The sequence below is a fragment of the Stomoxys calcitrans genome, chromosome 4 (assembly GCF_963082655.1).
Source record: "Stomoxys calcitrans chromosome 4, idStoCalc2.1, whole genome shotgun sequence".
Lineage (NCBI taxonomy): Eukaryota > Metazoa > Arthropoda > Insecta > Diptera > Muscidae > Stomoxys > Stomoxys calcitrans.
Window position 1 is genome coordinate 53,732,552 of NC_081555.1, and position 64,494 is coordinate 53,797,045.

At 38.4% G+C, this 64,494-nt stretch overlaps 1 long non-coding RNA gene across 1 annotated transcript; it reads left to right on the top strand.

The window, feature by feature from the left end:
* Window positions 1–32,316: 32,316 nt before the first annotated feature.
* On the top strand, window positions 32,317–52,601 carry LOC106091955 (uncharacterized). The gene is made up of 2 exons (XR_001222072.2): window positions 32,317–32,422; window positions 52,252–52,601. It is a non-coding gene; the product is annotated as an uncharacterized LOC106091955 (long non-coding RNA).
* Window positions 52,602–64,494: the final 11,893 nt, after the last annotated feature.

Below are 64,494 nucleotides of genomic sequence, written 5' to 3' on the forward strand. Positions count from 1 at the left end.
AGGGTGTGGTATATTTTGAGCTGCTTCCAAGGAACCAAACGATTAATTCGGATGTTTACTGTCAACAATTGGACAAATTGAATACAGCCATCAAGGAGAAGTGACCAGAATTGGTCAATCGTAAAGGTATCATATTCCACCAGGACAACGCTAGACCGCACACATCTTTGGTCACTCGACAAAAACTGAGTGAGCTTGGCTGGGAACTTTTGATGCATCCACCATATAGCCCTGACCTTGCACCATCAGAATACAATTTATTTCGATCTTTGCAGAACTTCTTAAATGGTAAAACTTTCGGCAATGATGAAGCTATAAAATCGCACTTGGTTCAGTTTTTTGCAGATAAAGGCCAGAAGTTCTATGAGCGTGGAATACTAAATTTGCCAGGAAGATGGCAAAAGGTTATCGAACAAAATGGCAATTATATATTTGATTAAAGTTCATTCTAAGATTTATTAAAAATGCATTTACTTTCTTTTAAAAAATCCGCAGTTACTTTTTGGGCAACCTAGGTCTCATGGGCAGTGCTGCCAGATGTGTTTCATTTATTTTTATAAAATTTTCTCCAAAGCCAAAATTTAACTGAAAATATGAAATCTACAATAAAAACGTTATAAACATTCCCCTAAGAAAATTTCAATAAAATGTTTTTAGAGTGGTAGGTTATAGAAGTGTAAATTGAAATTTCGATTTTTTCACAGACTTTGAATATATTAATACTAGCTGGACAAGCCCCGCTCTGCTGCGCCTTCTTTCACTCTTTTATTTTATCTGAGTCCTTTAGGGTCACGTCAGGAAATAAGTCCTGTTTGGGGGAGCTGGTACGGCCATTCAGATATTTCGCATCAATGCGGATATTATATTGGTGCTCTTCTCCCAAATATCATTCATTGGAGCCTTACATGGCTATGGTCGGTAAATATGACCGGTTTGCGGGTGTTTTTTGGGGTGGGGCGGATCCCCATATATCAGATGTGAGCTATATGAGCTGTATGACGACGATAGTATAGTTACACACATCAAAATACATCGGCTGCGTTGGCTAGGTAATGTTATCAGAATGGATGAAGAAGCTCCAGCAAAGAAATCTTTTGAAAGCAAACATGGTTGTACACGCAAACCGGGAAGACCAAAAGCCCGATGGAAAGATCAAGTTGTGGGAGACACCTCGAAACTTGGTGTCAGAGATTTTAGAATGAGCGCAGAAGATCGAGGCGCCTGGAACTCTTTTCTACGTTCGGCTAGTGGAACAAATATTCTGTCATAGCCAATCAAAGTAAAGTTAAAGTAAAGTAGAAGTATGTATGTGTGGTTTAGGGGATGTTTATGAGGTGAGGCGTCCCTGAAATACTTGTCCATGAAACAGATACAGATTTGAGCCCTTTTTGCAATAATCCACAAATATGTCCAGTTTGAGGGATGTGCAGCCCTGAAAAAAATATCAGTATCATGCTCTACTCTCAAATTTCTATTATTTGAGCCCCAATTGCCATTGGTTTAGGGAAAGTTTATGGCCCAAACATTTGGCCTAAAAAATTGGATATCAAATTCGTTATCTACTGTCAAATACCAATTATTTATCACCATAGGCAATCAGGACCGGTTTAAAGGGAGTTTAGAGGCGCAACCTGAAGTAATATCAGCATCGTTTCACCCATTGTATCAAGCATTATTCAGGACTACGGGTCTCGTTCAGATTCACACTGATTAATTTTTTTATATTTGTTATCTATTTTGGTTATCAAGAGGGGGATTGCCCCCTGACACGTCCTTTCATTTGAGTACAATATAATCTCGGTCTTCCTACATGATAGTTTGGCGTTGCATTTTTTGGGAGAAGTGGGTCGGTCCCCCCCGATGCTAAGAAACAAACGGCAATATATTTGAATTTGATCAGATATTTGAATCTTTATACCAATATTAGATTCGAGACCTTTCTTTTAATTGACTTATTATCCCAATCGAACTTCACGTCCTATTGAAGGGTATTTTGTGGGTGACATTTACACCGGTTTGGGGGGTTTTTGGGTTTGGGGAGGCCCCGTAGACACCTTGGACCAAATTCTTTTAACAAATTTGTACTCAGCTTCGAAATATCTTTCGTTTGATACTGCTCAATCGGTATATATGTCCTGCTAAGGGGTTTTGTAGGGTGGGGAGGGCCCTCAGACACCAAAAAATAAATTTTTTGTGTAAGATTTGTATTCTACTTTTGAATAACATTCATTTGATACCCATATTGTCCAAAGCGGATAAAGTGTCCTGTTGGGTGGTGTTTTGGGGGTGGGGTACCCCCTACACTTAGGGTAACATTTAAATGCTAAGTTCGTACTCTACTCTTAAATACCTTTTATTTGATACCCATATTGCCTAAAGCGGTGAAAGTGTCCTCTTGGGGCTTTTTTGGGGCTAGGGGACCCCCGAAAATTAAGAGTGAAACTTGTATACCAAATTGATACTCTACTCTTAAATACCTTTCATTTGATACCCATATTGACCCATTTGGTACATATGTCCGTTCGGGTGGGTTTTGGGATGGGACGACCCCCCAGGTTATTTAACCCCAAAATTTTATACCAATTTTGTGTTTGTGATGTACCATCATGTTGCAAAATTTTTCTTAAATCGGTTGAGCAATCTCCGAGATCTGGCGTTTTTTTAAAATGGGGTAAGGGGGAGTGTCCGTCCCCTTCGGATATCAAAAAATGTAGTACCCTATTTTCACCGGGGGCTCAAACTCTACCATCTGTGACAACACTGGTTGTATTAGAGTCTTGTATAGCTTAATCTTCGTCTTTCGAGAGGCGGCCTTGTTTCAAAACAGCTATATCTAAATCTGGACCGGTTTATTTGAAATTCACCAGTAATATTAATAGTCAAAAGAAAATCCTGAAAATTGCGACCAGTAATTTGTACACAAATTAACATGGACAGGCAGACAGACGGACGGACAGACAGACAGACGGAAATAGCTAAATTGAATCAGAAAGTGATTCTGAGTCGATCGGTATACTTATCAATGGGTCTATCTATCCTTTCGGGTATTACAAACAAATGCACTAAGTTATAATACCCTGTGCCACAATAGTGGTGTAGGGTATGCAAATTTCAGCGTTGTTATTCATCTACTCTGTTGGCAACATTTGTGAGGTACTGTGCCACAAAGTACCACCATAGGTGTCGTATTTCGGCTCGCCGTTCAGACTCGGCTGTTAAAATGAGACCCCTTATCATTGAGCTTAAAACTTGAATCGAACAGCACTCATTGATTTGTGAAAAGTTTGCCCCTGTTCCATTAAGGAACTGGGGAAAATTGGCATTGCATTTGCATTTGTATCAAACTCAGACATGGCTTGAAATTAGACGTAAAGTGCTTTCGGCTAAAGTGCGGCTTCGTAGTCAACAAAGAAATGGTAACAGTTGACCTGTCCTTCTCGGGTCGTTTCCACGATTTAATGCTGTGTGAATGGCAATGAAGCCGCATTGATAGGACCCAATTATCTCATTGACTCTATATTTTAATCTTCACACAGTACGCTCGAAAGTATCTTGAATGCGATGGGGAGAATACTTATTCCTCTGTTCTTGGCACATTCGTCTTGTCTCCTTTCTTCGGGACATAAGTATGTTGAGGATTAAATCATTTGGTATGCGTTATTTTAGCTAGATCGCATAGACAAGCTGATGCATACGCTCACACTCACTGCTTCCATTCTATCTGTGGATTAGACGTTTCCCCTCTCTCCTTTTCTCCAGATACCAGATACCTTATGTGGCGTGTTGCTACTGACTGCCGGGGTGCTCTGCATGCTGCAATCTTGGTTTCAGTAGCGTTTCCACACTCTCGCTGGTACCATGGGTTTCTTAGGGGAGCCTTCTGGTACCTATGTTAGGTTAGGTTGAAAAGCGGATGCAGATATTAATATGCTCCATGCCGCTATAGACAAACGCCTAAGCCAGTAATCGGCTTGCTGTATGCTCTCAAAACTAAAAAGTAACCTCGAAAAAGAAAAACTAAGTTATTAATTCCCTCCTAATTACAAAATCCTTAATTGTTATGGTATGAACCTTTTGTCCCCTCCTAAGTTTCTGTGTCTGATAGCTGCGAAAGCCGCTAACACTTTTCCCGAATATTGATATCAGATTCGTGCTTTACTCCCAAAGACCTTTCATTTGAGCCCCATATTGCTTTGATCGTAAATTCGTTCTCATTGGGGGATGTTCTCGGGCATGGATGTCCCCTAAACACTTGATCCCACAGCTGGATATTAGATTCGTATTCTACACTACACTTATTTAAACCCCATATTGCCGTGGCCAGTGAAAAAGTCCATTTTGGGGGGTGGTTTGGGGAAGGGGTGGATCCCCAGAAACTTGGTCCCACATTTGGATATCAGATTCGTATTTTACTCGCACATACCTTTCAGTTGAGACCCATATTGCCATGGTGGGTAAATATGTCTGATTTTGGGGGCTGGGGTGGTCCCCCAAACACTTGGTCCGGCAATTGGATATCAGATTCGTTTCCTAATTTTAAATACCTTGCATTTGAGTCCCATATTGTCATGATTGGTGTATATATATATTTGGTAGGTTTCGGGCTGGGGCAGCCCCCCTAGGTACCCCATCCGAAATTCGGATACCAAATTTTTTTTTGTAGGTTACTATAAGAGAGCACACAATTCACATTTCGCTTAAATCGCACCACCCATCTACGGGATCTGGCGTTTCTGAAAATTATGGTTAGGGGGAGGGTCCGCCCCCCCTTCAGAAATCAAAAAATGTAGTACCCTATTTTCACCACGGGATCATTATGACCATCTGTGACAATTTCCAGAAAATCGGTTCTGCTGTTTCTGAGTCTATAAGGAACACACAAACAAACAAACAAATTTACAAACAAACACAAATTGATTTTAATATTTAAGATTTTTAAAATATATCCTCACTCGAAATTTTAAAAAGATTGTCGGAAAACCACATCCTTGTGTACAGAGAATCATAAATAATTATATAAACAGCAAGACATTAATAGTTGAGCCCGAGATAAATAAGAAGAACCTAATATATTATTGTTCAGAAAAGGACACTTCATTTTAGTCACAGTGTCCCAAATTCGTCAGTTAAGTTGACGTTATATGTGTACGAATATAGCAATGAAACATTAAATCCCCATATTGTTTAAAACATTCTGTATAGGGCTGGTTATGTATCACGTCAAAAAAGTGTACTTTCAAGAGCAACACATGGAGTTTTTTGGAATTGTCTACACAAAACTTATGGTTGCCTAGATTTTTTTTAGAAAATGTTGGATTTAGCGATGGGTCAACATATGATATTTTTTAGTTGGATTTTCCAATAAAATTTGGCAAAAACTAATGAGGCTTTTGAAGAAACAAAACCAAATATTATTTAAAGCTAAACCATTTCATTACCCCAATGTGGTTTGGGGGTGCCCTGAGTTTGGTAAAAAAATTTTTATCGGGGAAAAAAATTAGTAAACATACTAATCTTAAACTAATCTGACTTAATCAGCAATCATTTGGAAACAAGTACACCCGTAATGTCTTTTAGCATGAATTGGATAGATGAAATCGGAGAGTTACTCAAAAAGACATACAAAAACAGTAGATTTCATCTAAAACGGGCCTAAAATCTACTTTATGAGAAGAGTGAGCCTATACAGGGAAAATCAACACCCAAATTCTGGTTAAAAGCGTGAATTGACGATTCGGAGCAATTGCTGCACCTAAAGAAGGGCCCAAGAAATACAAAAAACATGTGCATGTTTTTTATACCCACCACCATAAGATGGGGGTGTACTAATCTAGTTTGTAACACCTTGAAATATTGATCTGAAACCCCATAAAGTATATATATTCTGGATCGTCTCGACATCCTGATTCGATCTAGCCATGTCCGTTCGTCCGTCTGTCGAAATAAAGACAGCAGTCGAACGCATAAAGCTAGCCGTTTGAAAATTTCCACGATACCTTTGTTTGATGTAGGTCGTCGAAGATTGCAAATGGGCCATATCGGTTTAGATTTCGATGTAGCTCACATATAAACCGATCTCCCGTTTTGTTTTCTTGAGCCAATGGAAGCCGCACTTTTTGCCCGATTTTGGCTGAAATTTTGCACATAGTTGGAGATGGGCGATGGGTGAATACTCAAAAGGTATTTACCAGGTAAATTGGGTAAATACCTGGGTATTTACCCATTTATACCCAAAAGCTGAGTATTTATAATTTTGCAGATATCTTGGGTATATAACTATTTTCCAAAATTTTTTTGATGATTTCGTATTCTTTAAATATAGACTTGATCTTCATAAAATCGGATTTTAGTTATATATAGGGACTATATAGACCGATTTCCAGACTTAAAGTCTTGAGGCAATAATTTGGTTATTTTTCATCCGAATTCGATGAAATTTGGCACAGTGAGTTCTGGTAGACTCCAACCCATTTCTGTGAAGTGCGGTTCAGATCGGACGATATTTGGATATAGTTGCTTTTAGACCGACCACCCGATCTCCCAATATATGGTAATAAGGCCATAAAAGATCCATTTTTTCATGAATAGCGGCTATATAGCGGCTTTATTTAACTAAAATCCGATTTTATGAGATCAGAAGATCACGTTTATATACAAAGAATACGAAATCATCAAAAATTGATTTCGGTAGAAACCCATCTCTCCCCGGTAGGAAACCATCTCTAAACATAGCTATAACTCTTAATACCTGTGCGAAGTACGGTTCCAATCGGGTTTTAACCTGATATAGCTCCCATATAAACCGATCTTTAGATTTGACTTTTTGAGCCCCTGAAAGCTGCAATTTTTTTCCGATTTACCTACAATTTGGCGCATAGTTTTTTGTTATGACTTCCAACAACTGTGCCATGTACGGTTAAAATCGGTCTATAACCTGATATAGCTTCCATATAGTCCGATCTCTCGATTTGACTTCTTGAGCCTTTTCAACCCGCAATTTTTGGCCAAGTTAGCTTAAATTTTGCATGCGGTGTTCTATTACAACTACCAACAACTGTGCTAAATACGGTCCAAATGAGTCTATAACCTGATATAGCTCCAATCCGGTCACTCGATCATCGTTGTTCGGTTCCTAGAAGCTTTAATTTTTGCTGGTTTGACAGAAGTTTGTTATGTAGAATAAAATTATGCTCTTCAACTAAATTTATTTTGTATAAATTTTTTACAGGATCCATGGCTGTGGGTTCCCAAGATCGAACTTAGCACGCTTTTACTTGTTTAGTGTTCAAAAAATTGTTATGGGTTTTTTTAATTTAGGTACATGTTTGTGATATCAATTTAACACAAATTTTTAAGAGGTTTGCTTTATTTGTACCCTAACATGAATTAAACTTCGTAAAAAACGGCGATATGTAATGATCCATATTCCATTGAAGTTCAATTGTGGGAATACTGCAATTTTATTTGCTAGACACATGTATACCTAAACTTTGTTGATTGATTGTATATATGTATTCTTGATCGATATGACGATTTAAAGTAATTATCGAAGAATACTGCTGAAGAAGGGATGGAATCCCAGAAACTGCAGTCCTGTCAACCTTTCGACCTAATTTTTGATTACATTTTGATTTAAACCCAAATGGAGCTTTTATCTTATAAAGGGTGATTTTTTTGAGGTTAGGATTTTCATGCATTAGTATTTGACAGATCACGTGGGATTTCAGACATGGTGTCAAAGAGAAAGATGCTCAGTATGCTTTGACATTTCATCATGAATAGACTTACTAACGAGCAACGCTTGCAAATCATTGAATTTTATTACCAAAATCAGTGTTCGGTTCGAAATGTGTTCAAATTTTGACAAATTTTGTTCAGCGATGAGGCTCATTTCTGGTTGAATGGCTACGTAAATAAGCAAAATTGCCGCATTTGGAGTGAAGAGCAACCAGAAGCCGTTCAAGAACTGCCCATGCATCCCGAAAAATGCACTGTTTGGTGTGGTTTGTACGCTGGTGGAATCATTGGACCGTATTTTTTCAAAGATGCTGTTGGACGCAATGTTACGGTGAATGAACACATTTCGAACCGAACACTGATTTTGGTAATAAAATTCAATGATTTGCAAGCGTTGCTCGTTAGTAAGTCTATTCATGATGAAATGTCAAAGCATACTGAGCATCTTTCTCTTTGACACCATGTCTGAAATCCCACGTGATCTGTCAAATACTAATGCATGAAAATCCTAACCTCAAAAAAATCACCCTATATATAAAAATCAACTTGTGTTTGTTTGTAGGTTTATTTGTTTGTATGTTTGTATGTTCCTTATAGACTCAGAAACGGCTGAACCGATTTTCTTCAAATTTTCACAGATGGTGCATATTGATCCCGTGGTGAAAATATGCACGTGGTACTACATTTTTTGATATCTGAAGGGGGGCGGACCCTCCCCCTTACCCTAATTTTCAGAAACGCCAGATCTCGGAGATGGGTGGTGCGATTTAAGCGAAATTTTGTGTGCTCTCATATAGTACCCTAAAAATAAAAATTTGGTATCGAAATTTCGGATGGGGTACCTAGGGGGGCTGCCCCACCCTAAAACCTACCAAACATATATTTAGACCAATCAGGACAATATGGGACTCAAATGAAAGGTATTTACGATAAGAAAACGTATATGATATCCTTATGTCGAACCAAGTGCTAGGGGGACCACCCCAAGCCCCAAAACACCACTAAATTGGACATATTTACCGACCATGGCAATATGCGACTCAAATGAAAGGTATGGTTTCCCAAAAAGTAATTGCGGATTTTTCATATAGTCGGCGTTGACAAATTTTTTCACAGCTTGTGACTCTGTAATTGCATTCCTTCTTCTGTCAGTTATCAGCTGTTACTTTTAGCTTGCTTTAGAAAAAAAGTGTAAAAAAAGTATATTTGATTTGAAAGTTCATTCTAAGTTTTATTAAAAAATAAAAATTTACTTTCTTTTAAAAAATCCGCAATTACTTTTTGGGCAACCCAATATTTGCGAGTAGAATATGAATCTGATATCCAAATGTGGGACCACGTTTCTGGGGGTCCACCCCTTCCCAAAACACCCCCCAAACAGGACTTATTTACTGACCATAGGAATATGGGGCTTAAATAAAAGGTATTTGAGTGTAGAATTAGAATCTGATATCCAAATATGAGACCAAGTGTTTGGGGGCCGCCTCTCCCCAAAAACCTCCCCAAAAGGGGACACATTTACGACCATAGCCATATGGGGCTCAAATGAAATGTCTTTGGAAGTAAAGCAAAAATCTTATATCAATATTCGGCAAAAGTGTCTATGGTGCCACCCCATCCCCACAACACCACCCAACCGCCAAAACACCCCTAAATCGGACATATTTACCGACCATGGCAAAATGGGTCTCAAATTAAAGGTATTTGCGAGTAGAATACGAATCTGATATCCAAATGTGGGACCAAGTTTCTGGGGGATGGACAACTTCCCCAAAACAGGACTTATTTATTCACGATGGGAATATGGGTCTTAATAAAAGGTATTTGAGTGTAGAATTAGAATCTGATCTCCAAATATGGGACCAAGTGTTTGGGGGCCGCTTCTCCCCAAAAACATCCCCCAAAGGGGACAAATTTGCGACCATAACCATATGGGGCTCAAATGAAAGGTCTTAAAGGAGTAAAGCACGAATCTGATATCAATATTTGGGAAAAGTGTTTATAGGGCCACCCCACCCCCACAACACCACCCAAATAATACGTATTTCCTGACTTTTGCAATATGAGGCTCAAATAAGAGAGTTTTTAGAGTGGAACACGAATCCTATATATATTTTCAAGGCCAACTCACTGAGTGGCCGCTCATCCTCCAAAACACCCCTCAAGCCGGTCATGTTTGCCGACTATGGAAATATGGGGCTCAAATTAAAGGTATGTGGGAGTAGACCACGTATCTGATATCAACATTAGGGACCGACTGTCTAGAGGACGTCCCACCACCATAACAATCCCTAAATAGGACGTATTTGCTCACCAAGACAATTTGGGTCGTAAAGAGAGTGGAACTAAATATTTATAGTTTTTAGGGCTAATAACCCAAAACGGACATATTTGCTGACTTTTGCAGTAAGGAGTTTAAATGAGATTTGAAAACGAATTTGATATCCAACGAATTTGATATCCAATAGCAATATGAGGTTCAAATAAATGATATATAGATATATGAGAATAGAGCACGTTGCTGATATATTTTCAGGGCTTAGTGTTGGGCGACCCCTAATCCCCAAAACACCCCTAAATCGGCCATATATACCGACTATGTCAATGTGGAGCTTAAATGAACGGTATTCGGGAGTAGAGCAAGAATTGATACCCATTTTCGGGACCAATTTTCCGGGGGTCAACCCCTTTCCCAAAATATGGGGTTCAACTAAATGATATATAGATATATGAGAATAGAGCACGTTGCTGACATATTTTCCGGGCTTAGTGTTTGGGGGACCACCCCAATCCCGAAAATACCCCTAAATCGGCCATATTTACCGACCATGTCAATCCCTTTCCCCAAATACCCCACAAGCATCAATTTTTTAGTGACCATCGCAAAATGGGGCTCAAATAAAGGTATTTGGGAGTTGAATGTATTTACGGCATCACCCCTTCCCCAAAACACTCCGCAAAGAGTAATAAATTTTCGACCATGCCAATATGTGGTATTTAAGATTAAAAAACGAATTTGATAACCTATTTGAGTTTGGGGCACGCCTTATCGTGTAAACTCTCCTAAACCAATGACAATATGGGGTTTAAATAAATGGTTTTTGAAAGAAGAGCACGATGCTGATATTTTTTCAGGGCTAAGTGACTGCGGGACCACCGCTCCCCCGAAAACACCACTAAATCAGACATGATGAGAATATCGGGCTGAAATAAATTCTTTTAAGAATGGAGTACACCTTACATCCAAACTTAAATTTGTAGACCAATAAAGATCAAATGGGATTCGGACAAAGGCACTTATATTGTCCAACTGTTAGTCAAGCGATATACTATGTTCGTAGCATGGTATTTCACGAAAACTTCTTAATTGTCGAAAATAAATATTCCAAGGTAACTTTTGTTCCATATAAAGTAAAAGACGGCGCAGCGGAGCGGGCCCGGGTCAGCTAGTTAGTAAATAAAATCAAACATGGTTGTCAACTAATACATTTTCCGCTCTTATATAAAAAATATTGTTATACTAATTTCCAGATTTGGATATAGGTGCCATATAGACCGATCCCCCGATTACGGGGCTTAGGCCCCTAAAAGCCACATTTGTTATCCGATTTTGCTGAAATTTGGGACAGTAAGTTATCTTAGACCCTTCCACATTCTCTTCAGTTTGGCTCAGATTGGTTTAGATTTGGATATAGCAGCCATATAGACCGATCTCTCGATTCAAGGTTTTGGGTTTGGTTCAGATTGGTTTAGATTTGGATTTAGCAGCCATATAGACCGATCTCTCAATTTAATGTTTTGGGCCCATAAAAGACGCATTTATTGTCCGATGTTGCCGAAATTTGGGACAGAGAGTTAAGTTAAGCCCCTCCACATATTTCTGCAATTTGGTCTATATCGATCAAGATTTGCATAGAGCTGCCATATAGACCGATATCTCGATTTAAAGTCTAGGTCCCAAAAAAGGCGCATTTATAATCCGATTCAACTGAAATTAGGCACAGTTACTTATGTTAGGCTTTTCGACATCTACGTTGTATATGGTTCAGATCGGTTTATTTTTATACCCTCCACCATAAGATGGGGGGTATACTAATTTCGTCATTCTGATTGTAACTACTCGAAATATCACGCTAACTTCCGAAGGAGTAAAGCTAGCCGCTTGAAATTTTGCACAAATACTTCTTATTAGTGTAGGTCGGTTGGTATTGTAAATGGGCCATATCGGTCCATGTTTTGATATAGCTGCCATATAAACCGATCTTGGGTCTTGACTTCTTGAGCCTCTAGAGTGCGCAATTCTTATCCGATTGGAATGAAATTTTGCACGACGTGTTTTGCTATGATATCCAACAACTGTGCTAAGTATGGTTCAAATCGGTCCATAACCTGATATAGCTGCCATATAAACCGATCTTGGGTCTTGACTTCTTGAGCCTCTAGAGTGCGCAATTCTTATCCGATTGGAATGAAATTTTGCACGACGTGTTTTGTTATGATATCCAACAACTGTGTCAAGTATGGTTCAAATCGGTCCATAACCTGATATAGCTGCCATATAAACCGATCTTGGGTCTTGACTTCTTGAGCCTCTAGAGTGCGCAATTCTTATCCGATTGGAATGAAATTTTGCACGATGTGTTTTGTTATTATATCCAACAATTGTGCCAAGTATGGTTCAAATCGGTCCATAACCTGATATAGCTGCCATATAAACCGATCTTGGGTCTTGACTTCTTGAGCCTCTAGAGTGCGCAATTCTTATCCGATTGGAATGAAATTTTGCACGACGTGTTTTGTTATGATATCCAACAACTGTGCCAAGTATGGTTTAAATCGGTCCATAACCTTATATAGCTGTCATATAAACAGATCTGGGGACTTGACTTCTTGAGCTTCTAGAGGGCTCAATTTCTATCCGATTTGGCTGAAATTTCGCAAGACGTTTTTTATTGTTACTTTCAACAACTATGTCAAATATAGTACAAGTCGGTTCATAACCTGATATAGCTGCCATATAAACCGATCTGGGATCTTGACTTCTTGAGCCTCTAGAGGTCGCAATTATTATCCGATTTGCCTGAAATTTTGTACGACGGATTCTCTCATGACCATTAACATACGTGTTTATTATGGTCTGAATTGGTCTATAGGCCGATACAGCTCCCATATAAATCGATCTCTCTATTTTATTCTTGAGCCCACAAAGGGCGCAATTCTTATTCGAATTGGCTGACATTTTACACAGGTCTCCAACATATGATTTAATTGTGGTCCGAACCGGACCATATCTTTATATCGTTTTAATAGCAGAGCAACCCTTTTCTTATATCCTTTTTTGCCTAAGAAGAGATGCCGGGAAAAGAACTCGACAAATGCGATCCATGGTGGAGGGTATATAAGATTCGGCCCGGCCGAACTTAGCACGCTTTTACTTGTTAGATATAGCTAATAAAAAGACCAATATTTTGTTATACACAATTAAACAATGACTTGTACTTATTAGTATTTGATCCCAATCGGAACATATTTTGATATAACTGCTATGGGACATAGAGTATGCAATTTTCACTGGATTTTGACGAAAGGTGGTTTGCATACATACCCGATGTGGTGGGTATCCAAAATTCGGCCCGGCCGAACTTAACCCTTTTTACTTGTTTTTATTATTTAAGGCATTATACTAACGAATTTAATATTTACTCCTATATTAATTTATAAAGGTTAAACAGATTATTAAAATGAAATACTCAAAACTGCAATAAGTAATTTCGCAAAAACTATTTCATTGCAATTTGACCTGAATAAAACGCCTTCAATCAGTTTTTACGCGATTTACTTTATTGATATTTCATGTTTTGCATTTTCACCATATGCATCCAGGAGGATGTTTATGCTGCAATGACAGCCCTTCAAATACAATTTACCATGTGATATTATTTTCAAATATTAAAAATCCCAATAATAAAAAAATTCCAATATTGGCATGCGATGGAAAATTTAAAAGAAATCATTGATGGCTGGTATGAATATGGCAATTTTTTTATTGATATGCGCAGGAAAGGCACTCCATTGTGCAACAAATTGGGATATGCCATTCATTACCTTCAGTTTGCATACCCTTAATGTCAAACATTACAAGTTAAAGCGTGCTAAATTCGGCCGGGCCGAAGCTTATAGACCCTCCACTATGGATCACATTTGTCAAGTTCCTTGAAAAATATATATGAGTGATATATAAATATATATGTATATAAGACCGATACGGACCGGTACTTGTCATGACTGTTACAGTGTCAAATTGGAAGATCGGTTTAATTGGCAGCTATATCAAAACAAAGACCAATTTGACCCATTTCAAACCTAACTGACCTACACTAATCAGAATTATTCGTAAAAAATTTCATGCGCTTGGCTTTACTCCTTCGAAAGTTAGCGTGCTTTCGACAGACAGACGGACGGACATGGCTAGATCGATTTATAATGTCATGACGATCAAGAATATATATACTGTATGTGGTCTTAGACGCATATTTGGAACGACGAAATTAGTATACCTACAACTTTTGGTGGAGGGTATACAAATTGAAAGTGAAAATGTGTCAGAACGCCATTTCATTACAAATACTTCCTATTTCGGAAAATTTGTAATTCATAGGTGTAGCAAGTAATTGCTATTCTACAGCATCGACATTGAGGGAGTCCCAAAAAAATATTGTTTGGTGAAAAAAATGGTTTGAAAAAATTGCATCACCGGCAGCAAAGCGACAGATGAAGCAATGTTTCGAAGAAATGTTTCTAAAACAGCGGTGGGGCAAATACACATACACTATTGGACGTTATTGTGTAAGTGTACGAAAACTTAAACCAATGGCCTTGGAAATTATGTACACATGTGTTGGTGTGCCAACCACTGTTCTTAAAGCATTCCCACAAATTCCTGTTCCTCTACAGTGAGTATGGTCTTTTACCCTTGTGAGTAGCTAGGGTGCTCCATACTGCCATGGTGCATTACTGTAGTGTAGAACCGACAACTGATGCATTTTTTCACAATATGTAGACTTGTGCGCTCGATAAAAACAGTGCACTTCATTTTTATCTACAATATATGTATTTACACTTATAGCCATAGCAGCAACAATTTTCGGCTGCTCTTTATGTTGTATATATATTGTATTTATCTATCAGACAATTTCCAGTGAGAAGTCCCTTTTAACGACATTTGGCGCAGGTTGACACGGTTATAAATCTTAGCTCCCACCTTTATATCTTGGCCGGATCCACCCTGGGCGTTCCCGACATTATTACCATAAACTTTTTATACCCACCACCATAGGATGGGGATACTAATTTATTCATTCCGTTTGTAACACCTCGAAATATTCGTCTAAGGCTCCATAAAGTTTATATATTCTTGATCGTCTCGACGGTCTAAGGCAATCTAGCCATGTCCGTCAGTCTGTCAAAATCACGATAGCGGTCGAACGCGTTAAGCTATCCGCTTGAAATTTTGCACAGATACTTAATATCGATGTAGGTCATTGGGGATTGCAAATTGGCTTTATCGGTTAAGATTTAGATATAGCTCCCTTATAAACCGATCTAACGATTTTACTTCTTGAGCCCCTGGAAGCCGCAATTTTTGTCCGCATTGGCTAAAATTTTGAATGTGGTGTTCTATTATAACTTCTAAAGGCTGTACCAAGTACGGTTCGAATCGGTCAAGAACCTGATATAGCTCCCATATAAACCAATCTCCCGATATAATTTTTTGCGCCTTTACAATCCGGTTTTTTCCGATTTGGCTGAAATTAGCCATGCAGTGTTTTGTTATGACTTTCTATAACTATGCTAAGTACAGTCCAAATAGGTCTATAATCTGATATAGCTCCCATATAAACCGATTTTCCGATTTAACTTTTTGACCCCTTACAAGCCGCAATTTTTGTCCGATTTGGCTGAAATTTTACAAGATGTGTTCGGTTACGACTTCCAACAAACGTGTCAAATACTTTCCAAATCAGACTATAGACTGATATAGCTCCAATATAAACCGGTATATGGCTCCAATGTAAACCTTGTTCGGTTTCTAGAAGCTAAAATTTTTGCTTGTTTGACAAAAGTTTGGTATAGAGAATAAATTTATGTCTTTCAACTAAATTTATTTTTTTTGCATAAATTTTTAGAAGAATCCATGGCGGTGGGTTCTCAAGATTCGGCCCGGCCGAACTTAGCCGCTTTAACTTGATTCGTGCTTAGATTTTGGCATGTCAAGGAGAAGATAATTTTTCGTGTTTTTTTTTATATATATTTTTCGAGACGGATTTAATGATCGAAGATTTTTAGATCCAATAGAAAAAGAAAGCCAGAAAATGCCAAACACCAACAACGGTACGACCCGCTACGCCCTTGGTTGGGGATCATCAGGTACCTGTGGTGTGTAGGCTTCAAAAGCCGTACATAGGTATAGAGTACTTGTATCGAAGTTATTGCACAACAAGCCGATTACTGCCTTAGGGGTATGGGCATAGTGGCATGGGGCGGATTAATATCTGCAACATCTTTTCATGCATCTTTGCAATAGGATATTGGATAGATGCATCTTCGTAATGAATACGACTAACCAAATTCGATTCTTTGCTTCCCTTTCACACTATCTTTTCTTCCAATGCATATGTTCTGTTGAAAGAATTTATAAAAAAATTCACTGCTCCTATGGCGAGTTATGGAAATTTGTCATGAACAGCGAAGGTTACAGATCTCCCGATTTCACTTTTTGAGCCCCTAGAAGCCGCAGTTTTTATCCGATTTGGCTGAAATTGGCACAAAGTGTTTTGTTATGACTTCCAACCACTGTGACAAGTACTGTTTAAATCGCCCAATAACCTGATATAGTTCCCATATAAACCAATCTCCCGATTTAGCATCTTGAACCCCTGGATTATCCGATTTAGCATAAATAGTGAAATTTTTGGTATGACTTACAATTACTGTGCCAAGTTCAGTTCAAATCGGTCCATAACTTGATATAACTCCCATATTAACCGATATCCCAAATAGTCTTCGGGATTCTTCAATTTGTGTCTGATTTGGCAGAAATTTGGTATGTAAAGCATACAGATGTCTTCAAGTAAGTTCCATGGGTATGGCTTCCCAAGATTCGGTCCGACCGAACTTAGTACATTTTTACTTGTTATAGCCTCTTTATATCTTCGTTGGAAAAACATAGTTAGAGTTAACTCTACAGATGCAGTGGCGGCATCAGACGTAGCATGTTGTCTGCCCCACCTATAGGTGTGGGTGCCTTGGCACCTGCAGTCAAAAGTAATACTTCAAGCGCACATCCAGTCGTCAGACAAACAAACGAGGAAGACACGAATAAATCAGAACGATACGCAGTTAGTCTCCAGCCTCTAAGTAAATGTGGTGTTTCCGATTCAGATTCAGAGAGCGCCAGTGTCAATGAAATAGTCATCGCAACCGAATCGAAAGATTCGCAATGGAGACTCCAGACAGTATATTGCGGAGTCAGGCAATATAAATCGATTTTCAACCATTGATTTCTCTGGGTGTGCAAAGAACATGTTGTCTTGGCATAGAAGGAGCGTTGAGGACCACGCTCACTACGGCACTGGAGACTATTCTAGATATCCAACCCATTGACATACTGATTAAGTGTGAGGCAGCCACTGTGGCTATGAGACTTACGGCGATGAATTGAGGTTAGGAGCAGGACACACCATCGCGGTATAATGGAGGCGACGGTAAGAAACCCGGATGGATAAGAAGAGGCTTCCGATCGGATACCTGAGATGACACTTGAGGTCGAGTGCGAGACAGTGCTACCAGAGGTACAGTCTTGGATTGTCGGAACTCTGGTATTGTCATCTATGAAATCATCATATACAGTTGGAGCAAAGCTGGGGGACAGAGTAGCCTTAGGGGTTCTACATGGAGTAACCAGGGACTGAGATCTATTTTCAACTTCCTGACCATAATACGATCCTGCAACCCCATCCTAATCCCAAAACAGCCGGTTGTAAGCGCCAGATTAACCCGATGGAGTCCTTCATCGGCAAGGGCTGCCGCCTCAGTATACGTATTCGTCCTTTTATCGTCATGGGAGAGGCACATCACGGAATGCCTTCACCGCACGCTTCTGGTCTGTGCCGATATTTAAAATAACCCCGGACCCTGGTTCTATTCGGTTTACCAGAACCTCCTTCATCATCGGTCGGTAAGGTGTAACCGGTGCATGGGGGGTGCCTTTCCGATCTGTAACTACGGAAGTATAGACAGCTCTGGGTCACAACGACAGCACCTTATCCCCAATATTACTGGGCTAGTCTCGGGAAGTGTATTTTTCTTGCAATTGAATTCAATGGTAAGCAAGGTAAGATCGACGAAAATGTGGTTTCTATAATATGAGTCGTTAGACCATATTGGTTGCAGCGATCCCGGAGACAAAGCTGGTCAACCCCTTTCACCCCTTCCCCAAAACGAATAAGAGCTATTTTAGAGTTAAACACTAATCTGATGTATATTTTCATGGCCAAGTCACTGAGTAGCCACCCATCCCCCAAACCAGTCATGTTTGCCGACTATGGAAATATGGGACTCAAATGAAACGTATTTGGGAATAGACCACGAATCTGATATCAACATTAGGGACCAAATGTCTAGGGGTCGTCCCACCACCATAACAACCCCCAAAAAGGACGTATTTGCTCACCAAGACAATTTGAGTCTTGATCATGTCAATGTGGAGCTTAAATGAAAGGTATTGGGGGGTAGAGCAAGAATTGATACCCATTTCCGGGACCAATTTTCTGGGGGTCTACCCCTTTCCCAAAATGCCCCACAAACAGTAATTTTTTAGTGACCATCGCAATATGGGGCTCAAATAAAGGTATTTGGGAGTAAAATACGAATTTGATATCCAAATGTAGGACCATGTATTTAGGGCATCATCCCTTTCCCAAACACCCCCAAAGTGAAAAAATTTTTCAACCATGCCAATATGTGGCTCAAATGAAAGGTATTTGAGATTAGAAAACGAATTTGATAACCTATTTTGGGGCCACGTGTTTGGGGGACGCCTCATCCTGTAAACTCCTCTTAAGCCAATGGCTATATGGTGTTTAAATAAATGGTATTTGAAAGAAGAGCACGATGCTTATATTTTTCAGGGCCAAGTATCTGGGGGACCACCTCTCCCCCGAAAACACCACTAAATCAGACATCGTGAGAATATCGGGCTGAAATGAAGTATTTTAAGAATGGAGTATACCTTTCATCCAAACTCAAATTCGTAGATCAAAAAAGATCATATGGGATTCAGATAAAGGCGCTTATATTGTTAAACTGTTAGTCAAGTTAGCATGGTATTTCACTAAAAGTTCTTTAATTGTCGAAAATATTGAAAAGATAATTTTGTTCCATATATTGTAAAGTAAAAGAAGGCGCAGCGGAGCGGGCCCGGGTCAGCTAGTCTTAGATAAAAATTAAAGGTGTCTAGGTTTAAATGGGGTCCAAACTTCTCAAGATACTCGCTACTACCTTCCATTCTTTAGTCGTGGGTATGAAATATAGCATTTTTAAGTGCCCGGAGTCGGAGTCGAGCAATTTGCCTTGAGTCGGAGTCGTGTCGAAATTGCTCGACGCCTCAGCCCTGATGTTGACAACTATGCTGCCAGTTATGTCCTCTTAATTTTATTATCCAGAGAAAAAATCTATTTAATTTAAATTATAAAAAAAAGTAAAAAGGCGTTAAGTTCGGCCGGGCCGAACTTTGGATATATGTAAACCACCTTTCGTCAAAATCTGGTAAAAAAAAGGCATACATTATGCCCCATAGAAGCCAAATACTAATAAGTACAAGTCATTGTTTAACTGTGTATAGCAAAATATTGAACTCTTTAATAACTATGTCTAAAAACAAACCGATCGGAAACATATACGACACGGATATCGAAAAGCCTAACATAAGTCACTGTGTCAAATTTGAGCGAAATCGGATTATAAATGCGCCTATTATGGGGCCAAATCGAAAGGTCGGTATCAGCTATATCCAAATCTGGACCGATGTGTGGCATATTGCAGAAGTATGTCGAAGGGCTTAACCTAACTCACTGTCCGAAATTTCGGCGACATCGGACAATAAATGCGCCTTTTATGAGCCCAAAACGGTCTATATGGCAGCTATGTCCAAATCTGGACGGATCTGGGCCAAATTGAAGAACGATGTCGAGGGGCTTGACACAACTCAATGTCCCAAATTTTGGGGAAATCGGACAATAAATGCGCCTTTAATGGGCCTAAGACCCTAAATAGGCGGATCGGTCTATATGGCAGCTATATCCAAATCTGGACCAAACTGGCCCAAATTCAAGAAGGATGTCGAGTGACTGAACACAGCTCACTGTCTTAAATTTCAGCAAAATCGGATAATTCATGTGGCTTTTATGGGCCTAAGATCCTAAATCGGCGGATCGGTCTATAGGGGGGGACATATCAAGATACAGTCCGATATAGCCAATCTTCGAATTTAACCTGCTTACGGTCAAAAAAGGCATCTGTGCAAAGTTGCAGCTCAATATTTCTATTTTTAAAGACTGTAGCGTGATTTCAACAAACAGACGGACAGACGGACGGACATGGCTAGATCGTCTTCGATTTTTACGCTGATCAAGAATATATATGTATATTTTATAGGATATTTCGATGTGTTGCAAACGGAATGACAAAATGAATATACCCACATCCTTTGGTGGAATGGGGGTATATTCATTTTAAAAGATTATTAAAATAGCTCATCATATTCGATTTTTGCATGTTTATCCATCGAGGCAACATTGTGCGGCGTGCCGCAGGGTACACTACTTTGCAGAGAAATTTACACGGCTGATTGCCTTAGGTGATTACCGTAGTGCAGAGGTTAGCATGTCCGCCCATGACGCTGAAAGCCTTGGTTCAAATCCTTGCGAAAGTTAATTTGGCGGTTTTTTTGCGCTCCTAATTCCGGCGACATTAGTTAGGCTAGATTAGGTAGTAAAGAGGGTGCGGATATAAATCCACCCCATGTCACTGTGGACATACACCAAAGCCAGTAATCGGTAGGTATTATCCCATATTTACATGGCATAACAGCCATATAAAAACTTCCAACTATTAGGGGATTACAACCTTTGAATATTTTTTCTAGGCTGGATTTAAAACCAAGCGCTAAGCGTTAAAGGCGGACATACGAGTTATGCTATTACATATACAGGCCATTATATTGACTCAACCAATAGCATTGTATTCTGTAAAAATTAATCATCATAATCAGAAAATAATTTTTTTTTTTGCATGAGCTTATTCCTTTCATTTAATGGAATTGTATGGAGCTGATATGGTTTTAGTGTAGATACACAGAATGACATTAAATGCCTGTGTTGTTTCCTGTTAATACTTGGCGCGTGAGATAACTATAAAGACAAAGTTTTGATTTTACTAAAGAATTTTCTGGGTAGGAGAACATAAACCGTAGACAACATATTGCCAAAGTTTAGATGTGCAAAATATTTTGTGTCCATTGAAAAGTTTTGTGCAGCTTATTCAGCACTTGAGGCATGTGGGATTTGATCGCTGTAAGCACTACAACGGTTATATGCGAAAACTTTTTATTTATAATAATTTTTAAAATTCACAGAATGCTTGCCTCTGAAAAGTTGGTAGCCAAGAAAGAAAAGATTCCTTCCACACATATTGTACGCAAGCTTATGCTGCTTGCTATCTTCAATTAAAGTTTGTATATAAACTATAGAATTCGTGACTTATGCTGAATACAAAGTTATTGTATGATTTGTTGCTGTTTTTAAGAGATGCGATTTAACACATGTTCTTTTACAGGAGGCAAATTGTTCCCTGTCGTAATATGAAGTTGCTGTTGTGATTGGACTTGCTTGTTATATGGAATGTACTGGTCATAACTAATAGGAGGAGTCGTTGCGTCCTCTAGAAGCTCAAGAATCAAATCGGGTGATCGGCATATATGGAATTCAAATCTAAAGACCGATATGGCAAGTATGTATATCTGTTTGTGAACCGATTTGAACCATGCTAAGAAATTTTTTTAAAAATCAAAACAAAATATTTCACGCGAAATTTCAGCCAAATGGGATAGGTATTGCGCCTTTACAATTCCAACCGCCCAACACTAATAGGAAGTATTTGTGCTTTATTTCAAGAGACTAACTTTATTCCTTCGAAAGTTTGCGTGCTTTCGACAGATGGACAGACCAAAACTGAGCAACGTCGCGACGTTGCTCAGCGACGCGTCGCTGAATGCAAGGAGCGCGCGATGAGCTTTCTTAATAGAGCACGCATTTTGATAATAAAATTCAATAATTTGCAAGCGCTTTTATACCCTCCACCATAGGATGGGCGTATACTAATTTCTTCATTCTGTTTGTAACATCTCGACATAAGCGTCTGAGACCCCATTAAGTATATATATTCTTGATCGTCATATCATTTTAAGTCGATCTAGTCATGTCCGTCCAAATCAAGTATGGTTCAAATCGGTCCATGTTTTGATAAAACTGCAATGTAAACCGATATTGGGTCTTGACTTCTTGAGCCTCTAAAGGGCGCAATTCTCGTCCGATTTGACTGAAATTTTGCACGTAATGTTTTGGTATCACTTCCAACAGGATCTTGATTTCTTGAGTTAATAGACCGCGCAATTCTCATCCGATTTGGCTGCAATTTTGCACGAGGTGTTTTGTTATGATTTCCAATAACTGTGCTGAGAATGGCGCAAAACGGTACATAACCAGATATAGCTGTCATATAAACCGATCTGGGATCTTAACTTCTTGAGCCTCTAGAGGGCGCAATTCTCATCCAATTTGGCGAACATTTAGTACAACGGCTTCTCTCAAGACTTTCATCATTCGATTTTGCTGAAATTTAGGACAGTGAGTTTTGTAAGGCCCTTCAACACCCTTTTTCAATATGGCCCAGATCGGTTCAGATTTGGATAAAGCTGCCATACAGACCGATCTCTCGATTTAAGGTCCTACGCCCATAAAAGGCGCATTTATTGTCCGATTTTACCAAAATTTGGGACTGTGTGTTGTGTTAAGTCCTTCGACCCTTCTTCAATTTGGCTCTGATCGGTCCAGATTTGGATATAGCTGCCATATAGACCGATCTCTCGATTTAAAGCTTTGGGCCCGTAAAAGGCGCATTCATTGCTCGATGTCGCCGAAATTTGCGACAGTATGTAAAGTTAGGCCCTTCAAAATTCTTTTTCAATTTGGTGCAGATCGGTCCAGATTTTGATATTGCTGTCATATAGACCGATCTCTCGATTTAAGATTTTGGGCCCAAAAACGGAGCATTTATTTTCCTACTTCGCCGAAATATGGGACAGTGGGGGACAGTGGATCTGGCCCCATAAACGGCGCATTTATAATCCAACTTGACTGAAATTTGACACAGTGACTTATGTTAGGCTTTTCGACATCTATGTCGTATATGGTTCAGATCGGTTTATTTTTATATCCTCATTCTGTTTGTAACTACTCGAAATATTCGTCTGAGACCCCATAAAGTATATATATTCTTGATCGTCGTGACATTTTATGTCGGTCTAGTCATGTCCGTCCGTCGAAAGCACGTTAACTCCCGAAGGAGTAAAGCTAGCCGCTTGAAATTTTGCACAAATATTTCCTATTAGTGTAGGTCAGTTGGTATTGTAAATGGGCCATATCGGTCCATGTTTTGATATAGCTGCCATATAAACCGATCTTGGGTCTTGACTTCTTGACCTCTAGAGTGCGCAATTCTTATCCGATTGGAATGAAATTTCGCACGACGTGTTTTGTTATGATATCCATCAACTGCGCCAAGTATGGTTTAAATCGGTCCATAACCTGATATAGCTGCCATATAAACCGATCTTGGGTCTTGAATTCTCTAACCTCTAGAATGCGCAATTCTTATCCGATTGTAATGAAATTTGGCACGACGTGTTTTGTTATGGTATCCAACAACTGTGTCAAGTATGGTTCAAATCAGTTCATAACCTGATATAGCTGTCATATAATCCGATCTGGGATCTTGACTTCTTGAGCCTCTAGAGGTCGCCATTATTATCCGGTTTGCCTGAAATTTTGTACGACTGATTCTCTCATGACCATCAACATACGTGTTTATTATGGTCTGAATCAGTCTATAGCCTAATACAGCTCCCATATAAATCGATCTCTCTATTTTACTTCTTGAGTCCCCAAAGGGCGCAATTCTTATTCAAATTGAATAAGAATTGAATTGAATTCTTGAAGGAATACATCACTATTTCTAAATTTATATGTAAAAAATAAAAGGTTATCATAGGACAGATTTCTATGAAATTGGTATTAAAACGGACAAGATTTTTTCTTATAATAATGTTCAAAAACATGCTGAATTTAAGTTCAGATATTAAAAAAGTAAACTAGATTTTAATTTACTCGCATATTTCTAAAATTAGGAATTATATATACTGAACGGGCAAGAAAAAACCTAAGTGTCAAATCATGATCAATTTAATTATCATTTAGTTCAATTTTCGTTCATAAGGAGGTCACTTTTTTGAATGCATGTTGTATTGCTTTGCTACCATGCTGTGTTGGTTTACTATTAATACCGTATGGTTTACTATTAATACCGTATGGAAATCAGCACGTTTGATGTCAATTTTTCTCTGAGTGTTATGACGGGTGAACATTATCCAATCGTTCCAAATGTCAAGGCGATCAGCAATATATATACTTTGTAGGGCCGAAAATCGATATTTCTTTGTGTTGCAAATAGAATTGCAAAATTAATATGCTCCCATCTAATGATGCACAGGAAAAATATAGACCTTTATTTGATAAATTAAACTAGGTATTTATTAATAACAATTAATTTAACAAAGTGATTAATTGCATTGATCATTTTTGACATTGAAATTCTTTTTTTTTTGCAATTGAATCATGACCTGCGATTGGTAAGAAAGACTAATGTTTAAAAAATTTTTAATTATACGAATTAAAATTGTTATTTAATATCATAAACAATATAAATATCTGTTTCCACAAAAATCAAAATGACATTGTGTTCTCATTCACACACACGAGACAAATATATATACGTATATGTGCACGCAACACTGAAAGCAAAAACAATAAGTAAAAGCGTGCTAAGTTCGGACGGGCCGAATCTTATAGACCCTCCACCATGGATCGCATTTGTCGAGCTCTTGCCACGGTATCTCTTTTTAGGCAAACAAAGGACAAAAGAAAAGAATTGCTATGTTATTGGAACAAAATCAAGTTATGGTTCATTTCGGACCATAACTGAGCTGAATATTAAAGGCCATAGTAGAAGTCATTGTGTAAAATTTCAACCAAATCTATTAAGAATTGCACACTTTAGGGGTGAAGTAGTAAAATAGGGAGATCGGTTTAAAGGGGAGCTGTATTAGGCTATGAACCGATTCATGTCATATTCGACACGAATGGTAAAGGTCATGAGAGATGCCGATGTACAAAATTTCAGCCATATCGGATAATACTTGCGTCCTCTAAATATTAATTACGTCCTGCAAAATTTCAAATCGGATAAGAATTGAACCCTCTAGAGGCTCAAGAAGTCAAGACCCAAGATCGGTTTATATGACAGCTATATCAGGATATGCACCGATTTAAACCATACTTGGCACAGTTTTTGGAAGTCATAACAAAACATCACATGCAAAATTTCAGTCAAATCGGACCAGAATTGCGCCCTCTAGAAACTCAAGAAGTCAAGACCCAAGATCGGTTTATATGGCAGCTATATCAAAACACTGACCGATATGGCCCATTTACAATCCCAACCGACCTACACTAATGGGAAGTTTTGTGCAAAATTTCAAGCGGCTAGCTTGACCCCTTCGAAAGTTAGCGTTTTTTCGACAGACAGGCTGACGGACGGACGGACATGGCTAGATCGACATAAAATGTCATAACGATCAAGAATATATATACTATATGGAGTCTCAGACGAATATTTCGAGTAGTTACAAACAGAATGACGAAATTAGTATACCCCAGCCTATGGTGGAGGGTATAAAAATTTCTTGCTTCAGGTTTTGTGGATCCCTGATGTAATTGACGAAAAAGCGCTAGTTTCCAAATAAAAATAATTTCTCCATTATACACTTTGTGTACACTAGAACTGTATGGGGTGTAAAGGAAGGAAATAAGTGTACACAATGTTCGTTTAGGGACTTTGGTTTGGTTTTCAAAAAAGATGTTATTAGCAGCAGTGAAAGAAAAGACAACCACGGTTGAAAAAATTAACATGGATTTTTTTCGTCATCTAGACAGTGCCCACGCAACAATATATACATATATATAGACTCAAAGACTTCGCTGAGTATTGAGATACATATAATTACCCTTGGTTGTACCATTAAGATCCTCTCCCTTTCTTAAAATAATTAGTTGTATCTCAAATTTTTGTCAATTTTTTTTTTCAAAATGTCAAAATATTTCAATGCAATTCATTTACTTGTTCATTCCCAATTAATCGACTAACGTAGAAAATGTTTTATTTCTGGAAAATATCAATTATTTAATGAAACTTGAACGATTTTTTCTAAAGAATAAACAATTTCCACCGAGTTGACGCACTGAAAAAATGTTGTCCTAATTTCAAAGATTTGAGCCAAAGATTAGCAAACTTAATTTAAAGATTACCAATTTTCCAACCTTTTAAGGCAAAATTAACTTTGGTAAAAAATATTTTAATTCATATTAAGTATTTTTTTAAATGATAGGTTAATAAATGCTTAAGTTTGTGTGGAGGCCACCGTAGCGCAGAGGTTAGCATGTCTGCTTATGACGCTGAACGCCTGGGTTCGAATCCAGGTGAGACCATCAGCAAAAATTTTCAGCAGTGGTTTTTCCCTCCTAATGCTGGCAACACTTTTTGAGGTACTATGCCATGTTGAAACTTCTCTCTAAAGAGGAGTCGCACTGCTCCACACCGTTCGGACTCGGCTATAAAAAGGATGTCCCCTATCATTGAGCTTTAACTAGAATCGGACTGATAACATTGATATGTGCGAAGTTTTCTCCTGCTCCCTAGTGGAATGTTCATTGGTAAAATTTTAAATTTTTGCAGCTTTGTGTCTTGTTTTTGAGGACAAAAATCTAAAATGGAGGTAAACATATCCTTGAAAGTTGGGAAATTGATATATCCTTGAAAGTTAGGATAAGACCGCGGACCGTAGTTATAGAAACAAACTTGCTTTACAAATATTATCGTCTCTAAATGTTATTTTTTTTTTTTTTAATTTAGTTAAAAAACAAACTATGACATCAGTGAAGTAACATAAGAATCAATCAGCGATCAGAATTTGAAACAGATGGTCATGTCCGTTAGTAAATGGGAAATTAAATTTAAAGATTGCATCTTTATTTTAAAGTTTTGGTTCTATGGCCCGTTTTCATTGCTAAAATCCTAAGGACAAGGACAAATCTTAAATTTTGGGCACCATTTTTTTCAGTGTAACCGCTTTTTTACATTTTTTGTGTTTTTCTATTTCTCATTCCATGGAATTGATTGATTGAGATTAATTAATCGATATCTAAAACAAGCATTGAATTTAGAGTACGAACGGCAAAAATAATACATTTGGGAAAGGATGAAGGACGATAATAAACTTGAGTAAATATCTTCGTCAATAATATATTTTCTTTTAGATGGCAAAAGTCAATTTTGTTCTCTTCGTTTGCTTTTTGATGAAATAGTTATGTATTCATAAATCCAATTTTACCATAACCCGACCATATTGGCCACAGTTCATGTGAAATAAAAGTTCCATTGCTATACTCTTTCAAATATTGCGATTTTGACCGTTTTTCTTTTCAGATAGACATACAAACGCTTAAAGTATACTGACTTCAATGCAAACACGATTAGGACCATAAATTGCTTTTATAGCCTTTCCAATGCCTGGAAATATACGCATTGTTGCAAGTTTTGTTAACTTTGACTTTTGCTATGGTAGCTAGGAATGCAAGCTAGTGCAAATGCTTGCGGTCATAAATAAAAGCGTCCAAGTAGCCTTTACCACTCTGAACTTTCGCAATTTTTTATTTGAACTTAATGTTTTTTCTCTTCTATGATATTCAAACATTTTTTTGAAAATTCAATAGAAATAAAGCAACAACTGCAACGAAAAGGGTATTAACAAACAAAAGTTAAAGCATGCTAAGTTCGGCCGGGCCCAATCTTATATACACTCATTCGTCAAGTTCTTTGCCCGGTATCTCTTTTTAGGCAAACAAAGGATAATGGATAAAAATTGCCATGCTATTGGAGATATATGAGCTTATTGACCGATGGCTCCACCATGCATTGTTTGGATATTGGTGACCATACTAGCAGATTGTGTGCAAAATGTCAGCCAAATCATATAAGACTTAAGGCTTATAGGGGCTCAAGAACTATTATCGGGAAATCGGCTTTTATGGTATCTTCATCTAGTTATGAACCGATTGTTGGAAGTAAAAACAAGTAAAAGCATGCTAAGTTCGGCCGGGCCGAATCTTACATACCCTCCACCATGGATCGCATTTGCCGAGCTCTTCTCCCGGCATCTCTTCTTAGGCAAAAAGGATATAGGAAAAGATTTGCACTGCTATTAGAGCGATATCAAGATATGGTCCGGTTTGGACCACAATTAAATTATATGTTGGAGACCTGTGTAAAATGTCAGCCAATTCGAATAATAATTGCGCCCTTTGGGGGCTCAAGAAGTAAAATAGAGAGATCGATTTATATGGGAGCTGTATCGGGCTATAGACCTATTCAGATCATAATAAACACGTATGTTGATGGTCATGAGAAAATTCTTCGTATAAAATTTCAGGCAAATCGGATAATTGCGACCTCTACAGGCTCAAGAAGTCAAGATCCCAGATCGGTTTATATGAGAGCTACAGCAGTTAGTGATCCGATTTAAACCATAATTGGCACAGTTGTTGAAAGTTAGAATAAAATACTTCATGAAAATTTTCAACCAAATCGGAAAGGAATTGTGTCCTCTAGAAGATCAAGAAGTCAAGTCCCCAGATCTGTTTATATGACAGCTATATCAGGTTATGGACCTATTTGAACCACACTTGGCACAGTTGTTGGATATCATAACAAAACACTTCATGCAAAAATGCATTCAAATCGGATAAGAATCGCGCACTCTAGAGGCTCATGAAGTCAAGACCCAAGATCGGTTTATATGACAGCTATATCAGGTCATGGACCGATTTGAACCATACTTGGCACAGTTATTGGATATCATAACAAAACACGTCGTGAAAAATTTCATTCCAATCGGATAAGAATTGCTCACTCTAGAGACTCAAGAAGTCAAGACCCAAGATCGGTTTATATGGCAGCTATATCAGGTTATGAACCGATTTCAACCATACTTGGCACAGTTGTTGGATATCATAACAAAACACGTCGTGCAAAATTTCATTCCAATCGGATAAGAATTGCGCACCCTACAGGCTCAAGAAGTCAAGACCCAAGATCGGTTTATATGGCAGCTATATCAAAACATGGACCGATATGGCCCATTTACAATACCAACCGACCTACACTAATAAAAAGTATTTGTGCAAAATTTCAAGTGGCTGGGTTTACTCCTTCGGAAGTTAGCGTGCTTTCGACAGACAGACGGACGGACGGACGGACATGGCTAGATCGACATAAAATGTCGCGACGATCAAGAATATATATACTTTATGGGCTCTTAGACGAATATTTCGAGTAGTTACAAACAGAATGACGAAATTAGTATACCCCCCATCTTATGGTGGAGGGTATAACAAAACACTTCATGAAAATTGTCAGCCAAATCAGATAATAATTGAGTTCTCTAGTGGCGGTGGAGGCCCGTGACGCAGAGATTAGCATGTCCGCCTATGTCGCCGAACGCCTGGGTTCAAACCCCAGCGTGAACATCAGAAAGATTTTCAGCGAGGGTTACTCTCTTGCAAATGCTGGCTACATTAGTGAGGTACCCTGCCATCTTAAAACTTCTCTCGCAATGCGGCACCGCGCCCAGTTGGGAATTTGACCTCTAAAGTGTCGTTTAAATCAGAGGACAGCCGATAGTCATGAAATTCGGCAAATATGACTTACAGGTGTAGAAAAAGAAAACAAATTTTTTAATTTTTTTTGAGTTGGAAGTTTTGTTTGTTTCTCTTTCGAGACGAGCTCAATGATCGGAGATGCAAATGGAAAAGGAAAGCCAAAGATAGCAACACACACCAATCACTATGGGACGCGTTTCGTCTCTGGTTAGAAGACTTTTCAACCATATTAGGTGTGATGGCTTCAAGGGCCGTGCCTTGGTATGTTGTATTTGAATCGTATTAATTGATCGTATTAATTGCGAAAATGCATCTATGATACAATTACCACATTAACCACGCTCGACAACACTGTCTATTAGCTGTACTTTTACCAATGCATATATTTTTGTGTAATGACAGACATTCTTTCTGTGGCAAATTACACTTCTTCCGTACTACTCATGATTTTGTGCATCTCTTGGAAGTTGTATTGATGGCTTCGAACGATAGACAACGGCAACGACTCTCGCTGTTGCTTCGTGTGCACAGGTCCAAATCTCGGCCGGCCTCCGCCGAATTTTTTTTTTTTTTTGGTTTTTCTCCAAAGTGAAGTCGAGATTATTGGCCATGAGAATTATGTTAAGCAGAAAGATTTGATTATTGAAAAGTTACTGAAAGAAATTGCCTTATCAACAGATCTTTGGGCATAGACGTAGCAGCCATTGGTATACGTTCCGTATCGAAAAGTGGCTAGACTCCCTTCTTCACTACCATCGCTTTACCTTTATTCACATGACTGCTTCAGTATCTTTTCAATAGTCAAATATGTTCGCTTAACATACTTCTCATGGTCATTAAGCTCAAGTCCACTTTGGAGATGAAATATACTCCACTTTTGGAGAAGAGAAAATCGGTTCAGATTTGCATATAGTTCCGATATATATAGGTTTTGTTATACTCCTTTAAAGTGATACAACATCAATATTTAACAAACGATTGGACCGAAATGTACCGAAGTCGTTGTCGACGCATAACAAAAATTTATAGAAAGTACTACAAAGTCGGTTCAAATTTGGGTATTGTTGAGTTTTGAAGATTTTCCTTGCAAATGCTGTTGTCCCACACTTAATAACAAAGGTCAAAAGAAAAGAATTGGTATAATATTGGAGCAATATCAACTTATGGTTCGATTCGGACCATAATTTTATTAGTAGAAATCATTATGTAAAATTTCAGCCATTTCAAGTAAAAATTGCGCCCTTTAGGGGCTCAAGAAGTAAAATAGAGAAATCGGTTTATATCAGTTCACAGGAGAAGCCGTTGTACAATATTTCAGCCAAATCGAATAATAATTTCGCCCTCTGGATGCTCAAGAAGACAAGATCCCAGATCGGTTTACGTGGCAGCTATATCAGGTTATAAAATGATTGGAACCATACTTGGCACAGATGTAGGAAGTCTTAACGAAACATCGCGTGCAAAATTTTATCCAAATCGAATGAGAATTGCACTCTCCAGTGGCAATCCGGGATATTGACTTCATCAATATCCCAGATCGGTTTATATGTCTGCTATATCAAAACATGGAGCGATATGGTCCATTTACAATCCCAACCGACCTACATTAACAGAAAGTATTTGTGCAAAATTTTAAGCTCCTAGCTTTACCCTTTTGAAAGTATGCTTTCGACAGGCATACGGGCCGACGGGCAGACGGACGGACATGGCTAGATCGAATTAATATTTCATGACGATAAAAAATACTTTATGGGGTCTACATTCAAAAAATTTTTAACCTCACCGCTTGTTAAAAGTGACTAAATTTGGGATATAATGAACTTCCTATGGCGCTGAAGAATAATATGCTCGTTGCGAGTTCAACATATTATTTATAGCTACGAAATTGTTTATTCATAGTATTAGACCACTTTCAACTTCCCGCAGGTAAAATATGAACTAAAAAGCATTGAAAATTGAAGAAAAAATTATTGAAAAATCGCCTTAGCCGAACACTACGAAACATCCAATTGGACACATCATAATTACTCAACCCATTTTCTTCCGCTTTTCTTCCATCCCCACGCTATCAATTGCTCATCTATTTTGAAGAATACAGATTTAATATAAAACATTGCAATTATAAATCTAATAAAACTTTACCTTTTTTGTCCCAGCCAAGTATTGATCCAAGAACCTTCTGTTTACAAAGCAGACGCTCTACGCATTAATCTACATCAGTATTGTTTGAGTCTTCGATTATTTTCACACTTAAATATAAAATAACAACACAAAAGCAAAACATTTTCTCACTTCTTTTCATCAAAGAAGGCCATGCTTATTTTGTTCAGCTTTGTCATATTCTACAATATTTATAGACACAATGTCTCACCATTTGAAGTGTGTTTATTAATTGTTCTTAATTTCAAACCTGTGTTAGTGAAGTCAAGAAATGTGCATGGGAATCAACGTTTTATTTATATTGAACCAGAACTCTTTATTTCTTTAAGTAGTTCATTCAGTAATTAATATCAGAAAAGGTATTGTCAAGTATGATATGCTTTGGCCAATGTTTATTAAAGTTCTGGCCTATTTCAAAAATAATCATTTAAGGAAAATTACCAACTCCACCTGAATTGTAAGCTATTTTATCTATACTCACCATTAGCTAGTTTTATTCGTACAACGTTTTTTTTCTCTCCACTTTACTTTAATTGGCTTTGACAGACGAACGTAGAACAGCGTTCCAAGCGCCTCGATCTTATGCGCTCATTCTAAAATCTCTGACACCAAGTTTCGAGGTGTCTCCCACAACTTGATCTTTCCATCGGGCTTTTGGTCTTCCCGGTTTGCGTGTACAACCATGTTTGCCTTCAAAAGACTTCTTTGATGGAGCTTCTTCATCCATTCTGACAACATTACCTAGCCAACGCAGCCGATGTATTTTGATGTGTGTAACTATACTATCGTCGTCATACAGCTCATATAGCTCGTGGTTCATACGTCGCCTATATTCTATTATCGCAAACTGGTCCATATATTTTACGAAGAATCTTTCTCTCAAATACTCCAAGCACTGCCTCATCTGCTTTCACAAGTACCCATGCTTCAGAACCATATAACAGCACGGAGAATCAGTGTCTTGTATAGTGTAATCTTCGTCTGGTGAGAGGTGGCCTTGTTTCTATACTGCTTACTTAGTCCAATGTAGCATCTGTATGCCAGTATTATTCTTCTTAATCACAAAACTGGTGTCATTCGTTTCGGTTACAGCGGTGCCGGTGGAGATAAAGTTACTGACTGTCTCAAGGTTGTTGTTACCAATTTCTCCATTTTCTTTATCTGCTCGGTTGTGCAAGGCTTTTTGGGAGTTGAAACCATCCATTTCGTCTTATCTCCATTTACTGCCAGACCCATTTTCACTGACTCTCTTTCGATTCTTTCAAAGGCTGCAATTACTACTTCCGATGACCGATGTGTTCTCTTGTGATTAGTGTGCCATATCTATTCACATCTGCATCTCGTATAATCTTCTCCAACTGGATATTAAAGAGATCACACGATTGGCTGTCTCCTTGTCTGAAACCTCGTTTGGTATTGAATTGTTCGGAGAGATTCTTTCCTATTCTTGCTGAGGAACGCGTATCAGCAAGTGTCATCCTGCAGAGTCTTATTAATTTTGCAGGGATACCAAACTCAGACATGGCTTGAAATACCTTTAAACGTAAAGGAGTATCGAAGGTGGCTTTGTAGTTAATAAAGAGGTGGTAGGTGTTGATTTGTCCTTCTCGAGTCTTTTCCAGGATTTGGCGCAGTGTGAATATCTGGTTTAGGGTGGATTCACCTGGTCTAAAGGCGCATTGATTATCTCATTGACTTTAGGTTTTAATCTTTCACACAGTACGCTCGAGAGTATCTTGTATGCGATGGGGGGGAGACTTATTCCTCTGTAGTTGGCACATTCCGTCTTGTCTCCTTTTTTGTGTACGGGACATAGTATGCTGAGGTTCCAATCATCAGGTATGCGTTCTTCTAGCCATATTGCGCAAATAAACTGATATATACGCCTTATCAGCATGCCGCCTCAGGTTTTAAGTAGTTCAGTGGGTAATCCATCGGCTCCTGCCGCATTGTTGTTCTTTAGTCGGGTGACTGCTACTTGGACCTCATTCTGACTAGGAGGTAAACAATCTATACCATCATCAGGGATTGGTTATGCGGTATCTTCTTCGCGTCGGACACTAGCAGTTGGGTAAAATGTTCTTTCTATATCCTCAGCAAGTTGTCTGTGTCAGTTACCAGATTTCCTTCTTTGTTGCTGCAGGAGGATGTGCTTGCACCAAAGCCATCGGTTTGATGTTTAATTCTTTGGTAGAATTTCCGGACTTCATTCTGACTCCTGTAAATATCTATTCGCTCACACTCACGTCTTTCAATTTCCTTTTATTACCCTTCACCATAGGATGGGGGTATACTAATTTCGTCATTCTGTTTGTAACACCTCAAAATATGCGTCTAAGACCCCATAAAGTATATATATTCTTGATCGTCATGTCATTTTAAGTCGATCTAGCCATGTCGGTCTATCCGTCAGTCTGTCGAAAGCACGCTTACTTTCGAAGGAGTAAGCCAGCCGCTTGAAATTTTGCACAGATACTTTTTATTAGTGTAGGTCGCTTGGTATTGTAAATGGGCCAAATCAGTTCATGTTTTGATATAGCTGCCATAAAAACCTATCTTGGGTCTTGAATTCTTGAGCCTTAGAAGGCGCAATTCTTATCCGATTTTATTGAAATTTTGCACATAGTGTTTTAGTATGACTTTCAACAACTACGCTAAGTGTGGTTTTAATCGGTCCATGTTTTGATATAACTGCCATATAAACCGATCTTGGGTCTTGACTTCCTGAGCCTCTAGAGGGCGCAATTCTCGTCCGATTTGACCAAACTTTTGCACGCGGTGTTTTAGTATCACTTTTAACAACTGTGCTAAGTATGATTCAAATAGGTTCATAACCTGGTATAGCTGTCATATAAACCGATCTTGGATCTTGACTTTTTGAGCCAATAGAGCGCGCAATTCTCATCCGATTTGGCTGAAATTTTGCATGAGGTGTTTTGTTATGACTTCTAATAACTGCGCCAAATATGGCTCAAATCGGTATTGAACCTGATATAGCTGCTATATAAACCGATCTGGGATCTTGACTTCTTGAACCTCTAGAGGGCGCAATTCTTATCCGATTTGGCAGAAATTTTGTACAACGGCTACTTTCATGACCTTCAACATACGTGTCTTATATAGTCTGAATCGATCAATAGCTTGATACAGCTCCCATATAAACCTATCTTCCGATTTTGCGTCTTAAGCCCCTACAAGGCGCAATTCTTATCCGAATGAACTGAAATATTACACAATAACTACTACAATGTTCAGCATTCATTTTTGGTCGGACTATAACTTGAAATAGCTCCAATAGAATAACAGTTCTTATTCAATATTCTATGTTTGTCTAAATAGAGATACCGCGCATAGCACGCTCTTACTTGTTTAGGTTAAAATGAAACGGATGGTCACGTCCGTTAGTAAATAGGAAATCAGACTTTAAATCCTACTAAATCCTACATATATTGAAATATCTTGTATGTAGGATATGAACAGTATAAGTATGGCCGGGCCGTATCTTTGCAACCCACCACCATGGCTTCTGCGTAAAATTGGCACAAAATAAAATTAGTTGAAAGGCACAATTTTACTCTACGTACTTAATTTCTGCCAGACCAGGCAAAAATTAAAGTTTCTGAGAGCCAAATAAGGATAATTGAGGGATCGGTTTATATGGGAGTTACATCAGGTTAAAGACCAATTTGGACTGTACTTGGCACAGATGTTGGAAGTCATAATAAAACAGAATGTTCAAAATATTCGCCAAATTGGACAAATGTTGTGGCTTCTAAGGGATCCAGACGGTTTATATGGGAGCTATATCAGGTTATACACAGTACTTGACACTGTTGTTGGAAGTCGTAACAGAATACTACATGCAAAACTTTAGCTAAATTAGACAATAATAACGGACTGCAGGCGCTCAGGATGTCAAATTGGATGATTGTATGGGAGCTATGTCAGATTATAGACCGATTTCAGCCGTACTTGGTACAGTTGTTAAAAATCCTAAAAGAACACTGCAAGCAAAATTTTTTTTTTTTTTTATAACATAATTTTTTTTGCATTTAATCTGTATTCAAGCTTAAGAGACTGACGAAGAGGCTGACGACATTAAAGCATATGAAGAAATCTTTATGATGAAAATATCTTTCGTTCAGTATAGGATTTTATTGCCTTGCTAATAAATCTCATAAAAACTTGGAAGAATTTTTATATCTTGGCCATTTAATATCAGCATGTCGTCGTCTAATTGGAAATACACTAATTAAGTCGTAAATATCGAGCAACACAAAGTTCGCCAACAAGTTGTGACACATATTTGCTCATGGCTTTATTACTACCGAAGCATTTGGGGACAAGGCCATTGTCATCGTTGTTATTGTTTAGCCATAAATCGCCACAAAGAATTAAAAGGCATGGGCACGAACCAACCTAATGAACCATAGACAATCACCAGCCTTCTAAAAATTATTGCCTGTTAACAAATCTCTTAAATTATTGTGAGATGGATATCTGTAAAAAAATGCAAAGTTGGGCAAAGCCGACTATTTGATGCCCTCTACCACATTGGGCTGGCCAAGTCATTGATATATAAATTTTAAATAAAAAATTTCGAATAAAATTCATACATATGCAAATTGTGGGATTCATAGAGGTAATCGCAATGTGCAAAATTTTGGGAAGATCGCTGATAAATGGGATTGCAAAGACTAAAAAGTGCAAATCGGGTAATACTATATATATCAAAATAAATCACTAAATTATTACAGTATTAGTTAAAATCGGACGAGAATACATACGGGAGATATGTTTAAATCTGGATCGACGAATATCCGTTTGTATTGTAAAATAAGAAGATCAGTTGATAAATATATTTAGATCTAAACCGATTTCCTTGAAATCGGGTCAGGGTCCATAAAATAAACTTTCGTGCAATATTTTATGAGTACCGGCTAACAAAGTCACGATTGAAAAACTATTTTTCAATGAAGCATGAATAATAATTGTTTTCATGCGTCTCAAATCATATAGCATTTGAATATACAAAATCAATATATAAAAGTAAAAAGGAGTTATTCCCGTGGACATCCCCCATCTCGGATATATATGTAAACCATCATTCGTCATAATCCGGTGAAAAATTCATAATTTATACCCTCATAGCAGCTGTATCGAAGTATGGTCCGATTTGGACCAAATTCTACACAGATATTGAATGGTCTAATAAGTACAAGTCATTGTTCAATTTTGCATAACTAAATATTGTTGTTTTTGGTAGCTATGTACAAATGTAGACCGATATGAACCATATACGACTCGAATGTCGAAAAGCCTAACATGAGTTACTGTGTCAAATTTCAGCGAAATCGGATTATGAATGTGCCTTTTATGGGGCCACGACTTTAAATCGAGAGATCGGTCTAACTGGCAGCTATATCTAAACCTGGACCGATCTGGGCGAAATCAAAGAAGGATGTCGAAGGCCCCATCACATCTCACTGTCACAAATTTCAGCAAAATCTTATATATAAAAATCAATTTGTGTTTGTTTGTAGATTTGTTTGTTCGTTTCTATGTTTGTATGTTTGTGTTTTCCTTATAGACTCAGAAACGGATGAACCGATTTTCTTGAAATTTTCACAGGTGGTGCATAATGATCCCGTGGTGAATATAGGGTACTACATTTTATGATATCTGAAGCGGGAGCGGATACTCCCCCTTACCCTAATTTTCAGAAACACCAGATCCCGTAGATGGGTGATGCGATTTAAGCGAAATTTTGTCTGCTCTCTTATAGTAACGTACAAAAAAAGTTTTGTATCCGAATTTTGGATGGGGTACCTAGGGGGGCAGCCCTATCCCGAAACCTACCATATATATATACACCAATCACGACAATATGGGACTCAAATGAAAGGTATTTAAGATTAGAAAACGAATCTGATATCCAATTGTCGAACCAAGTGTTTGGGGGACCCCAACCCTCAAAACACCCCAAAACCTGACATATTTACCGACCATGGCAATATTGGGCTCAAATGAATGGTAGTTGCGAGTAGGATACGAATCTGATATCCAAATGTGGGACCAAGTTTCTGGGGATCCACTCCTTCCGCCAAACACCCCCTAAACAGGACTTACTTTATTTGAGTGTAGAATACGAATCTGATATCCAGTTTTGGGACCAAGTGTTTGGGGCCGCCCATCCCCATGAACATCCCCCAAAGAGGACGAATTTAAGACCAAAGCAATATGGGGTTCAAATTAAAGATCTTTGGAAGTAAAGAACTAATCTATAAGGGCAACCCCACCACCATAACACCCAAATAGGAAGTATTTACTGACCATTGTAATATAAGGTTTTTTAGAGTCGAACACGAATCCGGTTTTTTAGAGTCAAACACAAATCCGATATATATTTTCAAGACCAACTCACTGAGTGGCCGCCCACCCACCAAGCCGGCCATGTTTGCCGACTAAGGAAATATGGGGCTCAAATTAAAGTTATTTGGGAGTAAACCGCGTATCTGATATCAATATTCGGGAAAAGTGTCTATGGGGCCGCCCCACCCCCACAATACTACCCAAATAGTAAGTATTTTCTGACTATTGTAATTTGAGGCTCAAAGAAGAGGATTTTAAAGTCGAACACGAATCCGATATATATTTTCAAATCCAACTCACAGAGTGGCCGCCCATGCCCTAAAAACATCCCCCAAGCCTGTAATTTTTGCCGACTATGGAAATATATTTTTAGGGCCAATAACCCAAACCGGACATATTTGCTGACTTTTGCATGTTTTTTGCAAGGAGTTTAAATTAGATTAGAAAACGAATTTGATGTCCAATTTTGAGGGCAATGGCAATATGGGGTTTAAATAAATGATATGTAGATATATGAAAATAGAGCACGTTGCTGATTTATTTTCCGGGTTTAGTGTTTGGGGGACCACCCCAATCGCCAAAACACCCCCTATTTGTGCATATTTACCGACCATGTCAATGTGGAGCTTAAATGAAAGGCATTTGGGGTAGAGCAAGAATTGATACTTATTTTCGGAACCAATTTTATGGAGGTCTACCTCTTTCCCAAAATACCCCACAAACAGCAATTTTTTACTGACCATCGCAAAATGGGGCTCAAATAAAGGTATTTGGGAGTAGAATACGAATTTGATATCCAAATGTAGGACCATGTATTTAGGGCAACACCCCTGTCCCAAAACCCCCCCAAAAGGGAAAAAAAATTTTCAAACATACCAATATGTGGCTCAAATGAAAGGTATTTGAGATTAGAAATCGAATTTTGGGGTTATGTGTTTGGGGAACGCCTCATCCTGTAAACTCCTCTTAAGCCAAAGGCAATATGGGGTTTAAATAAATGGTATTTGAGAGAAGAGCACGATGATGATATTTTTTCAGGGCCAAGTGTCTGGGGTACCACCTCTCCCCCGAAAACACCACTAAATCAGACATCATGAGAATATCGGGCCAAACTAAAATTCGTAGACCAATAAAGATCATATGCGATTCAGATATAGGCACTTATATTGTTCAACTCTTAGTCAAGTTAGCATGGTATTTCACTAAAAGATCTTCGAAAATAAATATGAAAAGGAAACTTTTGTTAAAGAAGGCGCAGCGGAGCAAGCCCGGGTCAGCTAGTCGAATAATAAATGTGGCATTTATGGGCCTAAGACCCTAAATCGGCGGATCGGTCTATATGTGAGCTATATCAAGAGGTAGTCTGATATAGCCCATTTTCGAACTTAACCTGTTTATGGGCAAAAAAAGAATCTGTGCAAAGTTGCAGCTCAATATCTCTTTTTTTAAAGACTGTAGCGTGATTTCAACAGACAGATGGACGGACATGGCTAGATCGTCTCAGATTTTTACGGTGATCAAGAATATATAAACTTTATGGGGTCTTAGACGAATATTTCGATGTATTGCAAACGGAATGACAAAACGAACATACCCCAATCCTTCGGTGGTGGCTATAAAAATATATCAGCCCTGCATAACCAGTTGTTTGGCTTTTTAATTTTTATGCATCTGTAAACAGATTCGTACGTTAATCTACCGTATGTTTTGAAAGCATGCTAAACATTTGGGTTTTCTTTATTATACCCTATACCATAGGATGGGGGTATACTAATTTCGTCATTCTGTTTGTAACTCATCGAAAAATATTCGTTTGGACTTCATAATGTATACACATTCTTGATCGCCATGACATTATAAGTCTGTCTGTCGAAAGCATGCTAACTTTCGAAGGAGTAAAGCTATTCACTTGAAATTTTGGACAAATACTTCTTATCAGTGTAGGTCGGTTGAGATTGTAAAAGGACCATATCGGTTCATGTCATATCATAGATGTCATATAAACCGATCTTGCGACTAGAGGGCACAATTCTTATCCGATTTAGCTGAAATTTTGCAATTGGTGTTTTGTTATGGTTTCCGACAACTGTGCTAAGTATAATTGGAATCGGCTTATAACCTGATATAGCTGTCATATAAACTGATCTTGGATCTAGACTTCTTGAGCCAACAGAGGGCGCAATTCTTATCCGATTTGGCTAACATTTCGTACAATGGCTTCTCACATTATCTTTGACATACGTATTACATATGGTCGGAATCGGTCTTTAGCCTGATACAGCTTCCATATAAACGGATCTCGCTATTTTACTTCTTGAGCCCCTAAAGGACGCAATTATTTTTCGAAATGGATGAAATTTTACACAATGACTTCTAATATTGTTTCTAACATTCAATTCGATTATAATCCGAATCAGACTATAGTTTGATATATCTGTTTAAGAAAAGGTCTTCTAGCCTTTTCATGCATTCTTGGATGTCTGCTTCCTATCCTCTGTCTTTTGTAATTTTGCTGCCAAGATAGAAAAAGTTATCAACATCTTCAATAACATGGCCGTTTATATTGAGCGGTGTCAGATTTGTTATTCATATCCTCATCAATTTGTTTTTAGCCACGTTTATTTTCAGGCACATTTTGGCCGCGTTTTCAATCAAGAGTAACAATTTTGCTTTTAAGTGCTCAATGTCGACAGGGAAGTTGTTTGTACTCCAGCAAATGCCAAAGGGTGCCTCAGCATATGTCGCCTCTAAGACAAAATGTAGTAGAATCCAAAATAGCTTCGGCGATAAGATGTACCCCGTCTTTTCGGGATCTTTTCCATTGAAAAGGGCTAAAACTTCTGCATTCCTATACAGCTCTCTAATTAGCGTCACTATCTTTTCTCTCATGCCCTAATTCAACAGCGTACTTCACACAGAGCTTCGCAAAACTGTGTCAAAAGCACGCTCGAAGTCGATGGATAAGAGGTATAGGTGTGTATTGGGTTCTGCAGACTGTTCAATGATGACACGAAAAGAGTTGATGTGGTCGGCACAATAACGATCTGGCGAGAAACTCGCGTATTCCTTCCGCAAAATGCTGTCAAGCGCAGGCGAAATTCGCTGCAGCAGAATCCTTGTCATTGTCTTATTTATTGCGTTTAGCCGATTTATCCCTCTCCAGTTTTTACAATGGGTGAGGTCACGATACTTTGGAATCGTGGCTCTGATTGCCTTCCGGCTGCTATGCTATTGGTGTTGTTTGTTTTGTTGTATTCTATTTGCTATTGTTGTTTGATATAAGTCGTAACAATTAAGTACGGACTTAGTAGGGCTAAGCTTTTATATGGGTATTGCTTTTGAACATATAGTATTTTCAGAATATTTTTCGAATATGTTGAGTTTTTTAACAAAACTATGGGAAAATTTTTATATATACGGCTTTGTAAGACAACCCTGCAAGGAAAGGCAAAAGTCGGGCGGGGCCGACTATATAATAACATACACCTACCGTATAGGTAGAAAGTGGGAGCTATATCTAATTTTGAACCAATTTTAATGGACCTTAGCGAATGTTTTAAGATGTATATGAAATTCTGAAGCAATATTAAAAGTCAAAAGAAAATCCCTCCTGCCAAAATGTAGAGAGAATCGGCTAACAAATGACCATTTTATTGTATATTACTGCTAATCGGATGATCATATATATGGGAGCTATATTCGAATCCGAACCGAGTTTTTCCAAATTTTAATAGGCTTCGTCTCTAGACCAAAACACAGACCTGTTTCAAATTGGAAGACGATTGAATAAAAATTGCGACCTGCAGTTTGTACACAAATTAACATGGACAGACGGACATAGCTAAATCGAAACAGAGAGTGATATTGAGTCGATGGTACACTTATCAATGAGTCATTCTCTCTTCTCTCTTACAAACAAAGGCATTAAGTTATAATACCTTGTACCACAGCAGTGGTGTAGGGTATAAAAAAAAACATATTTTATGAGGGAGACTTCCATGAGGCGTTCATGAACCAGGTTTCAAATATCTTGAGAGTTTTAGAACAGGATACACACATTTCATGTGGTGATAAACATTTCTTATTACACTCATTCCTGCTTCCTGATATATTCTCTTGGATTTCTACAAAGCATGAACCAGTTCAATCTTCTAGGTAAAAAAGCATGAATTTAAAATATTCTCTGGTATCTCAAAATATCGCATTTCTACTTGCGAGTATTATCAACACTACTATGCTGCCTAGCACGTATTTGGTTAAGTCATCACACATTATGAAAGGTAAATTGTTTTTACGCTTAGCAATAAAATATGAGATGGCATTTCATTCCTGCGTTTATTCTTAAGTGGGCGAAGAAGTGTATTCAAGGTGCATGAATGAGGAATTTTCGTAACTTCTACACAGCGCCCTTGTATCATCACTCGTCCCTATTTTGTTGCAAAGGACTTCTGAAAAATGTACCAACTGCAAGACATGTCTCGTCATTCAAAGTTAGCACCGCAATCAAATTGCTGATTCATATTTCAGCATTTGAAGGATTACCTCTTAGGAACAACAAGTCATGACAAAGTCCCCCTTTTGGAAATTTACTTTTCCCAGGAATGCATGTCGACAATATGCTATGAGTCTTTGCAACTTGTCTTGTTTGTCTTGTCTGTTTTCCACAAAGAAAACGAAAGGGAAAATTTGTTGTTACCACCTACCGGGACGTATCAAATTCGAGTTTGTCACTACTCGTTTTTGATCCATGCAATCAAAGATAAAATCTACAGCTTAGAAACAGTATGCATGTGTATGCATTGGGTAGATAAATCACTTAAAAGGGGATTTGCACCTGAGAAACTGCCATTGAGAAGTAGCATGTGATATAAAAGTCGAAAGGCGAAAAAAGAGATTTTGGGTTACTTCGCAATCTCTTAATCCATGTATTAAACAATTTCAAAGAGGTTAACATTGTTTCTCCTTAAGATGACCATACTCTAATCAACGTTCTTTTACAAATACACTTTGAAACAAGTAAAAAGGCGTTAAGTTCCACCGGGCCGAACTTTGGATACCCACCACCTCGGGTATATACGTAAATCACCATTCATCATAATCCGGTGAAAAATTAATAATTTATGCCCCAATAGCAGTTATAACGAAATATATACCGATTTGGACAAAATACTAATAAGTACAAGTCTTTGTTCAATTGTGTATAACAAAATATTGGTCTTTTTAGTAGCTATATCTAACAAGTAAAAGCGTGCTAATTTCGGCCGGGCCGAATCTTATATACCCTCCACCGTGGATCGCATGTGTCGAGTTCTTTTCCCGGATATAGGAAAAGATTTGCTCTGCTATTAGAGCGATATCAAGATATAGTCCGGTTTGAACCACAATTAAATTATATATAGGAGACCTGTGTAAATGCCAGCCAATTCGAATATGAATTGCGCCCTTTGGGCGCTCAAGAAGTAAAATAGATAGATCGATTTATATGGACGACGTATCGGGCTATAGACCGATTAAGACCATAATAAACACGTATGTTGATGGTCATGAGAGCATACGTCGTACGAAATTTCAGGCCAATCGGATAATAATTGCGACCTCTAGAGGCTCAAGAAGTCAAGATCCCAGATCGGTTTATATGACAGCTATATCAGGTTATGAACCGATTTGAAGCTTATTTAACACAGTTGTTGAAAGTAAGAATAAAATACGTCATGCAAAATTTCAGCCAAATCGGATAGGAATTGTGCCCTCTAGCAGCTCACGAAGTCAAGTCCCCAGATCTGTTAATATGACAGTTATATCAGGTTATGAACCGATTTGAACCATACTTGGCACAGTTGTTAAATATCATAACAAAACACGTAGTGCCAAAATTATTCAAATCGAATAAGAATTGCGCACTCTAGAGGCTCAAGAAGTCAAGACCCAAGATCGGTTTATATGACAGCTATATCAGGTTATGAACCGATTTGAACCATACTTGGCACAGTTGTTTGATATCATAACAAAACACGTCGTGCAAAATTTCATTCCAATCGGTTAAGAATTGCGCACTATAGAGGCTCAAAAGTCAAGATCCAAGATCGGTTTATATGGCAGCTATATCAGGTTATGAACCGATTTGAACCATACTTAGCACAGTTTTTGGATATCATAACCAACCACGTCGTGCAAAATTTCATTCCAATCGGATAAGAATTGCGCACTCCAGAGGCTCAAGAAGTCAAGACCCCAGAACGGTTTATATGGCAGCTATATCAAAACGTGGACCGATATGGCCCATTTACAATACCAACCGACCTACACTAATAAGAAGTATTTGTGCAAAATTTCAAGCGGCTAGCTTTATTCCTTCGGAAGTTAGCGTGCTTTCGACAGACAGACGGACGGACGGACTGACAGACGGACGGAAAGACGGACGGACATGGCTAGATCGACATAAAATGTCGCGACGATCAAGAATATATATACTTTATAGGGTCTCAGACAAATATTTCGAGTAGTTACAAACAGAATGACGAAATTAGTATACCCCCAGGAAATCGTGATCGATCTAGACCAAATTGCAGATATATGTCGAGGGGCTTAACTTTACTCTCTGTCCCACATTTCGGCAACATCGGACAATAAATGAGCCTCTATGGGCCCAAAACATTAAATCGAGAGATCAGACTATATGACAGCTATATCCAAATCTAGAACGACCTGAGTCAAATTGAAGATGGATATCGAAGGGCCTAACACAACTCGCTATCCCAAATTTCGGCAACATCGGCAATAAATCCACCTTTTATGACCCCAAAAACCTCAAACCGAGAGATCGGTCTATATGACAACTATATCCAAATCAGGACCGATCTGTGTCATATTACAGAAGTATGTCAAGGGGCTTAACTTAACTCAACGTCTCAAATTTCGGCGACATCCGACATTAAATGCACCTTTTATGGGCCCAAAACCTTAAATCGACAGATCGGTCAATATGGCAGTTATATATCCAAATCTGATCCGATCAGGATCGGATTTGGATGGCGAAGGGCCTAACACAACTCACTGTACCAAATTTCAGCGAAATCGGATAATAAATGAGGTTTTTGTTGGCCTAAAACCCTAAATCGGAATATCGGTCTATATGGCAGCTATATGCAAATCTGGATCGATCTGGGCTAAATCGACGAAAGCTGTAGAAATGTATAACACAACTCACTGTCCCAAATTTCAGCAAAATCGGATAATAAATGTGGCTTTTATGGGCCTAAGACCCTAAATCGGAGGATCGGTCTATATGTCAGCTATATCCAAATCTGGATGGATCTGAGCTATATCAAGATATAGTCCGATATAGCCAATCTTCGAACTTAACCTGTTTATGGACAAAAAAAAAAGAATCTGTACAAAGTTTCAGCTCAATATCCCTATTTTTAAAGACTGTAGCGTGATTTTAACAGACAGACGGACGGACATGTCTAGATCGTCTTAGATTTTTACGCTGATCAAGAATATATATACTTTATAGGGTCGGAAATGGATATTTCGATGTGTTGCAAACGGAATGACAAAATGAATATACCCCCATCCTTCGGTGGTGGGTATAAAAACTATTTAATGATTTTATTATACCCTCCACCAAGGATGGGGGTATACTAATTTCGTCCTTCTGTTTGTAACAGCTCGAAATATGCGTCAAAGACCCCATAAAGTATACATATTCTTGATCGTCGTGACATTTTAAGTCGAACTAGGCACGTCCATCCGCCAGTCTGTCTGTCGAAAGCACGCTAACTTTTGAAGGTGAAGAGGTGGCGGCTTGAAATTTTGCACAAATACTTCTTATTGGTGTAGGTCGGTTGGAATTGTAAATGGGCCAAATGGGTCCATGTTTTGATATAGCCGCCATATAAACCGATCTTGGGTCTTGACTTCTTGAGCCTATAGAGGGCGCAATTCTCATCCGATTTGACTAAAGTTTTGCACGTAGTGTTTTGGTAGCACTTCTAACAACTGTCCTAAGTATGGTTCAAATCGGGTTATAACCTGGTATAGCTGCCATATAAACCGATCTTAGGTCTTAACATCTTGAGATTTAAGAAGGCGGAACTCTTATCCGATTTGACTGAAATTTTGCACATAGTGTTTTGATATCACTTCCAACAACTGCGCGAAGTATGGTTCAAATCGGTCCATAACCTGATATAGCTGCCATATAAACCGATCTTGGGTCTTGACTTCTTGAGCCACTAGAGGGCGCAATTCTTATCCGATTTGAATGAAATTCAGCACGAAGTATTTTGTTATGATATCCAACAACTGTGCCAAGTATGGTTTAAATCGGTCCATAACCTGATATAGCTGTCATATAAACCAATCTGGGGACTGGACTTCTTGAGCTTCTAGAGGGCGCAGTCCCTATCCGATGTGGCTGAAATTTTGCATGACGTATGTTATTATGATTATCGCTCTAATATCAGAGCAAATCTTTTTTTTATCCTTTTTTTTTGCCTAACAATAGATGGCGGGAAAAGAACTCGGCAAATGCGATCCATTGTGGAGGGTATACAATATTCGGCCCGGCCGAACTTAGCACGCTTTTATTTGTTTTCATTTATCATATGTTTGCCCAAAAAGGATATGTAAGATTCGGCCCGGCCGAACTTAGTACGCTTTTACTTGTTCTATTTCAAAAAGTCATTCAAAGAACATGACAATAGCTATCCATGGTGGATGGTATTTAAGAGTCGGCCTGTTCGAACTTAGTATGCTTTTACTTGTTATACCCTCCACCATAAGATGGGGGGTATACTAATTTCGTCATTCTGATTGTAACAAGTCGAAATATTCGTCGGAGACCCCATAAAGTATATATATTCTTGATCGTCGTGAAATTTTATGTCGATCTAGCTATGTCCGTCCGTCTGTCCGTCCGTCCGTCCGTCTGTCTGTCGAAAGCACGCTAACTTCCGAAGGAGTAAAGCTAGCCGCTTGAAATTTTGCTCAAATACTTCTTATTAGTGTAGGTCGGTTGGTGTTGTAAATGGGCCATATCGGTCTATGTTTTGATATAGCTGCCATATAAACCGATCTTGGGTCTTGACTTCTTGAGCCTCTAGAGTGCGCAATTCTTATCCGATTGGGATGAAATTTTGCACGACGTGTTTTGTTATTATATCCAACATCTGTGCTTAGTATGGTTCATAACCTGATATAGCTGCCATATAAACCGATCTTGGGTCTTGACTTCTTGAGCCTCTAGAGGGCGCAATTCTTATCCAATTTGAATGAATTTTGGCACGTAGTATTTTGTTATGATATCCAACAACTATGCCAAATATGGTTTAAATCGGTTCATAACCTGATAAAGCTGCCATATAAACCGATCTGGGGTCTTGACTTCTTTAGCCTCTAGAGTGCGCAATTCTTATCCAATTTGAATGAATTTTGGCACGTAGTATTTTGTTATGATATCCAACAACTATGCCAAATATGGTTCAAATCGGTTCATAACCTGATATAGCTGTCATATAAACAGTTCTGGGGACTTGACTTCTTGAGCTTTTAGAGCTTCTAGAGGGCGCAATTTCTATCAGATTTGGCTGAAATTTCGCAAGACGTTTTTTATTGTTATTTTCAACAACTATGTCAAATAGAGTACAAGTCGGTTCATAACCTGATATAGCTGCCATATAAACCGATCTGGGATCTTGACTTCTTGACCCCTAGAGGACGCAATTATTATCCGATATGCCTGAAATTTTGTACGACGGATCCTCTTATGACCATCAACATACGTGTTTATTATGGTTTGAATCGGTATATAGCCCGATACAGATCCTAAATAAATCGTTCTCTCTATTTTACTTCGTGAGCCCCCAATGGGCGCAATTCTTATACGAATTGGCTGAAATTTTACACAGGTCTCCAACATATAATTAAATTGTGGTCCGAACCGGACCATATCTTGATATCGCTCTAATAGCAGAGCAAATCTTTTCTTATATCCTTTTTTTTTGCCTAAGAGATGCCGGGAAATGAACTCGACAAATGCGATCCATGGTGGAGGGTATATAAGATTCGGCCCGGCCGAACTTAGCACGCTTTTACTGGTTTTATATTCACATTTTTTGATGTACGGGTATGGCACATACTTTCTGCAGTCAATTTCATTGTGAGTTTAACAGCAATTGACTGTATGATTTAACAATTATTTTCACATTCCTTGAAACATTTTGTATGCGCTTTTAAAAAGCGTTTCCGTTAAATGATTCCATTACTATGTAATATAGGAAGTATTTAAAAACTTTACCAAGAACTTTAGTTTTGCAACGACGAATAAAGTCTGTATTTGCTTGTGTCTCTAGCGCTGTAGGAACAACTCGGAGTCTTGATAGTTTTTCGCAAAAGCTTTGATGGTGCTCATCCAGAATGCATGAACCTTTCATGGACGTTCCTTGTACATCGTGCTGTTATCATCTCGAAAGTCATTGATCTTTGATATATGACTTTGAAAAATTACCTTAATTATGCTACTTATTACCCACAAGTATCCACATGGTGTGTTTCACTAACCCCACAGACAACATGCAATCAACTATGTTTTTGCGGTCAAAACATTTCTTAATTTGAAATTCGGGAACAATATTAACGTATTGGCAGTAGCTTGCAACAATTTTTCCTCAAAAATTTAATTTTGTTCCCTTCTATACATAATAGGTTATGGAGTATGACTGCTATTCTGGCCCCACAAAATTAGACAAATCCTTCCTTATTTGCAAAAGGATGGCAGTATATTGATTTTGCCATACTGTTTGCTAAGACATACCAAAACATTAATCGTGAAAATATTTTTCTGCCCAGTACGTTTGTTGTCTGTTGTAGTTACACAAAAGTAGTCAAGCCGAAACAACTGAGTGGTTTCGATAGTTTTAACTAACATCAAAATTGGCATTAATTTCGGAAAAGTGCGTTATACTCGCATTACCATACTAGGCGTCTAAAAAATGGAAAGTAGATTTTTTGATTTTCTAATAATCAACAAGTAAAAAGGCGTTAAGTTCGGCCAGGCCGAACTTTGGATATCCATCACCTCGGTTATATATGTAAACCACCTTTCATCAAAATTCGGTGAAAATTGCATACCTTATGTTCCATATCAATTATATCAAAATATGTTCCGAATTGGACCAAATACTAATAAATACACTTGCTATATCTAAAAATTAACCGATATGAACTATATAACACGGATGTCGAAAAGCCTGACATAAGTCAATGTGCCAAATTTCAGTTAAATCGGATTATAAATGCGCCTTTTTTGGGGCCAAGACTTTAAATCGAGATATCGGTCTATATGGCAGCTATATGCAAATCTTGATCGATTTAGACCAAATTGCAGAAATATGTGGAGGGACTTAACTCTCTGTCGGCATTATCGGACAATAAATGCGCCTTTTATGGGCCAAAAATATATTTCTATATGGCAGCTATATCCAAATATGGACCGATCTGAGTGAAATTGAAGAAGGATGTCGAAGGGGCCAACACAACTCACTGTCCCAAATTGCGGCAACATCGGACAATAAATGCGCTTTTTCTGGCCCCAAAACCTAAAACCGAGAGATCGGTCTGTATGGCAGCTATATCCAAATCTTCACCGATCTGTGCCATAATGCAGAACTATGTCAAGGGGGTTTAACTTAACTCAATGTCCCAAATTTCGGCAACATCGGACAATAAATACACCTTTCATGGGTCTAAGGCCCTAAATCGGAGGATCGGTCTATATGACAGCTATATCCAAATCTGGACCGATCTGGGCCAAATTGACGAAAGATCTCGAAGGGCCAAACACAACTCATTATCCCAAATTTCAGCAAAATCGGAAAATAAATGTAGCTTTTATGGGCCTGAAACCCTAAATCGGAGGATCGGCCTATATGGCAGCTATATCCAAATCTGGACTGAACTGAGCCAAATTGACGAGGGATGTCGAAGGGCCTAAAATACTCACTGTACCAAATTTAAGCAAAATCGGATAATAAATGTGGCTTTTATTAGCCTTAGACCCTAAATCGGCGGATCGGTCTGTATGGGGGCTATATCAAGATATATTCCGTTATAGCCCATCTTCGAACTTAACCTGCTTATGGACAAAAAAGAATCTGTGCAAAATTTCGGCTCAATATCTCTATTTTTTAAGACTGTAGCGTGATTTCAACAGACAGACGGACGGACATGTCTTGATCGTCTTAGATTTTTACGCTGATCAAGAATATATATACTTTATAGGGTCGGAAATGGATATTTCGATGTGTTGCAAATGGAATGACAAAATGAATATACTCCCATCCTTCGGTGGTGGGTATACAAAACAAAACCCCATAAAGTATATATATTTTTGACCGTCGTGACATTTTAAGTCGAAATAGCCATGTCCGTCCGTCTGTCCGTCCGTCCATCCGTCTGTCTGTCGAAAGCACGCTAACATTCGAAGGAGTAAAGCAAGCCGCTTGAAATATGGCACAAACACTTCTTATTAGTGTAGGTCGGTTGGGGTTGTAAATGGGCTACATCGGTCCATATTTTGATACAGCTGCCATATAAACCGAACTTGGATCTTGCCTTCTTGAGCCACTAGAGGGCGCAATTCTTATCCGATTTGGCTAAAATTTCGCATGAGGTCTTTTATTATTACTTGCAACAACTGTGTTGAGTATGGTTGAAATCGGTCCATAACCTGATTTAGCTGTCATATGTTATGACTCCCAACATCTGTGCCAAATATGGTTTAAATCGGTCCATAACCTGATATAGCTGCCATATAGAGCGCGCTATTCTTATCCGATTTAGGTGAAATTTTTGTGCAACGTCTTCTCCCATGACCTTCGACATTCGTGTCAAATATGGTCTGAATCGGTGTATAGCCTGATACAGCATCCATATAAACCGACCTCCCTATTTTACTTTTTGAGCCCCTAAAGGGCTCAATTCTTATTCGAATTGGCATAAATTTTACACAATGACTTGTTCTATAGTCTCAAACATACAGTTTAATTACGGTCCGAATCGGAACATAACATGATATAACTCCAATAGCATAGCAATTCTTTTCTTTTATCCTTTGTTTGCCCATAAAGAGATTCCGTCAACAAATGCGGCAGCTATATTCAAATCTAGCTCCCATATAAACGATTTCTTGAGTCCTTAGAAACCGCAATTTTTGTTCCATTTGGCTGACATTTTTCATGCGGTGTTCTTTTACGACTTCCAACAACTGTGTCAAATACAGTCCAAATCATTCTATAACCTGATATAGCTGCCATGTAAACCAGTCCATCGATCATCCTTGTTCGGTTCCTAGAAGCTTTAATTTTTGATGGTTTGGCAGAAGTTTGGTATGTAGACTAAAATCACACCCTTCAACAAAATTAATTTTGTTTAAATTTTTTGCAGAATCCATGGAGGTGGGTTTCCCAGATCCGGCCCAGCCGAACTTGAAACGTTTTTACTTGATGATATTTCCCTTGTTTCCAAAGAAAATTTATATACAACTGTGAAATGAAATAAAACAAAATGAATTCATTAATTTAAGAAGAAATTGGCGTTTTAAGTGTAGAGCCTAAGTAATTTTACCTAGAAATCGCATCAGACTTGTTTTCAAACCGAGTGGGTTTCTTTTAAGGATATGGATTTCTTTCCTTAAAAATACAATGTTTTTTTATTAAGTAGCAGCAATTTTTTGTAATTGAGGACATCACATTATTAAGGCAACTCTTAATTAAGAATAACACTTAAAATGAAAATTATTCTCGTTTTCTTTCAGTTCGCTGAAATTTATGATTGCTGCAGTTGGTCCATTCCATAGCACAATTGGACGCTGCAATTCATTACGTTTCTTTTTTGCTCAAGCCATGTTGTTAATATGCATTGTCAAGGAAGAATGTCACTGGAACTAAGAAAAAGCCGTAACACTCGCAGCACTTCACATACATACTTATTCTCAACTATGAATAAAATTACCGACCAACAGCAAGAAAGGAAAATATGTTTAACAGTAAAGCCGTGGATTGTTTTGAAACTAGCAGCACATGTAACATGCTAAATATTTCTCACATTGTTAAAACCTGGTTTTAATATCTTATCGTTTTCAAATGGATTTTGTTTTCGCAATAAGTTCACCTCTTTTATTATCATCAACATTTTAGGAGACACTGAACTACAAACTGCTTGGAACCAAATTTGACAAACGTACAATATAATTAATTATGATCTTTAAAATCTCACAAGACTTTGTTGTACATATGCAACGATTGGGCTCCTTCATTACCCCTTCTTTTACCTGAATGATCAGACGGGGCCTCCCCTGCACCCAGACACACGTCCAACAAAAGCATATTCAACTTCCAAACTCATTTCATTTGAGTCCCATGCGAATCGGTCTATAAACTGATCCCTGAATTTGACTGTTTGAGCCCACAACTTTAACCTGATTCAGATGAAAATTGGCACAAAGACTTCTGTTCTGACTTAAAATATCCGTGCCAATTATGATCTGAATCGGTCAGTAAATAAATTTTCTTAATGCTAGCGTTGATTCTCAATTCTGATGTATTTTTATTATACCCACCATCGAACGATCCTGGCGAGACCATCAGAAAAAATTTGTCAGCGGTGGTTTTCCCCTCCTAATGCTGGCAACATTTGTGAGGTACTATGCCATGTAAAACTTCTCTCTAAAAAGCTGTCGCACTGCGGCACGCCGATCGGACTGGGCAATAAAAGGGAGGCCCCTTATCATTGAGCTTAAACTTGAATCAGACTGCACTCATTGATATGTGAGAAGTTTGCCCTGTTCCTAAGAGGAATGTTCATAGGCAAAATTTGCATTTACCACCGAACTATGGGGGCATATTCATATTGTCATTCCGTTTGCAACACATCGAAATATTCATTTCCGACCCTATAAAGTATTTATATTTATATTCTTGATCAGCGTAAAAATCTAAGACGATCTAGCCATGTCCGTCTGTCTGTTGAAATCATGCTACAGTCTTTACAAATAGAGATATTGAGCTGAAATTTTGCACAGATTCTTTTTTTGTCCATAAGCAGGTTAAGTTAAGACTATATCTTGATACAGCCCCCATATAGACCGATCCGCCGATTTAGGGTCTTAGGCTCATAAAAGCCACATTTATTATCCGATTTTGCTGAAATTTAGGACAGTGAGTTGTGTAACGCCTTTCGACATCCTTTTTCAATTTGGTCCAGATCGGATCAGACTTAGATATAGCTGCCATATAGACCGATCCGCCGATCAATTAAATTTCGTACAGATCGGTTCAGATTTGGATATAGATGCCATATAGACCGATTTCTCGATTTAAGGTTTTGGGGCCATAAAAGGCGCATTTATTGTCGGATTTCTCCAAAATTTGGGACAGTACGTTGTGTTAGGCTCTTCGACTCTTTTTTCTGCAACTTGGTCTAAATCGATCCAGATTTGGATATAGCTGCCATATAGACCGATATCTCGATTTAAAGTCATGGCCCAATAAAAGGCGCATTTATATTCCGATTTCACTGAAATTTGACACAGTGACGTATGTTAGGCTTTTCGACATCCGTTGCGTATATGGTTCAGTTCGGTTTATTTTTAGATATAGCTACTAAAAAGATCAAAATTTTGATTTACACAATTGAACAATGACTTGTACTTTGTTGTAGTATTTTGTCCAAATCGGAACATATTTCGATATAGCTGCCATGGAGCATAAGGTATGCATTTTTCCCCCGTTTTGACGAATGGTGGTTTACATATATGCTCGAGGTAGTGGGTATCCAAAGTTCGGCCCGGCCGAACTTAACGCCTTTTTACTTGTTTAATATTATATTTAGTACATTAGTACATTTTTATTTGATTTTTTATTGCAGGGTTTTTATTAATTTTGCAACAACAAAATTCTATATTTACTTCAGACTTCGTAACAGATTTTAAAGCTATTTGAACCATTACAAACTTTTGTTATTAAACATAGACAAACCACACTGAAGTACAAGAGGAAAATGTCCATGGAAACCAAGTGTAGAGTGTGTGTCACCTACGCTGGCACCATAGATGCGGGACAATCTTCGTGGGCAAATTGATTTCACTCCAATCTAGGAAACAGTTCACTAAGAAACCACCACATAAAGTATATCAAGAGAACGACTTTTAAACCCATGCTCTTAGTGGTTCACCAAACTTGCACTGTGAAACTTGATAAAGTTGTTATTTGCTCGATATAAAAAACAGCACAAGCTTCAGGGTAATTAACATACATTTTGATGTTATTTGCAAACTTTTTAGAAACAATGTGCTGATGTTATTTTATTACATGTTTTACCAAGTATGTAAATAGTTCAATTGTTCTCTTTGAAGGTATGAACAAAATATATGCGCATTGTTTTTAAAAATAAATTATGGCTTTTGTATTGCCATTAATTTTACATTGCTTGTAAATTATTCTATTGTAGAATGCTAGGTTTAACGAATATTGGATTATATCATATTGGATTATTTTTTAGAAATCAATCTGGAATAAGATTGAGGCTTAAGAAGTCTCAACGGATCAAATCGTGGGATCGGATTAACATGGGTTATATATATTAATAGACTTATCAAGGCGATATTTGGTGTGAATGCTGGATGACATAAATCTACTTCGTGAACCAATCTTCTTATATATAAAAATCAATTTGTGTTTTTTTGTAGACCCTCCCCCTTACCCTAATTTTCAGAAACGCCGGATCTCGGAGATGTGTGGTGCGATTTAAGCGAAATTTTGTGTGCTCTCATATAGTGCCCTAAAAATAAAAATTTGGTATCCAAATTTCGGATGGGGTACCTAGGGGGACTGCCCCACCCTAAAACCTACCAAACATATATTTAGACCAATCACGACAATATGGGACTCAAATGAAAGGTATTTAGGATAAGAAAACGCATCTGATATCCATTTGTCGCACCACGTGTTAGGGGGACCAAAACACCCCTAAATCGGACATTTTTACCGACCATGGCAATATGGGACTCAAATAAAAGGTATTTGCGAATAGAATACGAATCTGATATCCAAATGTGGGACCACGTTTCTGGGGGTCCACCCCTTCCCCAAAACACCCCCCAAACAGGACTTATTTACTGACCATGGAAATATGGGGATTAAATAAAAGGTATATGAGTGTAGAATTCGAGTCTGACATCCAAATATGGGACGAAGTGTTTGGGAGGCCGCCTCTCCCCAAAAACCTCCCCAAAGGGGACACATTTACGACCACAGCCACATGGGGCTCAAATGAAAGGTCTTTGGGAGTAAAGCACAAATCTGATATCAATATTCGGGAAAAGTGCCTATGGGGCCAGCCCACCCCCACAACACCACCCAACCCCCAAAACACCCCTAAATCGGTCATATTTACCGATCATGGCAATATGGGACTCAAATGAAAGGTATTTGCGAGTAGAATACGAATCTAATATCCAAATGTGGGACCACGTTTCTGGGGGTCCACCCCTTCCCCAAAACACCCCCCAAACTGGACTTATTTACTGACCATGGGAATATGGGGATTAAATAAAAGGAATTTGAGTGTATAATTCGAATCTGACATCCAAATATGGGACGAAGTGTTTGGGGGGCTGCCTCTCCCCAAAAACATCCCCCAAAGGGGAAAATTTACGACCATAGCCATATGGGGCTCAAATGAAAGGTCATTGGGAGTAAAGCACGAATCTGATATCAATATTTGGGAAAAGTGTCTATGGGGCCACCCCACCCCCACAGAACCACCCAAATAGTAAGTACTTGCTGACTTTTGCAATATGAGGCTCAAATAAAAGAGTTTCTAGAATGGAACATGAATCCGATATATATTTTCAAGGCCAACTCACTGAGTGGCCGCCCATCTCCCAAAACACCTCCCAAGCCCACCATATTTGCCGACAATGGAAATATGGGGCTCAAATTAAAGGTATATGGGAATAGACCACGTATCTGATATCAACATTAGGGACCAACTGTCAAGGGGACGTCCCACCACCATAACAACCCCCAAATAGGACGTATTTCCTCACCAAGACAATTTGGGTCGTAAAGAGAGTGGAACTGAATATTTATAGTTTTTAGGGCCAATAATCCAAACCGGAAATATTTGCTGACTTTTGCAATAAGGAGTTTAAATGATATTTGAAAACGAATTTGATATAAAATTTGAGGCCAATGGCAATATGGAGTTCAAATATGAGAATAGAGCACGTTGCTGATATATTTTCCGAGCTTAGTGTTTATGCGACCTCCCCAATCCCCAAAACACCCCTAAATCAGACATATATACCGACCATGTCAACGTGGAGCTTAAATTAAAGGTATTGGGGGGTAGAGCAAGAATTGATACCCACTTTCGGGGCCAATTTTCTGGGGGTCAACCCCTTTCCAAAATACCCCACAATCAGCAATTTTTTAGTGACCATCGCAAAATGGGGCTCAAATAAAGGTATTTGGGAGTAGAATACGAATTTGATATACAAATGTAGGACCATGCAGTTAGGGCATCACCCCTTCCCCAAACCACCCCGCAAAGGGTAAAAAATTTTCGACCATGCCAATATGTGGTATTTAAGATTAGAAAACGAATTTGATAACCTATTTTGGGCCATGTGTTTGTGGGACGCCTCATCGTGTAAACTCCCCTAAACCAATGGCAATAAATGAGGTTTATATAAATGGTTTTTGAAAGAAGAGCACGATGCTGATATTTTTTCAGGGCCAAGTGCCTGGGAGACCACCTCACCCCCGAAAACACCCCTAAATCAAATATCACGAGAGTAGGGGGCTGAAAAAAAGTATTTTAAGAATGGAGTACACCTTACATCCAAACTTAAATTCGTAGACCAATAAAGATCATATGGGATTCGAACAAAGGCACTTATATTGTTAAACTGTTTGTCAAACGATATACTATATTCGTAGCATGGTATTTCACTAAAAGCTCTTCGATTGTCGAAAATAAATATTCCAAGGAAACTTTTGTTCCATATAAAGTAAAAGAAGGCGCAGCGGAGCGGGCCCGAGTCAGATAGTTCTCAATAAAATCGGAGGAAATTCGGGAGTTGGTTAAATTGGCTTCTATTGACTGCACCCCATTAAAAAACCAAATTGGAATATTGGTTCATATGGGCAGTATGTTTATTTATAGACCTGTCTGGCCGATGTTTATTGTGGCTGGTGAGGCTTCCCTTTATTCCTTTTTATACCCACCACCGAAGGTTTGCAACACATCGAAATATCCATTTCCGACCCTAGACATGTTCGTCCGTCTGTCCGTCTGTCTATTGAAATAACGCAACAGTCTTCAAAAATAGAGATATTGAGCTGAAACTTTGCACAAATTCTTTTTTTGTCCATAAGCAGGTTAAGTTCGAAGATGAGCTATATCGGACTATATCGTTATATAGCCCCCATAAAGACCGATCCGCCGATTTAGGGTCTTGGGCTCACAAAATCCACATTAAATAAAACGATTTTGCTGAAATTTAAGACAGTGAGTTGTGTTAGGCACTTCAACATTCTACTTAAGTTTAACTCAGATCGGTCCAGATTTGGATATAGCTGCCATATAGACCAATCTCTCGATTAAAGGTCTTAGGCCCATAAAAGGCGCATTTATTGTCCGATTTTTGCCAAAATTTGAGACAGTGACATCTCTCTTAAATTTGGCCCACATCGGTCCAGATTTGGATATAGCTGCCATATGGACCGATCCTCCGATTTTGAGTCTTAGGCCCATAAAAGCCACATTTATTATCCGATATTGCTGTAATTTGGGATAGTGAATTGTGTTAGGCCCATCGACATCCTTCTTCAATTATGCCCACATCGGTTCAGATTTGGATATAGCTTCCATATAGACCGATCCTCCGATTTAGGGTCTTAGGCCCATAAAAGCCACATTTATTATCCGATATTGCTGAAATGTAGGACAGTGAGTTGTGTTAGGCCCTTCGACATCCTTCGTCAATTTGGCCCTGATCGGTCCAGATTTGGATATAGCTGCCATATAGACCGACCCTCCAATTTAGGATCTTAGGCTCATAAAAGCCACATTTATTATCCGATATTGCTGAAATTTGGGATAGTGAGTTGTGTTAGGCCCTTCGACATCCATCTTCAATTTGGCCCACATCGGTTCAGATTTGGATATAGCTTCCATATAGACCGATCCTCCGATTTAGGGTCTTAGGCCCATAAAAGGCGCATTTATTGTCCGATGTCGCCGAAATTTGGGTCAGTGAGTTGGGTTAAGCCCCTTCACATACTTCTGCATTATTGGACAGATCGGTCCAGATTTGGATATAGCTGTCATATAGACCGATCTCTCTGTTTTAGATTTTGGGGCTATAAAATTCGCACTTATTGCCCGATGTCGCCGCAATTTGGGACAGTGCTTTGTGTTAGGCTCCTCGACATTTTTCTGCAACTTGGCCCAAATCGGTCCAGATTTGGATATAGCTGCCACGTTGACATCCGTGTCGTATATGGTTTGTATAGCTACTGTACTTATTAGTTTATGGTCCAAATCGGAACATATTTCGATATAACAGCTATGGGACATAAGGTATGCAATTTTCACCTGATATTGACGAAAGGTGGTTTACATATATACCCGAGGTGGTGGGTATCCAAAGTTCGGTCCGGCCGAACTTAACGCCTTTTTACTTGTTAGTTTTTGCGTGTAAAGAGGAACCATAGAAAGAACGTGAGAAATGAGAACTATGGTGGAGGATATATAAAATTCGGCCTGACCAAATTTAGCACGTTTTTACTTGTTTGTGTTTAAATCTCTTTCGAGGTGGGGTTTTTTAATTAACTACTTTAGGTGTGTTTTTTAATTTACTATGTTCGTTTTTCACCGTTGAAAACTCTTGTTTTTCGCTATTCCTTTTTTGAAACAATATACAAATTTCAATGCTAAGATAAATTTTTTTTTTATATTTTACCACAAGTATTGATAGCATGTTCTACTGAATAAAATAAGCGAGTTTTTTTGCTTTAAAATCTTTTATCTGAAAAAAGTATTTACTAAAGCCAAAATATGAAAAAAAAGAAAAGAAAAATTTTTTTATAGATAACCTTTACTAATTTTTATACCAACCACCGAAAGATTGCGGTATATTTATTTTGTCATTGCTTCTGCAACACATCGAAATATCCATTTCCGACCCTATAAAGTATATATATTCTTGATAAGCGTAAAAATCTAAGACGATCTAGCCATGTTCGTCCGTCTGTCGGTTGAGATCACGCTACAGTCGTTAAAAATAGAGATATTGAGCTGAAATTTTGCACAGAGCAGTTTAAGTTGGAAGATGGGCTATATCGGACTATAACCTGATATAGCACGTATATAGACCGATCCGCCGATTTAGGATCTTAGGCCCATAAAAGGAACATTAATTATTAGCTGAAATTTGGGACAGTGAGTTGTGTTAAGCCCTTCGATATCCTTCTTCTATTTAGCCCAGATCAGTCCAGATATGGATATAGCTGCCATATAGACCGATCTCTCGATTTAAGGCTTTGGGCCCATAAAAGGCGTATTTATTGTCCAATTTCGCCGAAATTTGGGATAGTGAGTTGTGTTCAGCCCTTCGACATTCCTTTTCAATTTGGCTCAGATCGGTCTAGATTTAGATATAGCTGCCGTATAGACCGATAGATAGATATAGCTTCTAAAAAGATCAATATTTTGTTATACACAATTGAACAATGACTTGTACATATTAGTATTTGGTCCAAATTGGAACATATTTCGATAAAGCTGCTATATGGCATAAGGTATGCATTTTTCACCGGGTATTGACGAAAGGTGGTTTACATATATACCTCAGGTGGAGGGTATCCAAAGTACGGCCCGGCCGAACTTTACGCCTTTTTATACCCTCCACCATAAGATGGGGGGTATACTAATTTCGTCATTCTGTTTGTAACTACTCGAAATATTCGTCTGGGACCCCATAAAGTATATATATTCTTGATCGTCGCGACATTTTATGTCGATCTAGCCATGTCCGTCCGTCTGTCCGTCCGTCCGTCCGTCCGTCCGTCTGTCTGTCGAAAGCACGCTAACTTCCGAAGGGCTAAAGCTAGCCGCTTGAAATTTTGCACAAATACTTCTTATTAGTGTAGGTCGGTTGGTATTGTAAATGGGCCATATCGGTCCATGTTTTGATATAGCTGCCATATAAACCGCAATTCTTATCCGATTGGAATGAAATTTTGCACAACGTGTTTTGTTATGATATCCAACAACTGCGCCAAGTAAAGTTTAAATCGGTCCATAACCTGATATAGCTGCCATATAAACCGATCTTGGGTCTTTACTTCTTGAGCCTCTAGAGGGCGCAATTCTTATCCGAATAGAATGGAATTTCGCACAACGTATTTTGTTATAATACCCAACAATTGTGCCAAGTATGGTTGAAATCAGTCTATAACTTGATATAGCTGCCATATAAACCGATCTTAGGTCTTGACTTCTTGAGCCTCTAGAGTGCGCAATTCTTATCCGATTAAAATGAAATTTTGCACGACGTGTTTTGTTATTATATCCAACAACTGTGCCAAGTATGGTTCAAATCGGCCATTACCTGATATAGCTGCCATATAAACCGATCTTGGGTCTTGACTTCTTGAGCCTCTAGAGGGCGCAATTCTTATCCGAATGGAATGGAATTTCGCACGACGTGTCTTGTTATGATACCCAACAACTGTGCCAAGTATGGTTCAAATCGGTCCATAACCTGATATAGCTGCCATATAAACCGATCTTGGGTCTTGACTTCTTGAGCCTCTAGAGGGCACAATTCTTTTCCGATTTGAATGAATTTTTGCACGAAGTATTTCGTTATTATATCCAATAACTGTGCCAAGTATGGTTGAAATCGGTCCATAACCTTATATAGCTGTCATATAAACAGATTTGGGGATTTGACTTCTTGAGCTTTTAGAGGGCGCAATTTCTATCCGATTTGGCTGAAATTTTGCATGACGTATTTTATTTTTACTTTCAACAACTGTGTCAAATAAGGTTCAAATCGGTTCATAACCTGATATAGCTGCCATATAAACCGATCTGGGATCTTGACTTCTTGACCCCTAGAGGTCGCAATTATTATCCGATATGCCTGAAATTTTGTACGACAGATCCTTTCATGACCATCAACAAACGTGTTTATTATGGTCTGAATCGGTCTATAGCCCGATACAGATCCCATATAAATCGTTCTCTCTATTTTACTTCGTGAGCCCCAATGGGCGCAATTCTTATACGAACTGGCTGAAATTTTACACAGGTCTCCAACATATAATTTAATTGTGGTCCGAACCGGACCATATCTTGATATCGTTTTAATAGCAGAGCAACTCTTTTCTTATATCCTTTTTTGCCTAAGAAGAGATGCCGGGAAAAGAACTCGACAAATGCGATCCATGGTGGAGGGTATATAAGATTCGGCCCGGCCGAACTTAGCACGCTTTTACTTGTTACTTCTAAAACACTGTAGCATAAATTCAACGGACAGACGGACGGACATGGCTAAACCGTCCTAGATTTTTACGCTGATCAAGAATGTATATACTTTTTATACCCACCACCGAAGGATGGGGGTATATTCGTTTTGTCATTCCGTTTGCAACACATCGAAATATCCATTTCCGACCCTATAAAGTATATATATTCTTGATCAGCGTAAAAATCTAAGACGATCTAGCCATGTTAGGCCCTTCGACATCCTTTGTTAATTTGGCTCAGATCGGTCCAGATTTGGATATAGCTGCCATATAGACCGATCCTCCGATTTAGGGTCTAAGGCCCATAAAAGCCACATTTATGGTCCGATTTCGCTGAAGTTTGGGACAGTGAGTTGTCTTAGGCCCTTTGACATGTTTCTTTAATTTGGTCTAGATCGGTCCAGATTTGGATATAGCTGCCATATAGACCGATCCTCCGGTTTAGGGTCTTAGGCCCACAAAAGCCACATTTATTATCCGATTGTGATGAAATTCGGGGCAGTGAATTGTGTAAGGCCCATCGACATCCTTCGTTAATTTGGTCCAGATCGGTTTAGATTTGGATATAGCTGCCATATAGATCGATCCTCCGATTTATGGTGTAAGGCCCATAATAGCCACATTCATTATACGATTTTGCTGAAATTTGGGACAGTGAGATGTGTTAGACCCTTTGACATATTTCTTCAATTTGGTCCAGATCGGTTCAAATTTGGATATAGCTGCCATATAGACCGATTTCTTGATTTATGGTTTTGGGCCCATAAAATGCTCATTTATTGCCCGATGTCCCCGAAATTTGGAACAGTGAGTTAAGTTAAGCCCCTTGACATACTTCTGCAATATCACACAGATCGGTCCAGATTTGGATATAGCTGCCATGTAGACCGATATCTCGATTTAAAGTCTTGGCCCCATAAAAGGCGCATTTATAATCCGATTTCACTGAAATTTGACACAGTGACTTATGTTCGGCTTTTCGACATCCGTGTCGTATATAGTTCGGATCGGTATGAGGTATATGAGTATAAGGTATGAAATTTTCACCGAATTTTGATGAAAGGTGGTTTACATATATAACCGAGGTGGTGGGTATCCAAAGTTCGGCCCGGCCGAACTTAACGCCTTTTTACTTGTTAGGGTCTGAAATGGATATTTCGATGTGTTACTAACGGAATGACAAAATGATCCATCCTTTGGTGGTGGGTATAAAAATGATCGAGATGGATATACAATAGTAGTGGAGTTAAAATAAAAAAGGATGATTATTATATCCTTGGTAGTGGGTATTCAAATATCGGCTCGGCCGAACTTAACACATTTTTATTTGTTTTTTATATTCACCACTACTGATGTACCCGGGCTAAATTTCTAAGGCAAAATTTCAAAAATTTTTGTTTCCATTTGAAATTACATTGTGGTGGACCATAAGATGGTCATTCCATTTATAACACCTTAAAGTATACATGGGACCTGGGACCCCATAAAGTATACATATTCTTGATCGTCTTGACATTCAGAGTGGATTTAGCCATGTCCGTCCATCCGTCTTTCTGTCAAAATCACGATAGAGGTCGAATGCGTAAAGCTATCATCTTGAAATTTTGTACAGATACTTAATATTGATGTAAGTCGTTAGGGATTGCAAAGGTGCCATATCGGTTCAGATTTGGATATAGCTCCCATATAAACCGATCTCTTGATTTGACTTTTTGAGCCCCTGGAATCCACAATTGTTATCCGATTTGGCTGCAATTTTGGGAAAAGTAATTTGATATAACTTACAACAACTGTATCATGTACGGTTTAAATCGGTCAATAACCTTATATATCTTCTATCAGGGGGGGACTAATCTATATAGTCTGACCTGATTCATATTTGTATCGAATGTCGGGAGGCTTATAACAACTCAAATTTCAACAAAATCGGGTAATAAATGATGCTGAATCGTCATATCGGCCTATAAGACTATTATATCTAAATATAGTTATATCTGAACCATATTTGGGTCCGAAGTCGGGAGGCCTAAAACTACTCACTGCATCAAATTTCAACGTCTTAGAATTTAACGATGATCCGAAATATTTATATGCTTTATAGGGTCGGAAATTGATATTTCGATGTGTTACAAACGGAATGACTAAATGAATACACCCCTCTCCTATGGTGGTGGGTATAACAAAAGCCTTGGGCAGTCTAGTGTATAGTTTATAGGAACTGAAATGAATACCATATGTGGTGTAAATTGGCATAAGCCGCTTTTTACAATTTTATATTTTTATTCCCAATTCTGATATTTATAAAATTCAATTGAAGGGATAGAAGTGCTTTGGGTCTTAAAAGTTCTGCGAATTTCACTATAATGTCCATTTTAATAACAAATAACAATAAAATAATATTTAATAATTTTAAATTACTTTATATCCCTTTTAGCACATAACAATAAAAATATTAA